The following is a 72,089-nucleotide window of genomic DNA, read 5'->3' as shown; positions in this document are numbered from 1 at the left end:
TTTTGCTATTACTCTCACTGAGAGAGGGAGTCTAATTGCCCTCCCCTTGAATCTGAGCTGGGCTTAGTCACTTGCTTGACCACAGAATGTAGCAGAAGTCGTGTTCTAGGACTTGCAAAGCTATGTCATAAGAACCTTATAGTTTTCACCTGGGCCCCTTGGAAAACTTTCAATGGGGGAGGCCATCTGCCATGGAAGTATCTGATTACACTCTGTACTTCATGCTGGGAGGAAGCTCAAGCTAGACAAGTAGAGAAGGCAGTGGAGGGGAGATGACCAGACAGTACCCAGTGGCACCAGTGCTCCCAGCCCAAGAGCCAGATATGAGGTGAAGAAGTCTCCAGATGATTCTAGCACCAGCTGCTATCTCTGACAATAGCCACATGAAAGACCCTGAACAAGAACTGCTCCACTAAGCCTGTCTACAGGCAGAACTGTAAGAGAAAAATACTGTCTTATTGTTTTAGTCACTATATTTTGGGGTAGTTTGTTAAGCAGCAAGTAGATAGCCAGAACATTCCTCTTGAGTACAGTTTCTGGGCTTTCTACCCCCTTGCTGGTTTATTAGTGATTGGTGGTTTGCCAGTAGTTTAACCCCCATGGCCTACAATCCTGTTCTGGCAAGGGTTAGGGTATTCAAGTTTGCTGATCCCAAATGGCCTGCCCTTACTTCTGGTTTTGAGGCCTGTGAATAATCTCCTACTTCTCTGTGAGGTGAGGGGCTGTTGCTTGTCGGGGAGGGCCGCTTACCTCCCTGATCTTGTCTGAAATTGAGTTGTCAAGTAAAAGGAAGCCTTTTGGCTCCAGGATGGGGCTACTTTCTCCAGACCAGATCTGATATTTTGATCTCCTTCTTTTCAGCTTAACTGGTTCAGAACCACCTGGGGAGTGCTGGGACTGGCATCTCAAAGAGACCCCAAGCTCCCTTACAGCTCTGATACTCAGTAGCATAAATGGTTGGGTTTTAGGTAGTTTCTTAATTTGCCCTGCATCCTTGCTGATAAGGAATTCTTGCCCATATTGCTAATAATGTGTTTAATTTCCTCAAACTTATAAACAAGCTAAAGCAACTATAATCATAGCTGACAAGTTGCTGGTTTTCTCTTGACACTTTTGATGATTTGCTTACATTACTTCTCTCAAAGATGAAGACAAAAGCTTTCTACCAAAGCCAAGCTGTAAACAACATCCTGGAGACTGCCATAATAATCCTGTACATGACTCAAACATGACTTGTAATTTCCTCAGCCCCTGGGAAGCTCACAGTGTGCATCTGCTTTATGGATTACTGGTGAGACTTTATTATTTTTTTAATTACTGTTTACTGTTGTAACGCTTCTGATCATTCTTGCTGCTCAGGACATACAAGGAGAGTGGAAATTCTGTTAAGGTGAAAAATACAGCATTGCTCTGTCTTCTCGCTGTGATGGTTTTAAATCATTCATCCATCCATTCGTCCAGTTATTCACTCAGCTTATCTTTATTGTCAGGCTTCTCTGAACGAGGACCTCTGCTGGGTCCTGGTCGTATAACCATAAATGAAGTCCTTTCAGGCTCCTCCCTCACAGGGAGTTCATGTAGAGGTGGAGCAACTGAGCAGGCCATCGCAATGTTATATGAAAAGTGTTTCAACAAGGAAATACATAGGTTTTGGGGGGAGAAAGTAGAGTCACAAAGGACATCATTTATGATATCCATCTCTTTTGAGCATTTAAGTTTAAGTACAAAATTTGAAATTTTTTTGTGACTGAGCTCATAGGTGAATTTCACCATTGGTGCCCCTTGATCACCTTATTTACAAAATCTTAGGCAACAGAATTGCTGATGATGGAAAATCAGTCTCCAGTAAAATGTATTAATGTAGTGATTGCAATATACATTATGCTAGTTAAGCCCTACCCTTCACACAGCCCTGTGAAGAGGCCTATAATTTCTGTTTTACAGTGGAGGCAGCTGAGACCTCTGGAGGTTAAGTAACTTGCCTAAGGTCATGCAACTAGGTAAATGGCAGAAACAAGATATAAAAACATGTCTGTATGAGTCCAATTCTATTCTCTCTTTACTATATTATAGAATATGAAAATATCTACAGAAACATAGAAACATAGAAACATAGAAACATAGAAAAATATCTACAGAAAGAGCTACTCCCCCCACCACACACACACACACACACACACACACACACACATACACACACATGCAACATTTTGCTGTTAACTGTGAACATGTTCATTTGGTATTGGATCCTAATGCTGAGAACTAGAGCTGCTGTCACCTCTTAAAGTAAGTTGTAAGTCATCCTACTTGAGGCAGATTAAATAAAAAAGATGGGTTGGGGGGATTGTTGCCAAAACCACAGGAAGGGCAGGGCTGCATTTTACCCTAGGGAAAACTGGAGCCATAGATTCAAACCCCATCAGTTCTGCCTCTCTTTGTCCTTCACCTCTCCGTAATGACCTCTCTCTTTCTGACCAGCATCCTATGTGGGAACTTGCATTCTGGCAGCTGCATGATCAAAGACTGAGGATCCTTCCTCAGACCAAATGTGGAAAAGTTCCAGAGAAGAACTCTCACTGACCCAGGCTGGATGGAGTACAATGACTGGTTCTGCTTATGGAAGTGACATGAATAGGTAAAGATTGGTGAGCTGGGCCAAGAAAAATGCCAAGTTTATAGAGTGCAAGTCACTTTTGCAAGGAGCTCTAGGAACATTCATCAGGAACTAAGGTGGTGGCACAGAAGAGAACTAAAATGTTATTAGCAAGATCAGTTTCAGAGACAAAGCAAATAAAGTGGGTATGATATTATTTATCATGACAGCACCATATATGCAAAAATATTTAGAATAGCAGGAAAAATAAACAATCTAAATGTCCAACAATATGAGAGCCATTAGATAAATACTGTATTATCTTTGGGTATTATGCAACTGTGAAAAAATATGTCTACATAGAGTTTAGAATAACAGGGAGAAACTTGCACATAAATGTTGATAATAGCTTTTTTTAAATTGAAGTATAGTTGACATACAGTATTATGTTTATTTCAGGTATACAACATAGTAGCTTAATAATTACATACATTATAAAATGCTCACCAGTGTAACTGTAGTTATCACCTGTCACCATACAAAGTTATTACATTACTGACTATGTTCCCTTTGCTGTACTCTTCATCCTCATGACTTACTTATTTTGTAATTGAAAGTTTGTAACTCTTGATTGCCTTCACCTATTTCATCCATCCCCCACCTCTGTCCCCTCTAGCTGCCATCATTTTGTTCTATGTATTTATGAGTATTTCTGTGTGTTTTATTTTGTTTTTAGATTCCACATATAAGTGAAACCATATGGTATTTGTATTTTTCTGCTTGACTTATTTCACTTAGCATAATACCCTCTAGGTCTATTCATGTTGTTGCAATGGCAAAATTTCATTCTTTTTTATAGTTGAGTAATATTCCATGTATATACATACAACCTCTTCTTCATCCATTCATCTATTGTTTGACATAGGTTGCTTCCCTGTCTTGGCTATTGTAAATAATGCTGCAATAAACATAGAGGTTCGTGTATATTTTCAAATTAGTATTTTTGTTTTCTTTGAGTAAATATCCAGAAGAGGAAGTACTGGGTCATATGGTATTTCTATTTTTAATCTTTTGAGGAACCTCCATACTCTTTTCCACAATGGCTACACCAATTTACATTCCCACCAACAGTGCAGCTAGCAGCATTTTTAATAATAATCAAAAATGGAAAAAAAAACAAATATTCATCAATTGAAGAATGGATAAACAAAAGATAATATTATGGAATATTATTTGGTAACAATAAGGAATGAAGTACTGATTCATGCTATAACATGGATGAACCTTGTAAACATTATACTTTGTGAAAGAAATCAATCACAAAGGACATATTATATGATTCCTTATGTATGAAGTAACCTAAATAAGCAAATCTATAGAGACAGAAAGTAAATTAGTGGCTGCCCAGGACTGGAAAGAGGGGGTAAATGCGGAGTGACTGTTGATGGGTGTAAGGTTTCTTTTTGAGGCGAGGAAAATGTCCTAAATGTAGATAGTGGTATAGCCACATGCAAAAGAGTGAAATTGGACCCCTGTCTTATACCACTTAAAAAAATTAACTCAAAATGGATTTAAGATTTAAACATAAGACCCGAAACTACAAACCTCCTAGAAGAAAACATAGGGAAAAAGTTCCATGGCATGGTGTTGGCAGTAATTTTCTAGATATGACACCAAGAGTACAAGCAACAAAAGCAAAAATAAGTGGGACTATAGCAAACTAAAAAGCCTCTGCACAGCAAGGGAAACAACCAAAAAAATGAAAAGGTACCCTATAGCACAAAAGAAAATATTTGTAAATCATATAACTGATAAGGGGTTAATATTCAAAATATATACAGAATTCACACAACTCAATAGCAAAAATAACAACACAAAAAACCAATTTTAAAAAAAGGCAGACAAACTGAAAAGACATATTTACAAAGAAGATCTACACATGGCCAATAGGCATATGAAAAGATATTTGATATCACTAATCTTCAGGAAAATGTAAATCAAAATCACAAAAAGGTATCACCTCACACCTGTTAGAATGGCTACCATCAAAAAGATAAGAGATAACAAATGTTGACAAGGATGTGGAGTAAAGGGAAACTTTGTGCACTGATAGTGGGAAGTAAAATGTACAATCACCATGGAAAACACGATAATGTTTCCTCAAAATATTACAAACAGAAACTACCCTATGATCCAGCAGTTCCCCCTTCTGGGTATATATCCAAAGGAAATGAAAACAGGAACTTGAAGAGATATCTGCACCCCCACATTCACTGCAACATTATTCACAATAGATAAGTTATGGAAACAACCTAAGTGCCCATCAACAGATAAATGGATAAAGAAAATGTGGCATATATAATATATATATGATATATATATATATATAATTTATATAAAAAGTTTATCCAAAATACATATAAAGTAGAATTTTATTCAGCCATGAGAAAGAAGGAAACCCTGCTATTTGTCACAACTTGGATGAAACTTGAGGACATTATACTCGGTGAAATAAGTCAGACAGAGGAAGCCAAATACTGAATGATCTCTGTTTTGTGTGGAATCTAAAAAAGTTGAACTCAGAGAAACAGAGTAGAGTGCTAGCTACCAAGGGCTAGAGGGTGGAGGAAATGGAAAGATACTGGTCAAAGGGTATAAACCTTCAGTTACAAGATTAAGAAGCTCTAGGGATATAATATAGAGCATGATGATTACAGCTAATAATATTGTATTAGAGATTTGAAAGTCGCTAAAAGACCTTAAATGTTCTTACCACAAAAAAAAAAAAAGATAATTATGTGGCAAGTTGGAGGAGTTAGTGCTGTGGCTGTAATCATTTTACAATATGTATATGTATCAAATCATCACTTTGTACACCTTAAACTTACACAATGATTTTTATCACTTGTATTTCAGTAAGGCTGGAAAAAAAAACACGTAAGGAATCCCTACTACATTTTAGGCTAAGTAAATGACTAGAGGTGAAATTAGTGATGATAGTTGGAAGCCTGTGAGTACGATAAAAACATAGTTAGAGTGAGTTTTATGGTATTGAATTATGTCTCAATGAAGTTGTCAATAAAAAATAATAAAACCTTTATTGGGAAAACAAGAAAAAATCCCAGGGAGAATGTTAATGGTTATATTATATTGAGACAAAAAGCAGGTGTTAGGCACTGAATGTTCGTATATTCCCCAACTTCTTATGATGAAGTGCTAGCCACCAAAGGGACGGTATTGGAGGTGGAGTCTGTAGCAGGTGATTAGGGTTACATGAGATCACAGGGATTGGTGCCTTTACAAGAAGCGGAAAAAAGATGGATCTCTCTCCAGGAGCCTGAACTGAGGAAGGACCATATGAGGACAGGGAGAAGGTGGTTGTCTGCAAGCCAGGAAGGAGCTCTCACAGGCGCCAGATCTGCTAGCACCTTGGTCTTACACTTTGCAGCCACCAGAACTATAGGAATGAATGTCTGTTGTTTAATTGACCCAATCTATGGTATTTTGTTGTAGCATCCCAAGTAGACTAAGACAAAATTCAGTACACAATTCAATACAATCATGACTATGTAATACAAATGTATAGAACAAAAAAATACAAAGAAAAAGTCTTAAAATATTCATTCTGTGCTAAGTGATAACAATACTTTTTCAAACTTCTCTCTATTTTCTAAAAGGTTTATAGAACAGCTCATATGAGCTCCAAGTGCTCATAGGCTAACATTTATACATTTAATGAGCACTTACTCTGTTCTAGGATCCATGATTTCAGTTGGTCCTCACATTATCCTACAGGGCAGGAACTATGAATTCTTTTTTTTACTTAAGGAAAAAGTGAGGCCCAAAGAGTGTAAGTCATTTGTTAATGATCACACAGCTAGTACATGACAGATTAGGTATTCAGTCCTCAGTATGACCCTACAATTCCCACTTTTAAGTTCCAAAAATCAATAAACTTTATATTCTTTCTTGCTTTTGCCCTAAATTTAGACTGCAAACATGTTATTCCACTGCAAAATTTTAACCTTCATTTGTGTGTTTACATTTTAATAATGGAAAACAATAAGCCTGCAAAGGTAGCTCAAAAGTCCAGGCTTTCCTGAGAGATTAAATTCCTTTATTTGAGGATATGAATGATTCTTAGTAGCTTGTTTCATCCCGAAAGCCCCCTTCATCCGTGCCAGCTTTTGCTTTCTGTTATCCTTCTCGCTGGCTGACCCACTAGTCAGTGAACCCAAGGCTGGAAGGACCAGAAAGATCATGCAGTCCAGAACCCATGTGATGCTGGGGGACGTTGTTAATCTCTCATGCAAGCAATCTCACTAACTAATCTTTCTAACCATATCCTGAAGATACCTCCAGGGGCAATCGCTTTTCTCAGTATGACCCCAGCATGGCACAGCTCCTGGCTGGGGTTTGTGCTCTCACTTTGAGGGAATTTACTACAACCACACTCTCTGCAGAAAACAACAGAACAAATACAGTGCTGTTTTTACTTTTCCCTCTTGGAAAAGAAATTTTAATGTGCTGCAATAAATTGATTGTACAACATACTCAAGATATATCAGCTTCTAACTATAGTAGAAAACATTGCCAGTACCCAAGGCTTGGTATTGGTACCTTGCATCAGGCCAAGCTGCCTCTGACCATGGACTTCTTCTGTCTGTCCTGCTTCAGTCTTCCACATCTGAGCAAACAGCACCTGTACCTCTTGCATTGCTCAAACCAAAAGCCTAGGAGTTATTCTTATTGCCTCCCTCTTCCTCACCCCCACAGCCAATCTGTCACCAAATCCTGTTGATTACACCTCTAAAGTATATCTCAATTTCATCTACTTCTCTCTGCTACCACTACTCATATCCAAACAAGAGTCATTTCCCATCTGGATCCCTGATCTCCCCCATTGTCACAATACTCTGCTCCAAACACAGGCAGACACACAACCACACACACACACACACACACACACACACACACACACACACACACACACACAAACATCATAACCCATTAACCAGCCAATACCCAAAGTGATTCCTTCTAGAAAAATATTGTTTTCATGTTGCTTTCGATTGCCCTCAGAATATCATTAAAAACTCTCCAAGGTGCTTCCAAGGCCCCCTGTGATCTGGTATCAGCCCACCTCTTGGTTTCATCTTACACCATTCTCCATCTCATTCAGCATATTTCAATATCAACAGACAGCACTCAGTTCCTGCCTGCCTTAGGGCCCCCATCACCTTACCACCCTGGAATACTCCCCCTGCACTGCCCAGGTGTTTTCCCTGATCTTGGTTTGGCCAGTTCCTACTCATCTTTCAAGTATCAACTTAAATGTCACTTCTTCAAGAGGTCTTCAATGCCAGTACATATTAGCTCCCTGTGGAGGCCAGGGTTCTTCTCTTGCAATTACAAAAATCCAACTCTAATTGATTTAGTTAAATAAACAAGTTCTTCTTAAATAAAGAAACAAAAAATAATGTATTTACCTGTGGAACTGAAAAGTCTAGGATTGGCCTTGCCTCAGGCACAATCGATCCAGCACTCAAACGATGTCATCAAAACAGTCAAACGATGTTTGACTATCATTTCATTCAGTCTTATATTCAACAAATATTTGTTGACATATATTTAGTAGACACCAGGCACTGTCCTACTTGTTGGGATGTGTCAGTTAAGAAAAAAAGATAAAATTCCTCGTCTTCATGAAGCTGCCATTATAACAAAGGAAGACACATAAAGAACAGTAAAGATAATAAGTAAGTCTATTATATATTAGAAAATGTACCTGATATGAAAAATACAGAACAAGATAAGGCAGATTAGTAGTGCAGAGGAAGGGAATGGTGTTTACAATTTCCAAGATGGTGATTACGATAGACCTCTATGAGAAGGTGAAATCTGAGCAAAGATCTGAAGAGAGTGAGCCATGTTAATATCTGAGCTGGAGGGTCTTCTAGGCTGAGGGAATGGCCAGCAATGAAGCTCCACACAGGAGTGTATCTGCCTCCTGAGGACCAGCAAGGGAGCAGGTGTGGCTGGAATGGGAGGGGGAGGAGGGCTGGCGGTCCCAGGGAGCATGAGTCCCATCGTGGAGAGCCTCACAGCCCACTGGAGGGTTTAGAGCAGAGGAGTTGAAACTCTGACTTCTAAAAGAATCGTTCTTTTCATTTCATTTCATTTCATTTCAGGGAGGGCAAGGGTAGAAGCAAGGAAACCATTTAGGTGGCTATCAGTCACCCAAAAGAGAAATGGCTTGGCCCATAGTGAAAACAGTGAAATGGTGAGAAGGGGTTGGACTCTGGACATATTTGACAGATTGGATATGGGGAGTGACATATGCCCAGGATAACAACTTCATTTCCCAGCATCCCCTGAAGGTAGGTGGAGTCACCTAATTCTGAAATTTGGTTCATGGGGCATAAACAGAAGGAGGTGGGCAACTTCTCAGAGGGAAGGGACATGCCTTCCACTTTGCCTCTTCCTTCTCCCTTTCTGGCTGATGTTCAGCTGAAAAGCTGGCAGCCAGCTTGGATGTTGTCATCTTGGATTGCCCTAAGGAGGATAATACGAGTGAAGCAAGGAGAAGCTGCCACACCAGCCCTGGTCTGCCATTCATGGATTGTTATGGGAGAAGGAAAGACACTTCCGCTGTATTTAAGCCATTTTACTGTAGGTCGCTGCAAAAGAAGTCAAATGTCTATCATACCTAAGATAATGGCCATGTGGTGTTCTTCATCTCATACATTCCAATGGAATTTTATCTTGCAATCTGAAAGTCTAGGTCCACACAAGGGAGGTATCTGGAGAGCAGAAATTAAGCAGAAATTAACATCTAACTTTTAGAAGTTATTAGAAGGAAGTCAGAAGTGTTAATACCTCACTTTGCATAAGGAACTATTTAGTTTACAAAATACTTTCAACTGCATTATTTTATTTAATTCTTGAAACAACACTATATGTTGAGTATTCCTCTCCCCTCTGCTGTAATCATTTCGTGGGTAGGGACTGTATTTTAATCATCTTTGTATTCAGATTCCTTCTCTCTTCAGTCCAGGGCCTGGCATTCAAGTGTTTAGTAGATGTCTACCTAATAAATACATTCACAAATGCCTGGATAAGTGGAAAATATGGTTCCCCAATTTTCAAGATATTTTTTAAAAAGTCAAAGTTGTTAATTGACTTGCTCCAGGATACAGAGTTCATAAGCAATCAAGACAAAAAACTATGCCCTTTGAGCTGACACTTTGCTTCAGATTTTACCTAGAGGGGAGACAGGAGAAGATGGAGGAAAGGGGCAAGAAAGCAGAGGGGAAATAAAGAGAGAGAGAAGACAAGGGGTCAAAAGCAGAGGCCTTCTTTTTGTTGGGATAGGTTGTCTGAAGGGAAGGAAACAAATGCCTGTAAGGATTTCTCCACTTCGAGTCCCTGGGCACAACATGGGGACGTGGTAAAGGCACATCAAAAGCCTGGGCCTCTCTCCTGAGGCAAGCACACAACAGAGCAGGCATTTGAGCTGTCAGCTGTCTAGACCCCAGAGCTGCTGCGAGTCACTTTCCGGCTGGCAGATTCCTGACACAGATACTCTGGGTAATGGATTCTTCTGAAAGTAAAGATCATTTAAGAAAATGAGACCAGCAAAGTATTAGCTGCTTTTGTTTACCAGGAACAAAAACAAATGGGTTTTTTTCCCCCTAAAATCCTTCTTGTGTGATTTTAAACCTTCCTATTTACACAATATGAATGGCAATTATTAGAACCTAGATTTCTTTTTTAATAATTCTGCAGCCTTAAAGTCTGTCTGTCCTACTCATTTAGTGAGGAGGAGGATGGTAGAACTGCTTGATCTCAGATATGAAGTGAGTGGCTAGACCATGATATTCACCTCAGGCTGCAGCTGGCAACAAAGGGCCATGACGGCCAGAAGTCACAGGCTTCTCTCTCCTGGGAGGGCAGCAGAGGCCTAGCCCCCAGGGTCTTAGCCACCCTGCACAGGCAGGCTAGTGCCCAGTGGAAGGAGGGGCCGTTTTGAATACAGACCTACAGCTGATGTCATGGTCAAAAGCAGAGGCAGTGTGTTCTGACCACAGCCACAGCCAAGAACTACTGTTGCCAAAGGCAGTGACATTTGTTAAGCGCCCACCATGCACCAGACCCTGGCCTAGGCCTTTCCATTTACACTATCATGATTTCCTTCTGTTTCACATCATTGCATCCATCCAGCAGCCCTCTGAGGTAGGGATTCCTCACCCACCATTACAGATGCTGGAAGTGAGACTCAGTGAGAACATGTGTCTTTCAAGTGCACCCAGAGGGTAAATGCAAGCTAGAATTCCCTCAAGTACACTTTCCACTCCCCATTCACTGCTCACTCCGGCAAGCATCACCTTTCCTAAGCACCTAAGCTCTTAAGTTAGAATGCACCTAAGCTCTTAACACCAGCCATGAGCAAAGAGAGATAGAGATGAAATCCCTGCAGTGGGAGTACAAGTGTGGGTGTGTGTCTGTCTGTGCTCTCCTGGAAAGCACCTCTTTTTGGGTGGCTTTGTGCTGCCTTCCCAAGCCCAGGAAGCCCAGGTGCCAGGTTAAATGGGAAGGAATAGACCCCAAGGGGAAGGGAGAGAGAGAGGGAGCCCCTGCTCTGGCTAATGAGGTATAACTTGCACCCCAGGCATCAGAGCCACTCAAGGTCACAGGCTCCCTTTATGCCAGGCCCAGTTAAGGCTGCAAAATCCTAGTGGTCACAGTATATTCTCAAAGGCTTAGTCGGTAAGTAAGAAGAATGCCTTGGAATCTTCAGTAACACAGTGAGATCTGTTTCCAGGACATGGGGCTTAGAGGCCAAGAATCTTACCGAATATCATCTGGGCTGCTTAATGGGGGAAAATCACAGCAAGTTCAAGGTGTCGGTAACTGTGATGGAAACGGGCTTCAGTGAGCATGAAATTAAATCAAATAAAAGCGTGGAAAACCTTGAAAAATCCTTTCCTGTCTTAAATGAAAACCACAGAAAATGTATACCAATAACTCCTTGATGTCTAATTTTTTCTCTCAAAGTAAATCCTTTCAAAGGGTTAGAAGAGTTAGGGACAGCATGTGGCCTTCCAACTCACTCACATGTGTAAATAATTAACACAATATCAGTACTTTCAAAATTATTTTTACTATCTCATTTACCTAAACAATGATTTTTTTTAAAGAGGTCCTTGGTTTTCTTATAAGTGTGGTAGAATATGATCCAAAGCATGGAGACATACATAAAGCACATTGTGGAAAATCTTTGCACACTTTAAAATCTCAAGTCAGTATAAACAAAAAGATGGTAATATGATATTTTCGTTGATGCTGAATAGTAATAGGTCTATTTCATTATACTATGCAGGGTTCTGAGATGTATGATGACATTCTCATCCTGTGAAATGTCTCATGTCTGAGGACATTAAAAGCTATGTCAAATCAGGTAAAGACAGATAGAGACCTGCTCATTTAATTCAACAAGCATTTGTTGAACACATATCGACCACGTATCAGGAATTGGACCAAGTATTAGAAAGAGACAAACTTGGATAAGTCCAATTCCTCCTGCCTCACATCCCAAACTCACAGCCAGGTAGGAAAAAGGAAGTTACAGGCATCAATTTTAAGTGGCATGTTTTCTCAACACTCTGAAATCAGGGTGCATCTTACAATTGACAACATGTCAAAATGTAATTGAGTGCTTTCTCTTTGTAAATGGCACATAAAATAATAGAATAAGTTTCTCTCCATTAAAATGAAGTTTAGATTTGGTGGTAGATGGTAATTACTGCATAAGACAGAACATAGAGCTAAAATAATGAAGTCCTAAATCTCTTTAGTCCTAAATGTACCATCCCTCTCTGGAAGAGTATTTATAGTTCAAGAAATTAAGTCGTAATGAAAAAATAAAGATAAACAAGGTAGGAATGATTACACAAAGGTATTTATTTAAAAAATTTTCATAACAATAAAACAATGAATAGGCACCTCTGTTTTACATGATTTATTTAAAATATAATTTTAATTCATAATAAAGGATAGTACACAATTCATTTCCATTTTCTTTACTTCGTTAAAACCTTTCAGGATCCTCCTCTTTTGGTCACAGTAATATGGTTGTGAAGTTGTATTACATACTTGCAGATATGCACATTAAGAGCAGTTTTATTTTCCATAATTTGGTCTTTCACCCAAATGTTCAATTTTGTCTTGATTGAATGGCTCAGAGATATTATCTGGCTTACGGGCCACTGATTTCCCAGACATGAGGAACAGTGTGGATGCTTATGATGATAACAAGCAGCAAACACAATGCTGGGAGAACATTTTTCAATATTCTCAACTTAGTATATCTGATTGATATTTCTCAAACGACAAACCTTCCCACTGGTAATTTTCTCCTCCTCATAACCTCCATCCACCCCATGTTCAGCCACAGCAGGCTCCTGCAAATCACAAAACATGCCTTGCACTGTTCATGCCTGGTATGCACTTTCCCTATCTCTACACTTGGAAAACTCATGATTAATTTTCAGAACCAAATCAAACATCATTGTCTTAGCTTGGACTTGCGCAGCAAAGAAAGGCTTAAGACCAGGGCTTCAAGACAATAATTTATTTGGGAAGTAGTCCCAAGGATTATGAAAGAGGACTGGAAAGAGTGTAACAGCAAAGGTGAGTACATCAACCTAAGAGTAAGTTACTGCTTTGCTCCCTTCTATGAACAACGGCGTCTCTGTCTTTCCGGGATCATATAAGGATCTGTGTAGGATGTACTTCAGAATGGTTACCCAGGGGTTGGGGGAGAGGGGCATTTATTCATCACTCCTACTCCCCACTGGTCATAAGGGGTATTAATAACCTTGCTTTCCTACATTGTACATGAGTCTGAGAAACCCTGGTACAGGAAGCCAGAGACACATGGTGCTGTTAGGTTACACCTGTGTGAAGCTGGTGGCTATGGCAATATCTGAAGTAAAAGGTGGGCTGTAAGGATAAGAGGAGTCTCTGAAGCGGGTCCCAGGCAAGTGTGATACAGGCAGGGCCACCGACAGTTATAGGCCAGAGTGATGGGCACTCTGACACAAGCATGCACAGTGTCTGTAGGGATGCAGAGGAGGAGCTGTGTGTGGATTGTCAGGAAAATGTTGAGCAAGGAAACAGTATAAAAGATGACTTTTTAATGCAGACGATGAGCTACCTAGACAATGAAGCAAAGGACATTGGACTGAATTTGAGCACACACATTCTCTCATGTGTGAGATATAGAAATGAGAGTCAGCACAGGTGGCCATTTGGCCTTAGAGAGAGCTTTAGAATCAATACAGAATGAACTTTTTCCCTAAACTTGGTTATTTGCCTCTGTCTTCCTTCATGTCCCTCCAAAACTCTACTCTAAATAAATAAGCAGTCAGTAGAACTTCATGCATCTCTCCCTCAATAAGGGGATGGGACTTTGGGAAGCGATTTAAGTTTATAATTCTTCCCTTCTCTACTGTACTGTGTATTTTTTGTCAGTAGTGTGATTCAGTTGCTTTTTAAATACATATAAATATGTATTTATAATACCCATATAATATCTCATTGAAAATGTCCATTGGTAATGTACTTAAAAGTAAGGTTTCTTTTCAATTAAAAAAAAAAACTCCAACCTTAATCTTCCAGCTGACTGGCTCATTCATTCAACAATTACTAAGTGCTCACTATATGCCAGCCATTGTGCTAGATGCAGGCTACAAAGAGGAACGGAAGCATGTTCCTTGTTTTTAAAATTTAGTGGTGGAACAGGCAGGCATGTAAAAAAAAATAAAAACACTGAAGCGTTGCATGTAGTATGAGAGAAGGATCACAAACTGCTGGTCAGATGTAGCCACATAAATGTTTGATTGGTTCAGTCATGTTTTTTTTTTTAATTTGAATTGGTTTTCACAAATAGCTCTTGATGTTTGGCTTGTCTTAAAAGAAAAAATCAGAAGATCTGGCAACTCTGAGCCAGAGTTCCAAAAAGGCAACGGCAGGCTAGAGCTCACTCAGAACCAGCGTTTTCAGAGCAAGGGAGGGAGACGAAGTCAGAGTGCCCCTGAGAATGTGGATGGACTGGGAATGGGGAAGGGAGCAGATTCCAGGCAGAGGGACTATTTTGTTTGTGGTCATACTTAACTAACCAGCCAACCATATACAAACCCATGCAAATTCCACCTCTCCCATTCCCCTGCTTTGCCCATAAAATTCAATAAATGTCTGTGAAATGAATAAGAACATGATCAAAAAATTTTACCCCTGGAAGAGATTATTTCATAGGTCATTTTACAAATGAAGAAGTGAGTCTAGAAAGTTGAGTAATTTGTCCAATGCAATTCTAACATGAGCCTGTAGTGGTTAGCAGATTGCACTAAATGCTTTAGGGAACAGGGGAATTGCAACATGGAACAATATAGAGAGCATCTGTTGTTCTACCTACAAAGCATTCATTTCTCCTCTCTGCTGGGGAGCACCATTCCTCCTTAATCCATGTGGTACTAGTGGAACTGAGGCCACCTGACTTCTGCAATGGCTCATGTCCCAAGCTTGGCCAACCACACCCATCCTTCTGCAGCTATTGAGAGGCATCATCCTTTCATTGGAGGTCACTGAGAAGGAAAGATGCAATTCTGAATAACACTATCAGTGCCCTACCTAAGACAGCACGATATACTGAAGAGATAAGCTACATTTCCTTGGGTAAACTGATTAACTATTCTGAACCTCGGTCACCACATCTATAAGTGAAATTAACAATTCCTTCCCTTAAAGAGCTGTAAAGAAGTAATGTATGTAAAATGCCTGGCACACAGTAGGACCTCATTAATGCTGGCACCTTTTTCTTTCCCTTCCGAATAGTGTCAGATGGATATAGCATTACTGTAATTAAAATGGAAGATGTGCATTGGCAGACTTTCCTTACAACATATTGAGAACAGCTTTTTCAGTAGCTACATTATGTGATTTCAGGGAATTGGAGAGGGAAAATAAAATAAAATGCAGCTTGCTTTCCTGGAACAATTCAAGCCATATCTAATGCCTGCCAAGTGTAGCCTATATGTCTATGTCTGCAGTCATCTGCTATCTCACCTCTATATAGACAAAATGGCTTTCCTCTCTGCTTTCCAGCCATTTTATTTTTAAAATGGGGACTCTGTTTGAATCCCTGGCAATCATTTAGTTGACAGTTTGGATCATAACTTAATAATAATATTAGTGAGCAGTTGTATGACACTTTCCACTTTTAAAAAACTTTACAAATATGAGCTAAATAGCATGAATGCTAACATGCCAGTTTTTCAAGGATTAATACTGCAATTATACTTTGCTTTTTCAATAAAAATGCAGTGATCTTTTTTCACCAGAAATGGGGATAAATGAAATGAATAAGCTGCCTCTGTAATAGTTTCAAACCCAGTGTAACTGAAATATGTGACAGACAGTTTATTGACTGAATGTTCCTCTAACAACATTCAGGAAGATTTATAAGTATGACACCTCCTGTTAATTTTGTTTTAGGATCAGCAAAGCAAATAGAGTGTATCAATGAGGGTCAGAAAAGGAATCTGTAAGCTCAAGACAAGTTTCCAAACTTCAAGATATACTTTTTACTCATTTCTAGACTTAAGCATCTCAAAAAAACCACTATATTTTGTGAGTGTGATTTATTCTTAAACCAAATGAGAAAATATCAGTTCACATAGTATTGCAACATGCCCTTTTCTTTCTACTGTAATGAAATGAAAACATAATAGAGGAAGTATTGACTAAGAAAGACTTGATTTGGAATCCCAATTTTGATACTCAGCTATGTAACTAACTCTCAGAATCTTGGTTTCCCTCATCTTAAAAATGGGAGTGATAATGTTATGTATGTTTAAATAACTGATTTTTAAAGAGACTACAAATAATATAAAAGTTCATTTTGATGGTAAAAAGTGTAAACATATGATCACCTGAAAACTTTCCTTTAACACACTATGAAGTTGTAGAGATCTCAGTTAAAATTTAATTGTATTTGTCTTCTGTTATTTGTACAAAATTAGTAAAAAAGTGATGTGAGGAGGTATGACAGTGGGAAAGCTGCCTGAGACAGTAGAAGGATGTCTTGAGCCCACTTAAATGTATATAAACTAGCTTGTTCTCTCGATTTGCACAGTGGTCAGACCCCAAAAAGCTGACTAACACTACCTCAAAGGCTTTCAAGACTGATGTGACCACCAGCCTGTCAGATTGTTCCTTGTGTTGCAAATTATGACTGCCACATGTCTATAAAGCTTACATCAGTATGATCAATCCAGTCTCTTGTTTCTGTGGGAAGATAATTCACAATATCTGAAGGTTACTTTCTGAGTGTGGAGTCAGAACAAGGAGTTAAGTATGTTTCCTCTGCAATGGTTTCATTCCATTAGTCATGGCCTTTTGTGACTATTTATTTAAAAAATGTGCCTGCTATGCAGCCAGCACTACTATAGATTAAAGCAGTGAATGAAACAGAGTTCCTCCTTCCATGGTGTTTGCCTTATCATGGTATAGGTGGTGTGGCTGATGGGATAGAAAATAGAATTTCTCCATTCATCCTAGAACTGGTAACCTATGTACTCCAGCTTCTTTCCTGGACATTGCTTGTAATGGCACTGACAGCATTTACCACTGTGAATTTAGATGTGTAAATTTATTCAGGTCTCAATGTCCTTCCATTTCTTTAAATTTACCTGTATATCTCTGCTCTGATGAGGTCATCTCACCATTTAGCTCTGAAGACAGTCTGATGTTCTTTACTCACAAGTCCTTGAGTCAACTCTCTGTACCCACCAAGGGCAGAAAATATTCATATTTGACACATGATTAAACTAGAGAGACAGTCGACTTTGGGAAAAATAACACTAGTTTTAAACCTGGCCACTAGTTAAACTACCTGGCCACTAATTCCTAGTTCTCTCTTCTATATCCTTTAGCAAGTTAGCAAACCCTCTTTTTCATTGTTTTTTAAAAAATAGTACAAGTAATATAGGAATACTCATTGTAACATTCAGATTTTGTTTTTCGTATTGTAGTGATTACTTTAGGGTTTATGCTACACATTGTTAATATATCAGTGATGGCATATTCAAGTGATATTCTATGCCACTTCATGTAGTATAATAACCTTACAATAATATATTTGCATTTCTCCCTTTCCAGACTTTATATTATCATATATTTCACTTACATATGTTATAAATCTCATATTACATTGTTATTTTTGTTTGAAGTCAATTCTCTTTTAAAGAGATTTAAATACTAAGAGAAAATCTTATATATTTACCAGGTAGTTAGCATTTCCTGTGCTCTTCCTTCTTTTATGGAGATCCAGATTTCCATCTGATGTCATTTCTTTCTTCCTGAAGGATATGTTCTTCAACATTTCTCTTAGTAAAGGTAGGTTGATGATGAGCTCTTCAGATTTTGTCTTAAACGTCTTAACTTTGCCTTCATTTTTGAAAAACATTTTTGTTAGTGTACAATTCTCTAAGTTGACTGATATTTTTTCCTTTCAGTAATTTAAAGATGTTGATTTACCATTTTTTTGCTTCCATTGTTTCCAAGAAGAAGTTTATTGTCGTTCTTATCTTTTTCCCTCTATAGTCAACATGCCTTTATTCTCTGAAAAGTTTTCTCTTTATTATTGGTTTTGAGCAATTTATGATGGGCCTTAGTGTAGTTTTCTTTATGCTTCTTCTGTCTGGGATTCTGTGAGTTTCTTAAATCTCTGAATTTATAGTTTTCCTCAAATTTGGAAACGTTTTCAGTCATTATTTCTTCACATATTTTTCCTGACTCCTACCCTAACTTTTCAGCGATTGCAATTGCACATGTTAGGAAATGATTTTTCTATACATTTCTTAAATTTTATATTTCTCTGTGTGTCTCATTTTGGATAGTTCTTTTATTATGTGCTCAAGTTCACTAACCTTTCCTTTGCCATTTGCCATTAATTGCCATTAATCCCATCCAGTGCATTTTTCATCTCAGGCATTATAGTTTTCATCTCTAGAAATTCAATTTCATTCTTTTTTTCTTTTCCATGCCTTTACTTAACTTTCTGAATGTAACAATGCAGTTGAAATAACTGTTTCAATGTCTTATTGTCTAATTCTAACATGTTTTTGGTACTGAGTGGGTTTCAATTAAATGACATTTTTTCCTAATTATGGGTCATATTTTCCTACTTCTTTGTATGCCTGGAAGTCGGAGGCCAGAAATTTTGAAATTTGTTTTGTTGGGTGCTGGTTATTTTTGTATTCCTATAAATATTCATGAGGATTTTTGGAGGTGGGTGGGGAAGAGGAAATGCAGTTAAGTTTGCCTGGAAATAGTTTGATCCCTTCAGAGCTGCTGATGGCAATACCTTCCTGAGGTATTTACCCAGTGCCCTGTGAGTAATGAGGTTGATGGCAACAGGCACCATTCCTTGCTCCATGTGAGTGCCAGACACTATTCCTTCCAATATTTTTCCATTGGTTCTTTTCCAGGTTAGGGATAGGGTCTTCTATTTTGTATTCCCTGATCTAGAGCATTACCAAATTTTGACTGATCAATAACCTCCTCAAAAATGTGGTACAGGAGAGGGTTCCTTCTGGAATAAGTGTCCCTCTCTGTGATCACAAAGCAGCCTATAACTCCTCCATCACAGAACTCACTACATCATCTTGAAATTGCATGTTTGATAAACTTTATGAGGGTAGAAATTGAGTCTATCTTCTTCAATGTCATATCCCCAGCATGGAGCAAAGTAGGCATACAAGTATTTGTGAATGTGAATTCTCCATTCTTCATTCTGCTTTCAAACTACTTGGTGAGAAAATGGGTCTTTGAAAAGGTTGCAAAATTGCAAACCTCTATATCAAGGAATGTTAAATAGTAGACCAGGCCTCAGAAGTCTACCTGACTGTGGAGTTACATCCCTATCGTTGCCTCTGGGGTTGGGCCTAGACTATTAAGGAGCCTGTTTCACACAAAGTCAGCTAACCAGGAGCAGAGTGTAGGGTATATATGAGGAAGCATCAGACTAGCCTCCATGTTTAGGGAGGCCTTCTTCAGTGCAGCGCTGCTGGAGAGGCTGGGCACATAGTATTCTGTGTCGTGGTCGAGGAGGTATTTGACATCATGTGTATCAAGACAGTACCTCCAGGGTTCTCATCCAGACTGCTTTGTAAAGATCAATGAATGACATCTGTATCTACATTTCTTTGAACTATCTGGCCATGTAAATCTTTCTAACATTGCTCTAAATTAAATCTAACAAACACTTAGAATGTCTACCTGTGCCAGGCATGCCAGTTACCACTGGACTGCTCATTGGTAACAGGAATAGCACCCCCAAGGTGGCCTAAGGATGGGCACTCCTCAGCTGCTGAGCACTGGATCTCCCTTCTCACAAATCTCTCACTTCATCTTCTGCCCTCACATTCACAGTATAGCTCATCTTATGCCCTGGGCACAAACAAAGGTGAGATATGACATATTGAGAATAGGTAGGTCAGTAAAGTGAACTCATTCCATTAACTAATTGAGTCATTTATTCATCAGTTCAGTATTTAGTGAGCACCTACTACATGTCAGACATCATGCTGGCAGTATAAGGACTAGTATAAAGACTAGCAGATACATACAGCACTTACCCTTGAAGAACTCAAAGACCAGTGATGGAGTCAGACAAGTGAATAAACAGTTACAATAATGCGTGTGATAGATGCTAAGGTAGAATACATACATAAGGGCAGTATCTAATTTCTTGAGAAGCCCGAAAGTCTTTGAGAGAACTGGTGTTTATCTTTCACAGTTTCTAGTAACATAATTTGTAAAAGGTGAGCATTCAGTAGAGTCAAAAGGCCTGGAGTCTACTTTCTAAGCCTCAGTTTTCTTATCTGTAAAGTGTGATCAATGACATTAGCCCAGCTTACCTCATTGGGTTACTGTAAAGACCAATGGTGGTGAGAGTAATTTTTAAATTAATTGTGAAGATCTCTATGAAATAAAATATAAACAATCATAAGTTATATTCCTAAATTTTTTTAATTTTAAAATATAAGTTGTTCAGCATTTCACAGAAGTGTTGAATAATCCTTTTCTTAAAAAAAGAAAGAAAACCAGAAAGTAAGGGTCCTTCATTGTTGTTACCTTCACAGGTCAAAGCAGCTCTGGCTTGACCTTTTCAGCACTCCAGACAGACATTTACTATTACACCCAGTTTATAAATTAAGGCTCTAAAGAATTTGTCCAAGAACATAACCTCTTCAAAGTCCAAGCCTGACCACTTCCCAAGCTTGGACCACTTGCCAAGTTCTTCACGCTTCAGTAAAAGTCAGAAAGACCAAGCCCCGGGCACGACGGTAGCGTTTCTCTAGAAGTCCCACCTCCGCGACTTCCAGAGATGCCGGAAGACGCTTCAACTCCGCCCCGTGACGCATTGCCCCGCCCCTTGGCGTCCACCTCTCGCGGGATCTCTCGAGGACGCATGGGGTCAGGTCCCAACATGGCTGCCGAGGAGGTGGAAGTGGATGTGGAAGGGGACGTGGTGCCAGCGGCAGCACAGCCAGGGTAAGGTGTAGAGACCGGGCCTCGCAGCGGGGATGGGGAGCGCGGATGCGAGAGTACTCTGGACAGGCCGAGGGTCCAGCAAGGGACAGGGGAGCGACAGACCATCCCCTGGGCCAGTGTCGCCTGGCGGCCCGGAAGGCGCCTCACCCATCCCGCCTGCCGGCTGGTCCTGAGCCCAGCGGGCGGGTACCTAGGGCTAGCGCCGGTGACTCTCAGCTTTTACTCGGATACTGTGAGGGCACCTACTCTGGCACGGTGTACTCTCTTCTACAGTAAGATTCCTTCCCCCGTTGCCTTCACACCATATTGTTGCCAGAATCCGCCCCCTTGCCCTCGTCTGACAAATAGAACAAGGGCGGCCCGTGGACAGATCCTGAGATCAGGAATCCTTGTTCCATCGCTTGCGAGCCGTGTGACCTTCGGCGTGTTGTTTCATCCCTAGTGGCCACAGGTTTCCTTATCCACGTAGCGGTAAATGTGACAGACTACAGAGGCGACTTTACTTAAAGGAAAGAGGCAGGACTTTAGAGTTGGACAGCCCTGGGTTCTCCTTCCGCATTGGTTGGCCGTGCCAGTTACTGGCAGTGTGACCTTGGGCCAGACATTTAACTTGTCTGAACTTCGACATCTTGTGTATAAACTGACAATCATGATGCATATCTCGTATGGTTATTATGAAGGATCAAATGAAATAATTATGGGATGTGCTTTATCATACAGTAGGTGCCCTGTAAATGTTCGTTACCATCCCGCTACCCTCAGTGATGGAATTATGAGGACCCAGTGAAGGATCGCAATTTATTTAATAGGGACTTCTGCAGAGCAGGCCAGTGTGGTTTTAACAGCAACCTCCAGCTTGAGGGAGCTAGCTAGCCCTTTGACTCCTTGCTTTCCAAGTAAGAAATTGATACCCACCATTTTTTTAAATGTGCTTCTGGAGTTATTTTTTGAAGGCCTAGACTGCTCAGGAATCAGAAGATCTCCGTTTTGTCACCAACCCAAATCTCTCTCCTGAACTTCAGATCCATTTTATCCAATCCTGTGGATGTGCTCTTGGATGTTTGTTCACAGGCACCTCAGTCTCAGCTTATAAATTCCAACCCCACCCCCACCCCAAATCTACCTTTATAAGTTCCCTAGTTCAATAAATGGCACCATCTAACCAGTAACCCAAGGCAGAGTCTTAGATTAATCTCTTTTCCTTACCTCTTTCCTTTTACCCCTTCTGTCCTATCAGTATTAATGGTCTGTTTATTCTTAATATCCTCTTAAACGTATTCACTTCTTCCTGTGCACATTGCTTGTTCCCTAGGTCTAAGTTCCTGTCACCTCTCTCTAGTATTTATGTAATCATTCCTTCTTAACTGTTTCTTGTCCCTTTGACCCCTTTCTGTTTCCTGAAATTAGAGCGGTCTTTCTTCCATCCATATCTGATCATGTAATAATTTCTTCAGTCCCCAGTTGGCTTTGTGATAAAATCCTCATTCCTTAACTCCTAGAGACCTGTGCAGTCCATGCCTCACCTATCTTATTCATTCAGTCATTCAACAAATACTGAATGAGCAGCTTTTATCTGCCAAACACTGGGTATGTAGCACTTGTCAAAACTTAAGTCCTTGCTTTCATATAATTAGCATTCTTATTGAATAAGACGTATTAAAACATATATAAGCCAGATGGAGGTAAGTGGAAAAAGATAAAAGAGAAAAGGTGGATGGCTTGTCAGCTTTAGGTCATGTACTCACCCAGGAAAACTATGAGGTCTGAAACTACTGAACCTCAGAGGTCAGTGTGAATATAGTGGAAGAACTGGATTAGAAAATGGGAGAAGCATCAGAATTGGCAACAAATTGAATGTACATTGTGAAGAAATATGGGCAGGCTCAGATTTCTGGCTTGGGCAAGAAGGGGACTGGAGGTGCCACTAACTAAGATAGGGAACAGTGGAAGAGGAGCAGATTTGAGAGGCAAGGTGGGCTAAGATTTGAACATGTTGATTTGTGGTGCTTATGAAAATTCAGGTAGATGTCCAGCTGCATACACCAAGAGGTGTAGAAGTTGTTCATCCTTATTGGGGAATACTATTTGAAAAGATTCTTGCAGTAAACTTGAAATGACACTAGTTCCACCTCCTGCACTCTTGGCAAACCTAGTTAGTTAAGCAAAGGTGTCTTTTTGCCAGTACGTCTCAAAATCCTTTATTTAGCATTCCTGATAGCCTACACCAAGCCAGCATTGACACTTTAGTTCAAACCTTTTTACCATCATTGCTTTTAGTTCATCAAAAATAGTCTATTAATTCCACAATTTATTGTAACTAGTGCCAATTGAAGATTCAAAAGTGTAAACCTGTAGTTCCTTGCAGTCTAAGAGGTATAAAATTCTAACCACTAGACTAGATCTGGGAGAAGTCAACAACTTAATTGGGAAACTCAGTAACTTAAAGACATACCAAAGCAAATATTTAATTATAGCATAAATTGGGCTTCCCAAAACTTGACTGTTCAACCGCATATGAAGTGAACAGTTTGACTTTGAGAGTTCTCATTAGTTCAATAAAGGGAGTGAGAGAACTAACATTTAATCTCCCAGAGACATAGAAAAGCCCTCATGTAACCCATTAGTTTTTTTAATTATATGAATTGTAATGAAAACATCACACTATCTTTTCACTGTACTGAACTCTTGAGTATTTTCTATTGTGGTTCTTCCATCTATTCTTGTTTTTTTCCATTTTGAGGGTGGTACAGTTGATGGCTTTATGCTTTAGATAAAACTAAAAGAATTAATTAATGAAGATGAATTCCTGTATACACATGGACACTCATCAAAAGAAATTGAAAGTGTTGGTTCATGACCACAGAGCATGTTGAGGTTGCTCCCTTGGGGTATTTTTTTTCCTCATAAAATTGTTTATTCATGGGAAACAAGAGAACAGATATGATACTTAGTAACTGAGATGGGGAGGCTTAAAGCCTCTGTGTACTTCACAGGCCAAAGAGGTGGGGCACACATTTATGCAATATTAAATCTGTTAGTTAAGGGGAAAAGGGAACTAAATATTTGTTTAACATCTACATCCTTCAGTCACTGTGCTATCTAAATTATATCCATTAACTGGTGTATCATTTTTATACCCATTTTCTTAATTATTACAGAAGTGATGAAAATACAGCATCTGCTTTACAAGATCATTATCTTGATTCATCGTGGAGAACTGAGAATGGTCTTATTGTAAGTATTTTATGAAAATACAAGGTGCGTTAAGCTATTACGCATTGCCCAGAGTACCTCTTTTATTTTTCTCTCTTGGTGCTAGTTCTCAGCAGTCAGAGGTAACACTGAAACATTTTTCTTACATCAAAAATAGAAGAAATTTATTCTCACTTATTTTGACTTTGAAATGGCTTTCTGGGAAACAGCTTTGGAGCCAACTAGATTTAGGTATAAATCCTTGTACTTACCAGATTTTTGAACCTCAGTTTCTCATCTAAGAAATGGGGGTCATTTCAGGGTTCCTTTCTTCATTTAGCAGTTATATTAGTACCCACCATGTGTCAGACACAAAGCCAGGTTTACAGGATGCAACTATAATCAAGATAAACATAGTCCAGCTCTCAAAGAACTTAGGTGATAAACAGGTAGACAAAGTAATTATAGGTCATGAAGATCATGAGCAAGATGCTGAATGAGAGTAATAAGGTGGTGAACCTACTTTAGTGGAAGTTGTCAGTGAGGGAAACCAAGGAGGCAACATTTAAATTGAAAAGTAATAAAAAGAGAGGAGTTGATGTGTGAAGAGTTGAGGAAAAACATTCTAGGCAGAAGGAATAGCAGCACAAAGGCTCTTGTGAAGGCCAGTGTCTAGAATAGAGTGGGAAAGGGGACAGTGACAGCTGTAAGTTGGAGAGGCAAATAAGAGCTGAATCATACTTATAAAGGGAGAGTGGAATCAGAGAGACCAGCTAAGAAACATTTGTAGTAATCTGAGCAGAATCTGGTAGTGGCTTGGCCTGAGGTTGTTGCAGAAGTGAATAGATGTGAATTACATTTTTGAGCTAGAACTGCTTGGTTGGTAGATTGGATAATGGGGATTGAGGGAAAAGGAAAGAACACAGGATGGTTTCAAGCTGGAATAACTTGGTGACTAGTAGTGCCATTTTTTTAAGTTGGGAAGGCAGGCAGTAAAGCAGGTGAAGATATGTGATGTGAGTTCTATTTTGAATATGTTAAGTTTGAGAAGCCTACTAGATAACCACTTGGAAATTTTGAGTGGGAAGTTGGATATAGCAAACTAGACAGAGCTTGAAAAAGGGACCTAAGCTGATAATTTTTAAGCTTTGAGAGTTGAAAATGACTGATCATTTAAGAAGTTGTGATGTAAGGAAAAATAGAAAATTGTGAGTTTGGGGAATAAGTGAAGTATTTAGCAAAATGCCCAATACCCAGTAATTCCTCACACGTGATAGCTATTATTACTTTATCATGCATAGGAGCCTGAGCCTTGGAATCCCACAGACTTGTGCACCAAGTCTCAATTCTTACACTTGAAATGCTGGCAGTGCTGTGGATGCCTCTGTGAAGTAATAAAGCCTATCTAATAGCATCTTGGGAAGCAAAGATATTTCTGTATGATCAGTAAATGGTAGCTGTATTATTTGTAATCATTGATTCATTATGTATTTTCATTCAACAAAACAAGATAATTTCAAAAGGTGGTAAATAAAAATATATTCTTCTCTTTTTTATAGCCTTGGACTCTGGATAGTACCATCAGTGAAGAGAACAGAGCTGTTATTGAGAAAATGTTGTTGGAAGAAGAGTATCCTTAATGATTATGAGGAAAGGAAATATTTCAGGGTTAAAAGTCTGTAAATGCAAAACTGAGAAATGAGACCACTGTTAATTACTAGATGGGTTTTATTTGGCCCAGTCTGCTATTATATATGTTACCTACATATGCTGAAAGCAGCATTTTATCCTCCTGTTTTGTTTACTGCTAAGTCTGATCTCTAACAGTATTTTTTGAGTTGTCACCCAGCTCTTTATACTATCTGAATATTGAGTAGAACTTATAGAATGTTCTAAGTCAACTAGAACCTATAGTCCAAGTCCTAGTCTCCATTTTCATTTACATAAGCTTGAAGAAACCCAGAGATGTTAATTTATCTAAGGACACAGAATTAGAATATGTAAGACTGCTAACTTCTTATTCTGCCAATTTACAGGTGTTATGTGGCAGAAATCTAAATAAAAAGCACAGAACAAATACTACAGGATGAAAATATTTCTCTCAGAAGTTGCTTATCTTTATCCATGGTTCAGCCACTATCTACTTACCTTGTTTCTTTCATCTATTTGTTATGTCAGCAACTTAACTTCTTTGGAACTTAGTTGTCTTACATGTATTAATGAAAGGATTGAACAAAATGATTTCTGATTTCTGATTTATAAATATTAATACTAGTCTGATAAGTAGTGGGGTTTTTTTTTTAACTCTTTAATTTGTATTTAATGGATTGCTGCCTCCTTTTTAAAGCAAAATTCCTCTGTTCCTTTTATTCCCAGTTGCTTTATTGATTTCAAAGTATTTGTGTACCTTTAATTATTATAGGTTAATCCCTTTTAGGCTTTCTTATTTCTAACTATCCCCAAACATTGTTATTATAGCCAGATCATTACTTTTAAATAGAAAAATATTGTGAGTCATGTATCATTTAAAATTTCTAGTAGCCACATTTAAAATAGGTGAAATTAATTTTGGCAGTATATTTTATTCAATCTACTGTATTTAAAATACTGTCATCTCAACATTAACTGATATAAAAACATGAAGATAGTTTACATTCTTTGTTTAATACTCTGAAATCCAGTGTTTATTTTATACTTACTGTACCATATCTCAGTTCATGCTAGCCACATTTTAAGTACTCAATAGCTACCCGTATGGCTATTAGCTAATATATTAAACAATGCAGTTCTAGATTAATGAATCCTTAAGTAGTCACTAGTTCAATTCCTATTTTGGAAACAGAAATAAGGAGAGTAAGAGCCTTTGTGAGTTCTTAGAGGATAAGGGTAATGTTTTCTTTTGTCTTTGTCCTTGCTTCTAGTACCTAGCATAGTGCCTGACATATATAATACACAGTCAATATTGGTTAAATGAAGAACATATCAGACTAATCTAAGAGTATTGCAGTAGGCCAGTTTTAAGAAGGTTGAGAGGGAGGCTTCCTCCTATATACAACCAAAGTGTTTATCACTTTTATTAGGGTAGAGAACAACCCTGAGCTCTTCTCTGTTACCTTTAGAATATAAAATAAATATTCCTAAATTGCCCTAGACAACCTATCAAATTCATTTGTTACATTCTCCATATATTTTAGGAAAAAAGATTTAAATAAAACATTGAGGATATTTCTTAGCCACTTTTAATAAAGAAGATAAGAGAAACTAGCATTTATGTAACACACCTTTTGTGCAGGCACTGTTCATGTGATTTCACATGTAATACTTAATCCATATAATGACAAATTTATTTTATAATTTTTGTAGACCTGGATAGAATTTTGAGAGGCATTGGTTTAGCCAGGATTCAAGTATGACTTTCATAAGTATATGAGTGCCCTCCTTATTTATGTAAGTCATATAAAAATTATATGACTTTATTATGTTTCAAAGTTTCTTTAATAATTACACAGATACTATTTATCTAAAAAATCACTTCCAGAAAAATTCTGGCTTGATCAAAAGGAAGATGATAAGAAATACATGAAAAGGTAAAATCAATTTGTAATACTTTTAAAAGTTTGAATTCTACTTTTAAAAACTTCTTCACAAGCTTCCTTATTTTTTTTTCATGTGGTGCAGTCTGCAGAAAACAGCAAAAATCATGTATGTACTTATTTTATATTTTAAAACCTTTTGATTACTTAAAAATCTTGGAAGAATTAAACAAGAAATTGTAGTGGGCTTATGAAAAAGCCCTCTAGGCCTTTGGTTATACAAAAATATAAAACCAAAATTTCTTGTACAGGTGTTGAAATGCTACAAAATGATTTTATGATGTTATTTATTTGCCAGAATTTCTTTTATGGCCCTACATAGGCAGTTCCATTAGATGAAGGAAAAGATAGTTTCCCTTTCCAGAGATTTGTGGGAAAATTTTTAAGAGCTGCTACCTAATATATTAGGAATTGATTTGATTTCTGTTGTCCTGTCAGTTGATTTTCAGTCATTTCAGACAAATTTAGTTTGCATTTGTGGCTTTCAAAAATTATCTAGAGAAATTAAATATTAACTGTTGTTAAATATCCTTTCCCTGTAATTGAAGAAAATTTGATGTTACTGAGTGTTTATAAATTCGCATGTTTATGGTCTACTAAAGGGTAGACTTATGCCAAGAGTTTAAGCACTAGGCAAACTTTGGCTTTTGTATTTCACTCAATAAACAACAAAAAGTGGAAAGATTAATGGTTTGCTTCAGTTAAGGAGTTACATCACTATTTTATTAATTTCTTAAGGTACTACATTTCAGAAGGAATAAATTTAATGCCATAGATTTTAACTTTTCTGGCTTGGTATTTACATAGATTTTCATGGAAGAATCAGAGTTATTTCTGAAGCCAATTTAAACTCTTAGGTGCTTTTCAGGATTTGGAAGTATGTTAATGTCTGCTTCTTTGTATCCAATCTGAGAAAGCCTATTTGTTTTTATCTTATTGACTTCCTTTGATGTCTTTTAGTATCTTCACTCAGACCCAAGGATTAGGTCTTTTGGGGCTCCTATCATCCTGAGCTAGAGAAGTATACAAGACAGGGTAAATCTGTCCACCCAGGTAGAGGCTATAGTCTTTCTTCTTCTTTAATTCTTATACTCAAAGTATTGAATTTGGCCAATGGCTATCTCTAACCTTTAGCTGCATAAATATGGAATGTTCCATTTCAGAAATTTTTTTTGCAATTCCTTTTTTTCCCTTCAGGGTACACTGTCCTACAAAACCAGCCAGTTACTCAGTAAAGTGGACGATAGAAGAAAAAGAGCTGTTTGAACAAGGGCTGGTAAATAGAGCAATTTTTAATTTATAGTAAAATAATTCTAGAAGCAAATATTGGTAGAATTATAAGGTTAAATTAATTTGTAGAGACCGGAAGTTTCTTTTTCTTCTTAGTGATCACAATCTATAGTTTTTCTGTATTATAGTGATGATGTTTGTAGTGTAGTACAAGAGAATTCCTCCTCTGACCTCATATCTAAGTTACTAAAATATTAAAATAGATTTACATCAATATAGCAGATAGTTTTCATCTTTTTTTTAGTGTTAATAAAACCCATCATATTGAGCTATATATATATACATAACACCAACTACCTGGATTAAAAGATAAAATTATTTAGTTATCTGATGTTTTCTCTTGAGAAAAATAAAAATTTGTATATATGGAACTCTCTTGGTGATCAGCTGAGTTTTTTTAATTCAGATATTTGACATTGTACACACAGTCTAAAATATTTTAGTAGATGTAACTTGAAGACCAGAAATGTTTCTTTTGAATGAATGTTCCGCTGAGATTTATTTAAATGTCTGCAAGTTGCATGATGGAAAAAATATGTACACTAGTTTTTCATTCTTAAAATACTCCTATTAATATGAAGAAACAATGAAATATTTGGGAATATTTTTTTAAGAGTAGATTGTTATCTTTTCCTCTAAGGTACATGTTACCCAGTATTACTGTTACTGATTAATTTTGAAATTATATATATTTATATATCACATATATAGAATATGGAATATATATGTAGGATTTATTAATGCAAATTAAAATATCATTGTTACCATTTCAGCAGATAATGGGAAATAAAATGTGTTGGTATTTGTATAGTCATTCACCATGACATCTGTGTATTTTGTGATTTTTTTTTTTAATATATAAATACATAAACTATCTTAAGGGTCTTTTTATCTCTTCTGAGGTTTTTCGCCTGTGCTGTTGGTGCTTTCTATATTGGTATTTCATTGTTTTGCATAATTATATAATCTAACTTTAATTAACCAATCATTTATTTGAGTTTGCTGTTAATTTTGGTGTTTTGCCCCTTAACAAAGACCACACACACACACAAATAGGTTGTGAATTTTTAGTTTAATATTGTTGATATTGGTGGTAGAGAGGCTACATGGTTCAAAATTCAAAAGATACCTCAAGTTCTTGGGTATTAAGTCTCTTTCGCCTATATCAGCCTTTAGTTCTCTTTGCTGGGGACAACCATTTTAATCTGGTCTATGTTTATTCTTCCAGAGATATTCTCTCTATATATAAACAAATGTGTATTTATTTTATGCATGTGTAGATATTTCATCTATTTGAACATATCTTAAACTTAGAATGTTTTCCCACAAAAATACATGGAACTGTTGGTTGTATTCCTGGCCTTTTTAACCTTTTGATATAGTTTGCTTATTGACTGAGTTCTCTTAGGTTTGAGAGAAGGGAATTTTATGTGGTACTCAATAATGAAGGAAGATTTTTTTCTTCCCTTTTTTGTGCATAAAGCTTTCCTGTTGCTCTATTTTAAAATTGGTGAATGTTTTCTTTGCTCTTCTTGTTAGTGTGCTCCCCACCCCCTAGACCAATTTTCATACTCCTCAGACCCCTACAATCCCAACTGGTCACACTTGCTCCAGATCTTCCGTTTCCAGAGTACTCCATGCTATGAGGTTATCCATTTGTCTTCATCCCATAATAACGATAACTCACACCTCAGTAAATTGATCTCAGCTGAGTGTTAACAATCTTAAATAATTCTTACTAAAAATCTTCCCAGAAGTACTTTCAGTTTTAAGAAATTATCCATATGTCGTATTTTCTAATGAATACCAAAAGTAAGTTTATAAATTAAAGTTCACCGCTCGAGTCAGATTTTTTAAGATGATTTGCCGAGTCATGACTGCCTGGCCTATATAAATCTGGCCCTGGTATCAGCCTCCTGAGTTGTGGCTTTTTTTGTTTGGTTGGTTGTTTTTCATAATTTAACAACTAAAAAGTTAGGATTATTGAGCTACTTTGGGAAGTAGGGAGTATCTTTTGTTGGAGAAATTATAAAGGAGATTTATGAATCAAATGATAGGCTTTTGATACCTAAAAATCTCTTTTAACTTTAGGCTAATTATATTGCATTCCTTTCTATACTTCAAAACACACTAGAGCTCCCCCACATGCTCAGGGTTTTCCCACCACAGCTCTCGTGTTAGTAGGTGGGCCGCCTTTGATAGAGGAATGTAGTGAAGCATTGGTTGCAGGTTGCTTCACTCTGATTTATAAGACAGTTTACTGTGATACTTGTGTAAAGTAAATGTATCTGCAGTGGACAGGTAATGGATATTGTAACAGGTGGAATCTAGGTAAAAACTAATGTTTTGAATTTAGTATCAGAACATACTCAGTTGGATCTATGAATGGAAAATGTAACCTGCCTGTCTTTCAGGCAGTTGTTTCTTAGATTTGGAGCATTGTAATTCGTAATATGAACACATACTGTTAAGAATATATAAAAGTGATGGATCTTCTTTTAGATAGTTATAAAAAGAAAACTAATTTCTAAATCATTTTGGTCAGTTTTCAAAAGTCCAGATTCCAAAAGAAGAATGTAGGCTTTCATTTTTAGACTCTTAACTATGTATGTGGCTTCATTGTATGCTTTAGAAAATAAAGATTGGTTGGTATTTCAGGTTTTTTGTTTGTTTTGATGTTGCAGTTGCTTTCAATATTAATGAGTAAATTAAGCAAAAGCAATTTCTTTCCCATTTTGATAACAGGCTAAATTTGGCCGAAGGTGGACCAAAATTGCAAAGCTAATTGGAAGTCGTACTGTTTTACAAGTGAAGAGTTATGCCAGACAATACTTTAAAAATAAGGTAAACAGAATGTAAATATTCAAACTAATAATGATAATATTTAAAATAAAGTTAGTAAGCAAAAATATTTCTTAAATTCAGGCATTAGTCTTAATGCTCAGAGTTTGTTTTTTTTAAATTTCGGTATCATTAATATACAATTACATGAGCAACATTATAGTTACTAGACTCCCCCCATCATCAAGTCCCCACCACATACCCCCATTACAGTCACTGTCCATCAGCATAGTAAGATGCTATAGAATCACTACTTGTCTTCTCTGTGTTGTATAGCCCTCCCCGTGCCCCCCACTACATTATGTCTGGTAATGGTAATGCCCCTTTTTTCCCCCTTGTCCCTCCCTTCCCACCCATCCTCACCAGTCCCTTTCCCTTTGTAACTGTTAGTCCATTCTTGGGTTCTGTGAGTCTTCTGCTGTTTTGTTCCTTCAGTTTTTTTCTTTGTTCTTATACTCCACATATGAGTGAAATCGTTTAATACCTATCTTTTTCCACCAATGCTCAGAGTTTTTATAGTGAAGTATTTAAAAACCCATAAAGTATTATTTAGCTTCAGAAATCTCAAAGCATATCTTTAGTTTTTTGAGTATCACTATTAAATAGGTATTATGTCATTCCACTTAATTTCATACAATTAAATAGACAAAGTATTAATTGCTTAAAAACATCCTATGAAGCAAGTAGTATTCCATAGAGAAAACCTTAGAGGTCATTGTTTCCTGGAAAATATCTTTTCTTTTTAAATATTTGCATTAAATCTTTAAAGAATGATTAGGATCAGGAGCCATAAATGCTAACAGGATTCAAAAGTCTGTTTAATAGCAATGAAACTTCTATAGTTGCTACAAAGAATTGTCTGAAAACTCTAATAATTGCAGTGTTCAGAAAGGTATAGTTATGGTCTGGTTCCTTCATCTTTCAAGTAATCTGTGCTATATTCAACCATGTAGTTATTGATATTTAGAAATTTTTAATATGTTCTGCTTGAGTTCTAGGAACATAATTATATAGAATTTGGAAGTGTCAAGTGCAGTTTGGTGTTTTAATATAAATAATGGGTTTTACGTTGTGTACAAGATTTATTTAACTTAGTGTCATTTGGGCAAAGGAAGTAAGAGGGTAGATTCATATCATCTCCTCCCCCTTTTAACCATGCAAAAGTATTTTCAAGGCAGCTTGCTAAAGTTTAGGTATTACAGGACAGAATAGAGTTTAACTTGATTAGTACTACTACCATGCTTCTCAGACTATATAACATGTGGTACATCTTAGAGTGTCAATTTTACTCAAAGACTTTGAGGGAAAGGGTACATTTTAATATTGAAAGAAATACTAATATATTATTATTAAGTAAAATGTGAAATTTTATTTGAATTTTTATGATAAAAATGGGAGACTTAAAATAGATAGCAAGGTTGTTAAAAGATATTTCAGGCTGTATCTCCAAATCTCCTTTTCCCTCCAACTGTCCTTTTGTTCTCCTCTACAAAGTAAACCAGTTAATCTCAAATACCTGGTCCTGGGATTCAGTTTTGATAAGGATCTGCAAATAATCTTTTTTGGTAGCTATTATCTCTCGGGTATGTCAGTCATGTGCAAGATTTTTCAGAAACTCTGTATGTAAAGAGTTTATTTCAAATCATATATACTCACTGACATTCATTTTATTTTCCTTATTTCATGACCAGATATTTATGTCTATAATAGCAGATATGGAAGATAATTTGATGCCTTAAATTATAAGCTTTATAATATTGGAGCTACATTTAATGAACCTGCAAAAAAGTTGTTTCTATTTTCTGTGTACTTAAATGAAGAATGATTTTAACTTAGTAAAGATACGTGAAATAGGTTCCTTTAAATAAAGGCTTGTTTAACATAAAAAATGATCAGTGGAGGTATAGGTATCAAATATTCTGAAAAATAAGCCTTTAAAAATATTTAATATCTTAGAGAATACCTCAGTATTATAGTTGTTGGTGGTTCATTTTCTATGGTTTATCTGAGCCACATCCCTATTTTAACTTAGCACTGAAAAATAAGTAATGTTCCATATAGGTCATGATTGTTTGATTGATAAAATCACCAGACCCTGAGTGAGTCAGATAATTTGTGGAAGTTTGAAATGATAGTCTTTTACATTTCAAATGCAGTTGTGAACTCTTTAAAGAAATTCACAATAAAAGTATAATATGCCATTGACATGCACTCAGTTTAGTAACACAGTATTTATCCAATTTTTTTGTGCCACAGGTTAAATTTTAAGATGTTAATATGGGGATTCTATGTTGATTTTTTTTTAATAAGGTAAAAGTAAATGGTCCAGAGAAGGAAACACCAAATCAGAAGAACAGTGATCTTCAGGTTAAAAATGAAGATGAAGGCACGAAAACATGGATGCCATCAGGTTTGAGGGGCCGTGCCGATCCCAACTTGAATGCTGTAAAAATTGAGAAGTTATCTGATGATGAAGAGGTAGACATCACAGATGAGGCAGATGAATTGACTTCTCAAGCTCCCCAAAAGAATCTTAGTAGTGATCTCTTACTAGATATCCCTAATACTAAAAGTCCTGAAACTCATAAAGGAGAATTTATTCTTTCTGACAGCCAGGAAGACCCCATTTCTAAATCTTCCAAGGAATATCATCAGAATATGAAGCAAAATGAGATGGAAACACTTTCAAGCTCAGGAATTATGTTTTGGACTGAAAAACAGAGCACCAGTGACAAAAAATCAGTTGAATTAAATGATTGGAAATGTAATAAACTGATGAAAAACTGTGATAAGCATGATGGAAATGGACTAATAGATGATGCTTGGCAGTTGCCTTCTCCAAGGCCTTGTGAAGTTCAGAAAGATTTGAGTGATAATGAAATGCCTTTTCATTCCCCTTGCCAAATAGAAGAGGAGAACCAGGAGGAAGAAGAGCTTAAGGCACCAGAACAAGAAGTAGAAATAGATAGAAATATCATTCAAGAAGAAGAAAAACAAGCAATTCCTGAGTTTTTTGAGGGACGCCAAGCTAAAACACCAGAACGCTATTTGAAAATTAGGAATTACATTTTGGATCAATGGTAAGGAAGAATTATATTTTAGATGCTGTTTTTAAAATGTATGATACTCTAGAGTATTTTAACTAGGCCTTTGTGGAACTTAATATTTTACTTTGCTAATGATCCAGAGAGCTTTAGCATATTAATATATTTCAATAGGCAAGACTTAAAATTCCTCATAGTGAAATTTTCTTGAAAGCCTTGGTAAATATTGTTATCTATAGGTATCTTAACCCATCTGCCTGTTCATTAAGAATGTTTGGTCCCAGGATAGATGATTGCCTTAAGAAGCAGTTTCTTAGGACAATGTTGAGGAAAATACAGAAATCACTTTGCACTCGAAGAGAGGGAGAACATCTTTCCTGGCTAATCATGTACTCTGAAGTGCAAAGAAAACTTTGGTGACAGAAGAAGAGTGTCATAAACTGTGGCTAGATTGCAGGAACCATTCTCCCAAATAGCTGCCTTAAATGCTTTCCACTTTGTGCTTGTGGCATTATATGTTAATAATTTCTTCATCCAGCTTCATCAGCGTACAGGAATTTTCTGATACATGAAATTTACCATCTAAATTTTCAGTACCTTTTATTTGAATTTTTAAGTGACAAATGGGCAAGTAACCAACAAGATAATTAGCCTAAGTGCTCTGAAAGTAATTTGAATTTTTTGTAATAGGTTAAGACATCGTCAAACATTGATAATTGTTGTTAATTGCTTCAGGAACTACTGAGCTGTCTAGGGCCATCTTTACAGAAGGCTTCTGCTGTAACCTAGGGAGATTACCAAAGCAAAACAAATAACCAGGCTCATCAAATCAATAACCTTCATCTTATCCATACAGTATTAAGTAATTTAGCTTTTACAGATAGCCCTATTCTAAAAAAAATTTTTTTGTTCTTGTTCTTGACTTGCAGGTGTCTTGTTGATGGTTGAGATTACTAAAAGTAAAACTGGGGAAGGGTACTGTCAAAGGAAAGAATATATGTAAAGAACAGCTGACATTTGCATAGTGCTTTACAGTTTACTGAAAGCTTTTTCTGTATCATCTGAATCTTCATTACAGTCCTGTAAAATAGGCAGATTGTAGAATCTCTATTTGGTAGGACAATTCCAAAGTCATGAGAGGTTTAGGGACCTGCCTATGATTATACAACTAGCTACTGACAGAAGACACACTTCGGTGCCAGTCTCAACTCTATACATCATTCTATCTATTATTCTACATTGCCTAATTCATGCTATTACAAAAGGCAGATAAGATCTGTATTGATATCTAATGATATTTTTGGAAATTAGAAGATGAATGGCCAACATTGAAGGACTTCAAATAATTGATTCAAAATCCATATGAATCATCAATGAATATTCAGTGGTATTTTATTCAAATTTTATTTAGTACTTTGAATTTGGATTCTAAGTGAGGCAAAATGATTTATATATATATGGATGGATGGATGGATGGATGGATGGATGGATAGATAGTATGGCAGTAGTTTCCTGATGTCATTTGCATTAGTTCATGAAACCAGTTGAATGTTTGAATATGGTGATTTAGCAAAACAGTGCAAGCAAAAAGAAATGTTCTGAACAGTAACTCAAATCTGTTCTATTCATAAATAGAAAAGAGAGGTTGGGGACTGAAGGTGGCCTTTTAAAAAATAGAAGAGCTAAATTTTTAAAAATAAAAAGAGGCATACTAGGTTTGTAGCTAAAATAATTATCTTTCTGTAAAATCATTGACTCCCTGTTTAAGGGAATTTATTTATTAAAATAGTACCTGGTACCATTATGGAATGCCTACCAAATGCCATGCATTGTTAAATCATCTTCAGTCCTCTTGACAACCTCTTCCTCCAGGTGTTTCTCCAGATAGAAAAACAAGGTTCAGAAAAGAAATGGAACTTTTCCTTTTGTTCCAGGAGACATTAAGTGAAGGTGATTCCAGAGTCTGTAGTCTTGACTCAGTATTTTCACACTCCCAATTCAGGTAGACCCAGACTTTCCACTCTGCCTTGGAAGCTTTTACCCTAAACTCTCAGTTCTTGGTGAATCTTGCTCCCTTGTCTCATTCAGGTCTGCTCGAGGGAAATGAGAGGCCTCTGACTACCCATGTGTTTCCTCCCTCTCATGCTCTTACCCTGTATTTTATTTATCTTCATGTGGCTTATTACCACTAAAGATACATTTTTATTTGTGTATTGTCTTCTCCCTCACCATCCTGCAATGATAATGCAGGCTCCACAGGTCAGATTTTTGTTTTGTTCATTGTTATATCCCTAGTGCTTAGAATACAGAAGACAGTTGTTTAAGGGAAAAGATGGAGTGAATGAGTTATGAACAGGTATTTTTAGATGCCTTACCATTTGTTCACCACTGAACTAGTACTAAGCTCTGTTTAAAGCCTCTTGAGTTGGGTAATCTTTAGATAGTAGTTTTTAGAGTCCTAACAGTTGTGGTAGCCAGTTACACCATGCTCATTCCTGCTTTCTTACCTTCATTTGTGCATTTTGTTTCCTTTTCTTTCAAGACACACAGAAATCTCGACTTCTCAGTGAAACTTCTGGCCCTTCCACATCACATAATAACTTTTTTTTAGCCCTCTAAAGTTCTATGGAATTTATTATTTAAATTTGGCTTCTGTTTATAGAAACCTTTCCTAAACACCCTACCTAGAGTAGTCTGTGCCTCTTTGTCTTTCTGTAGCACTTTATCCTTCTTACTTTTTCTACCTAGCACTTTTTTCTACTTGACAGTATAATATGTATTATTCATTAATTTATTGACTGATTGCCTCTCCTCTTAGAATGTAAGATCACGAAGGTCAAGAACTTTATATTCAGCTTGCATTCTTAGTGCCTAGAACAAATGTCTGCTGCATAGAACACCAAATAACATATTTGTAAACTAAAATCAAGGTTAAATAATAAATACTCATATGATACATCTGAATAGTTGGTTTATAATGTCTGTGAGGATCCTGTCACTTCAAGTTCAGTAATCCCTCTGACGTTGTGTCCACAGCTCTGAAAAAAGAGTAATAAAATCTCTCTTAGAGCTGTGAGGATTAAGGTTGTATAATTTTTAGTACAGCTTCTGGCCTAAGCACTCAGTAATTGTTTGCTACTATCAAGTTCTCTGTTAATCTTAAACATCATGTTGTACCATCTAGCATGGTACATTATATTCAGTAAATACTTGTTTTATTATGTAAAGTTATTTTTTTCATAGTCTGGGTGTTTCTTGATTCCTTTGGAATTCCCTGTAATACCTGTATCTTTTTTCCACTGAAAGTAAGCTCTTAATATTTATTGGCATCATGATTAAAAACTAATATAAAAATTTTGAACATTTATAAGGTAGCTTATAATTAAAAGATATTTTCCAGCAAAGAAAAAAATAGATGAACCTAGTAACTTATTAAAAATTGGGGAAAAAAATTGGAAGAGTCTAATACTAAAATATTATCAAAGTACTCTTTCTATTCAAAGATTCAGGCTTGCTTTTGGGTCTGTAGATAAATAAGCTTCTAATTTCAAAGTCCTGCAGTAACTACAATCTTTGGAATTTAATATTGAGGAAGAAGTAATACTTGTTAAAATCATACTATACTTGTAAATTATTGTATCAGTTAAAGATATTTTATTTCAGAAAAAAATATACTTGGATATTATGTATTAACATTGTATTTCTACATTTACATATTGAGAGAGGGTAAATTTTTAAGATATTTCAAATATTACAGGTTTTCCCCGGAAATCTTTTTTCATGTTTTTATTTACCCGAAATAATTGTGCTTCCTTCTCTTAATTAGGGAAATATGCAAACCGAAATACTTAAATAAGACCTCAGTACGTCCTGGCCTGAAGAACTGTGGGGATGTTAATTGTATTGGACGGATTCATACATACCTGGAGTTGATAGGAGCAATCAATTTTGGATGTGGTAAAAATAAAAACCCAACATTTTTTTACTCAACATTTTGTATCCTTACAGCACCCATTAATTTCTTTCATGGTTAGAATTCAAGTGGGTTTAGCACAGAATTCATAAGGATGCTATAACATTATTATATAAATATATTACTGAGATGTTGTACAATAGATTTCTATTGATTATATTTCCTTTTAACCTATAATGAATATTGGGGGTGTGATTTTAAAGGAAAACTATCCAGTCCAGGTACTAGAAATAATTTAAGAAAGCAGTGACTTATGAAAAGTCTAATACTAGCCCATTTAATTTCCAAATACTTTATTAATGCTAGAAATTCTACCTAGCAATGTTTAAATTCTTACCCTTAAGATTCAGCTTTTTGGAATTGCTATCCAAAATATTTTAGCCTCTATTTTTTAATTCTTGAAGTTAGTGAGTTTTATAGTATTTTAAAATTCAATTTAAAACAAGAGATCCAAATTTCCTAAAAGGCAGAGTTACCTGTGATCTTGTTGGCCTTACTAGTAAAAGAAAAATTCTATAGCAATGTTAAAATTAAAGAAATAATTTATGAGCCTCTACATTTCGATGTGATATAAGTGCAAAAATATCTTTCATGGAAGAATGTTTCTTTCACCCTAAGTTTTCCTAAATTTAAAGTTGATGAATGTGCATATTATTAACTATGCCCTTTTATTGAATTACATGACACAAACATTTTGAAGAAAGTTAATCATAAGGTAATTAGAAATCTTATAGCCAATTGTTTGAGAAGAGTATGTTCTGTATTCTGTGTCTATGAAAAGACAACTAACCCAAAAAGTTCCTGTCAGAGATTATTTTACTTTTTTTAGAGGTAGAATTTATAGTTTGTCCTTCATTTCATTGTCTTTGTTTACCCAAATCATTGTATATTGTGACTGGCTTTTCAGGTAAACTAAGGTGTCAAAACTTCCTCAGCCACTCAAAGAAAAATGAAATCATATTTTCTGTATTAGGCTTAAAGGTTAGTAAAATGGGCTTAGCATTCATTTAATAAGACTTTAAACAAACTACCCATTTCCTTAATATCCCATTCTATTGAGATTCCATATACTAATAGCACTACTTATTAGAGAACTACCAAGTAGCACAGCAAATGTAGGGATTGTGGATAAGCAGCTCAGGTCTAAAAAACTTAAAAATTGTTACAATTTAGTCAATGTAGATGTGTCTTCCTGTTTAGCAAATCAGTTTCATAAAATAATAGATTGTTTTGTTTTTCCTGAATTCTGTTAGAACAGGCTGTATATAACCGGCCACAACCAATTGACAAAGTACGAGTCAGAGAAAGAAAAGATACAGTAGATGCATACCAACTTGCCCAGCGTCTGCAGTCTATGGTAAGCAGTCACCTCGCACTAAATGATATCTCCCAATTGCTCCTTACCCTGTTAAGTAAGGTATGCCCACTTCTCTTCAACTGTTTAATAATAGCCATTTGGTGGAAGAACATGTTTTATATTCTATCTTAGCCATTCACTTTTCTGATTTCCATTCAGTTTCATGTTGATTTATAAGGAAAAAACAAACTCAAAATTCACTGGCAGACTTTACACAGAAGCATAATGTTTTGCTAAAGTGAACTTAGACTGTTTGGTTTTGATTCCTCAATCTAATGTATCTTTAAAACTGTAAGTTAAGCTCTTTTTTCTCTTTCAGTTATTTTTTTGTTTGCTTTAAATTCGTACCCTTAAGATTCAGCTTTTTGGAATAGCTATCCAAAATATTTTATCCCTTATTGTTTAATTCTTGAAAGTTAGTGAGTTTTACAGCATTTTAAAATTCAATTAAAAACAAGGGATCCAAATTTCCTAAAATGTAGAGTTACATGTGATCTCATTGGCTATATTAATAAAATAGATTAAATTGGTAGTAGGTGAGGTAAATGAAAACAAGTATAGATGATAGAGTGGGTATTTTTCTCAGAGTATTTAGGCCGTAAACCATTTCTACACAGATTTATTTAAAAAGGATCTTTTTAAATATAGTTGTTGAAGATGATGCTACTCATACACTGGCTTCTAGCTCCTGGTCCATTTTAAAGTCTTCACTATTGAGGTTTATAAAACTGGGTATTAATAATCCAGTCAACCAACTTAATAATTTTTTATTATTTGTATTAACTAAGCAGTATTTTCCTAAGACTGATGTGTTACTATTTTGCTTCTAGTTTTCAGTATTTATACCTTTTGCTATGTGTTCTTGCAAATTTTCTACCACAAGTGGTTGAAAGGGATCTTGTTTTCTTCGTGGTTCTTTTGGTCTTAATAGTATGTTTTGTCTCAGTGTTTTATTACCCAAATGGTGAAGGGAAATTAAAATGAAGAAAATTATCAGATTTATTTCTGAACAGAGTGCTAACTATTGAGCATAAACTAATAAAATTTAGTCAAGCATTGCTGATTAGGGATTACAGTATTTTAAATGAGAAACTAGTTGATTTTTAGAAAATTGTCATTTTGGTTTTGTGTGTTAATGTGCTGTGATGTCACCAAGTTAATCTTGTGTGTACCTTTGCTTTATTTTAATCTCATCACAGCGTACAAGGAGGCGTAGGGTCCGAGACCCATGGGGAAATTGGTGTGATGCAAAAGACTTAGAAGGACAGACATTTGAGGTAATTTGGACCTTTACAAATGGCTCATCAGTGAAAGCTGTTTTGTCAGTATATGTTTGTATATCTTGATGTCACATATATTACACATTTTATTTTATAAGTATACATATATAGGCCACTTTTTCTTTTTAATTTGTCTAGAAGTCACCAATAAACAAAAGAGTAGAAGGCATTGGTGATGCAGTTAACCAAGAGTTTAAGTCATACTCCAGACTTGTATTATTTATCTCTGTATTCTGGTCTTTGGCTCAAAAATATCTGCCAGAGTGCTGAGAAATTGGTGTGCCCAATTCATATCAGTAAACATTTATTGAATCATGTTCTGATACACCAACTAAAATATTATCCCAAGCATTAGACATAAGTTGAATTAGAAATACTAAAGTACTATTACTACTAAGAAAAATTATGGTCTTAGAAAATAGATGTTGAATGTGTGTGTATATACCTCCCTCCAAAGATTAATGTGATAATTAAGTGAAAAAATGAAATAAAGTATTTGACAGTCCCATACATACTCAGTAAGTCTGGCATGTACCATTTACTCAGTAAATGCTAGTTCTGTTTCTTCTCTCCCCATTCCCTGTCCCCAGCTAACCACCTGAGCACTAATCTAGGCACACCAATTTGTAACACATGGTTCCTGCCTAGAAGGAACTTACATTTCTGATAGGAGAGATAAGTTCCATAAGATTATGGTAAGTTCCATAAGATTGATCCTAAGAAATATAAGGTCCTCCCAAAGGATGTCATCAGGGAAGTTTTAACACAAGATGTGTTGTTTCATCTGTGATATGAAGAGTGAGCAGGAGAATCTCAAAATGATTCTCGTGGATGAGGGCCTTCCAGCCCAAGGGAGTGACATAAGCAAGGGTATATAGACATAGGAAAATCCTGGACATATTTTGGGTAAGATCCATAGTTCATTTGGGCTACTGTGTAACAATGTTAGTAGAAATGGAATGAAAGATTTATTTTATACTTACATAGTACTGTGTGTCAGACACTATTATCAGTACTTTATAAAATTAACTCATTTAATCTTCACAATAACACCATGCCATTATTATATTACTACTATTGGTCTCATTTTAAAGATAAGGAAACTGAAGCATAGAAAGCTTCAGTAACTTGGCCACCATCACCCAGCTAGCAAGTCACAGAGCCAGGCAGAGTTCTGTCTCCAGAATCTGCACTCTTTATCATTACTCTGTGATTTCTCTAGGTTGGAAAAGGAAACTCAGCACAGTAGGACTTGTGACTAAATACGAGGAAAGACTCAGGTGATTCTGAGGTTTTCAAACATGGGTGACTGATACCATTCAGTAAAATGGGCAAGTCAAGAGAAATAGTAGATTTTAAGTTTGGTATGGCTACAGATTTTGGAACAATTTTTTTATATATTAGCCAACATTTGTTTGTTTGTAGAAAGACAGAGACACATCTACATCAACTTAGTCTTCTTCTTACATGCCCTTAATATGATTTTAAAGGAGTATTTTTTTTTTCTGTTTTAATAAACATTTTTTTTTTTTGAGAGGGCATCTCTCATATTTATTGATCAAATGGTTGTTAACAACAATAAAATTCTGTATAGGGGACTTAACGCACAATCATTAATCAACCCCAAGCCTAATTCTCAACAGTGGCCAATCTTCTGAAGCATAACGAACAAGTTCTTACATGGTGAACAGTGCAAGTGCAGTCATATTACAGAAACTTTCAGGGTTTTTTTTTTTTTTTTTTTTTGAGAGGGCATCTCTCATATTTATTGATCAAATGGTAGTTAACAACAATAAAATTCTGTATAGGAGGGTCAATGCTCAATGCACAATCATTAATCCATCTCAAGCCTAATTCTCGTCAGTCTCCAATCTTCTGAAGCATAATGAACAAGTTCTTACATGGTGAACGAATTCTTACATAGTGAATAAGTTCTTACATGGTGAACAGTACAAGGGCATTCATCACAGAAACTTTCGGTTTTGATCACACATTATAAACTATAAACAATCAGGTCAAATATGAATATTCATTTGATTTTTATACTTGATTTATATGTGGATCCCACATTTCTCCCTTTATTATTATTATTATTTTTGTTTTTAATAAAATGCTGAAGTGGTAGGTAGATGCAAGATAAAGTTAGAAAACATAGTTTAGTGTTGTAAGAGAGCAATTGTAGATGATCAGGTGTGTGCCTGTAGACTATGTGCTAATCCGAGCTAGACAAGGGCAATAAAACATACACGGATGCAGAAGCTTTCTCTCAAAACAGGGCGGGGTGAGGTTCTAAGCTTCACCACTTGTTCCCCAATTTCTCACCTGATGGCCCCCCTGCGACTGTGCCTGTCTTAGGTTGTTCCTCCCTTCAGGAATCTTACCCGTCTCTGGCTAACCAGTCATCTTCCGGGGCCATACAGGGAAATGTAAAGTTGGTAAGTGAGAGAGAAGCCATATTGTTTGAAAAGGTTGGCTTTTCACTTCTTTGCAGATTTATGCCCTGTGGCTTCTATGCCCAGCACTTGTCTCGAGGTATCTTTACCACCTGGAGGAATTATGATACTCGGTAAATTCGATATGAGGCACGAATTCTATTTAAGGGTTGTAATTAGGAAGGAAGAAGAAAAGCTATAGAGGTAGCATATGGAAGAAAACATGGGAGGATTGATTATTTCTTTGACATATCTTCTTGTAGAGTACCTTAAGCGTGTATAGGTTTTAAACTACTAACTAACTTGCGCACGCATATTAACATAATAAGAATACGGTGACATAAACAAAGCAAATCTATAATTACCATCCATCTCCAGTGAAGCCAAGAAAACCATTTAGGCACCCTATGCATTTGTGAAAATTTGTCTATGATATGATGGATATTGTCCAACTGTACTTGAACAGTCTGAGAGAAATCAGACAAATTAAAGCAACCTATTTCTGGGATCTGTTCACATCCCGTATGTTCTTTTAACTGTAGATAGTCTATAGTCGTAAGATTTTGGAGCGCTACAACTTGCACCCCTCCCAACTCCTGATTGAGTTCCAGCAGTACAGATCTGGTCAAATTCGTTGTCTCACTGTATGCACATGCCAGCCTAGACATCTCCCTCCTCATTCCAATGGCAAGTCCAGGAAATGGTGGGGTGGATGCAGCCACAACCGCAGCATCCCCCGGATCCCTGTGGAGGCTTTTTGATGATCATCCCCCGGCACGAGTCCTCCAGAGAGTGCTGATGCCGGAAGCTCCTCCTCATATCGTATCTTAGTTCTCTGGGTAGCCAAGCTAGGCCTTGATCTTCTGCATAGAAACAAACAGACCCTTTGCCCACACTTGCACATGCCCTCTATACCACTGTGTAGAGCTCATTGGAGGTCAGCACACAGGAGCTGCCTTTTTTTTTTTTTTATTAAGAGAAAGGCATATTATCAGAAAAGAGTACCTCCATAGCTGATCATCTGACACCCTTTAAGTGATCAACATTAAGGATATTTAAAGCATGTGTTAATATTTGATTTACCAATAGTTTTATCCTATCAAGGAGTAATCCCCCTTTTCTTTCTTTCTTTTTTTTTTTTAATCTTTAATCTACACTTACATGAAGAATACTATGTTTACTATGCTCTCCCCTCTATCAGATCCCCCCTAAAAACTACATTACGGTTACTGTCCATCAGCATAGCAAAATTGTAGAATCACTACTTGTCCTCTCTGTGTTGTATAGCCCGCCCTCCCCTTTCTCCCTCCCCCCCATGCATGCTAATCTTACTATCCCCCTTCTTCTCCCCCCCCCCTTATCCCTCCCTGCCCACCCATCCTCCCCAGTTCCTTTCCCTTTGGTACCTGTTAGTCCATTTTTGGGTTCTGTAATTCCGCTGCTGTTTTGTTCCTTCAGTTTTTCCTTTGTTCTTATACTCCTCAGATGAGTGAAATCATTTGGTATTTCTCTTTCACTGCTTGGCTTATTTCACTGAGCATAATACTCTCCAGCTCCATCCATGTTGCTGCAAATGGTAGCATTTTTCCGCTTCTTATGGCTGAGTAGTATTCCATTGTGTATATGTACCACATCTTCTTTATCCATTCATCTACCGATGGACATTTAGGTTGCTTCCAATTCTTGGCTATTGTAAATAGTGCTGCAGTAAACATAGGGGTGCATCTGTCTTTCTCAAACTTGATTGCTGCGTTCTTAGGGTAAATTCCTAGGAGTGGAATTCCTGGGTCAAATGGTAGGTCTGTTTTGAGCATTTTGATGAACCTCCATACTGCTTTCCACAATGGTTGAACTAATTTACATTCCCACCAGCAGTGTAGGAGGGTTCCCCTTTCTCCACAGCCTCGCCAACATTTGTTGTTGTTTGTCTTTTGGATGGCAGCTATCCTTACTGGTGTAAGGTGATACCTCATTGTAGTTTTAATTTGCATTTCTCTGATAATTAGCGATGTGGAGCATCTTTTCATGTGTCTGTTGGCCATCTGAATTTCTTCTTTGGAGAACTGTCTGTTCAGTTCCTCTGCCCATTTTTTAATTGGATTATTTGTTTTTTGTTTGTTGAGGTGGGTGAGCTCTTTATATATTTTGGATGTCAAGCCTTTATCGGATCTGTCATTTACAAATATATTTTCCCATACTGTAGGGTACCATTTTGTTCTGTTGATGGTGTCTTTTGCTGTACAGAAGCTTTTCAGCTTAATATAGTCCCACTTGTTCATTTTTGCTGTTGTTTTCCTTGCCCGGGGAGATATGTTCAAGAAGAGGTCACTCATGTTTATGTCTAAGAGGTTTTTGCCTATGTTTTTTTCTAAGAGTTTTATGGTTTCATGACTTACATTCAGGTCTTTGATCTATTTTGAATTTACTTTTGTGTATGGGGTTAGACAATGGTCCAGTTTCATTCTCCAACATGTAGCTGTCCAGTTTTGCCAGCACCATCTGTTGAAGAGACTGTTATTTCGCCATTGTATGTCCATGGCTCCTTTATCAAATATTAATTGACCATATATGTTTGGGCTAATGTCTGGAGTCTCTAATCTGTTCCACTGGTCTGTGGCTCTGTTCTTGTGCCAGTACCAAATTGTCTTGATTACTGTGGCTTTGTAGTAGAGCTTGAAGTTGGGGAGTGAGATCCCCCCCACTTTATTCTTCTTTTTCAGGATTGCTTTGGCTATTTGGGGTCTTTGGTGTTTCCATATGAATTTTTGAACTATTTGTTCCAGTTAATTGAAGAATGTTGCTGGTAATTTGATAGGGATTGCATCAAATCTGTATATTGCTTTGGGCAGGATGGCCATTTTGACGATATTAATTTTTCTAGCCACGAGAATGGGATGAGTTTCCATTTGTTAGTGTCCCCTTTAATTTTAAAGGAGTATTTTTTTAATTAATTCTGTCTCTTAATGGCTGATGGACTCTGACCCACCGCTGTTTTATGTTTTTAGCATTTCTCTGCTGAGGAGTTGGCAAGAAGAAGAGAAGAGGAAAAGGGCAAATCTGTTAAGTCTTCAAAAGTGCCAAGACCAACAAAAAGGTATAGTGTTACTTAAGTGCTTTTTTTATTTTTTTAACTTAACACAAATGTTTAGAAAATGTATGCAAAAGGTATCTTGTGTAGCAACATTATATTGGCATTAAATTTAAAAATACTGCTAAAATTTTGAAATGTTTCATTTCATTGATTACCAGTTTGGGATACCTTGAGGAAAAGTTTTTCTCAGAAATTTTTTTTTTTTGGATTTTTTTTTAAATTTGTCAGTGTCCCTTTTAAAATAAGATATCCAGGAATGCCACTAGGTCATTTTCAGTGGAAAGAACTCTGATACTTAAACAGTTGTATGTCCCTGAATACGTTACTTGAAGCTTTTATGAGCCTTGGGTCCTCATTTATAAAAATAACTATAGCTACCACTGTTAGCTATGTTTTAAGCACTTTACACATAGAAGCTTACGTAATCCTCACAACAACCCTATGCAGTAGTTAATAATGCCATTCCCATTTTATACATGAGGAAGCCGAGAGGCACAAAGAGGTTGAATAACCTGCCTGTGCTTGGTAGTGGGGGAGGCATGATTTAAACCGAGGCATTCAGGCTTACGAATCCATACTCCTAACCATTACTTTCTTTATCACCTTCTTGAAATAAAAATGAAAACTTAACAATTGTGAGAATAAATTAAATGAGATAAACTATACAAAAAATACAACCTTTCTAAGCTAGGACAGCTCATAGAGCATCCAAACATTTTATTTTCTGAATCTAAATGTGACACATATGTATCATGATTTTCAAGTCATTGTTCCAGTTGTCAGAATCTTTTTGAATCCAGATCCACTTTTCTTATAACAGCCTTTGTAGCTTTGAATCAAATTTCAGTAAGCTTGCCTTTTCCACCATTGATCATTGATTAAAATGTTTAACTAAGTAAATATAAACCTTACATATTATTGTTCAGTCAGCTATACATTACTACTGTTAACCAATATTTGTTCATCTTATACAGAAATCAGATGTCTTGCTTAGATGCAGACAATATATTTGAATTTAATGAGTCTCCTATTTTCTAGCAGATCATTCCTATCAAAAATGAAAATTGGGTTTATTTTCATGACTTACTTTCATGAAACCATCATTAGTAGTAGTTACCTCTTCACTTGTTAATTCCTCTGCTTTTAAAGTCTGCTTTTCCATGTTTTGAAAATAAGTCCAATAATTGCCTATTCCTAGTCCTAGAGTAACTTCGTGTTGTCTACAGCTCCTCAAAAAGGCTGGCGGTGGTTTCACATCAAAGTTCTTTGGCGCTGTGGAATGCATGTCTCTTGCTGTTTTCTCATCTGTCTTGGCCTCTGATTCTTTTTATTTGATTAAGTACTTTCTGGTTTGAAGACTTTCATTCAGCAAATACTTTTTGAATGCTTTCTATGTGTCAGGTACAGTTCTGGGCATTTGGAATACAGTATTCAGCAAAGTAGGGTCTGATCTGGTCCTAACAGTCGCTGGTAGAATAGGAACTGTATAGTCCTGCATTTTTCCAGTTTTGTTAACATGACCGTATTCCTTGTTTGTTTGTTTTTTCCCTTTCTCTGATCATAGTCTAAAAAAAACTTTTTTATTCTTAATATTTTTCTCAAACCTTAATTCCTTACTTGTTAAACCTCTCTAATATTTCTCTCAGGTTTACAAATGCTTTTATATCTAGCCTTGCTTAGTTGGCCTTCTTCCCATCATTTTTTACTGTTTCATTTTAAAATATCAAGTTAGCATAAAACTTTCCATATACATTAGTTTCTTTAGCAGAACTATCATTATTTATTCATTCAAAAAACATTTAGTGAGTTCCTACCCTGTACCAAGAATGTTGTACTGACAAAAGTATTTTTGAGAAATTTCCATCTTCCTTGAACATTCTGTCACATGCCAGGAAATCGGTTGTATTTTCATTGAACTTTTTGAAACCTGTTTACAGTGTATGACACATGTCTAGCCATTTATAATGTTCTCTTTGGGTGTTAAAAGAAATTAAAACAATAATTATTTTCTCCCAAAGGTCCTGTCATTGCCCATTTTTTTAAATCAAGTTCAAAATAATATTTCTTTCAAAAGGGTTGTATGAAATGTCCTAAGATACTCTTCTATTTTAATTTTTTTCTCACTCAGAATTTAAGTTTAGGTTATTGATACACATTCTCAAATTTGAATAAATGTTACTTTGCTAATCTTGTTTTGAGAGTATATTAGAAATGATTTTTTTTTCTTTTTCAGCTCATTTGATCCCTTCCAGTTGATACCTTGTAATTTTTTCAGTGAAGAAAAGCAGGTACTGTTTGTGCATCACTGAATGACCATAAGCAATGTCCTCCTGACAGACATGAAATACTTCTTCTTTTTCTCTGTGTGCAAGGCATATGTATGTAAAAAATTAGACAAGTGAAGGTGCATTAAGGGTTGTATAAGTGATACAGATAGAAAAAAAGACAATTCCTCTATGCTAGCATTTTCAATGATAATTTAAAGGGAAAAAAGTCTGGTTTGTGCTGAGTCATGATCTGTGGGGAGAACTTGGTGTGATAGATAAAGGAGAAAAGGATAGACATTCCAGTTAGGAAGAACAAAATCTCTATTTTTATGCTCCCCCATTTTTTTTTGTTTATATTTCAGGAGCCATTTCAGGTGAGAGTGGCTTCAGAAGCACTTTTAATAATGGATTTGGTAAGGATAATCTATTGTGTTTAGTTATTCTGATTTCTATTCTTGTGTATTTTTATTACAGGCTTAAGAGAGTATCGAAGACGTGTATTTTGGATCTTAACTATCCTCTTTTACAAGGAATCTAAAAATAAGTCTTTTCTTTTGGAGAAAAGCCAAACAATTGCATGTTTCCATATTTTAGAGAAAATTAATTAATGTGAGTTTTTGCAGACTGTTTGTCATCATTAACCCTATTTTCATTTCCTAGTATCCTTTGCCTGCTGCCTTCTAGATAATGGCAAAAAAGCACAACTCCTATAATTTGGAGGCTCATTGTTTAAACTACTGAGGCCTCCAATAGTTGTGTGTTTATTTGTAGTGTTTTTCTATAGGAGGACCCAGAGTGAAATTTATTTTGTGTTCTTATGATACCTTTCCTGAATAGGGAAAGCAAATGGTATCTTCATTCTGTAAATGAAAAAAATGGCATCTTGGAATTTCTGAATGTTTGGTTCAAAGCTTTCTCAGCTAGCAGTGAAGGCAGATCTGAAATCCTAAGTCTCTGTGCACTGAGCCTAGCATCTGGTTCCTCTACTATGCTACTTTATTTTAGAAAAGCATAGCGACCAAACTTAAAATGACTCTTCGGTGATAAGTGAGTTTTATTCTGATTTTTTTGTCCGGTGGGTTTGTATGTTTTGACTAAGTCTATTCTGTATTTCTTTTTTAGCATGCTCATGTTTCTATGGCAGAAGTGATTGGTCTGTTAGGAGGAAGATACTCAGAAGTTGATAAGATAGTTGAAGTAAGTTATTTTAAAATTTTTAAAAATTACTTAGTCCTACTACCATACCAAATATTCCAGTGGATATATTTAAAATATAGACTCTATCTATGATGCAAATATAGAACGTTATATATTCCCAGAAGTGACTTGACATTCTGTATTTTAAGCACCCGTTTCTTCTCACCACCAAGAAAGGAAACACTACCAGGCCTTGGTTCCTCATTGCCGTCACCAGTAAAAAGCTACCACTCCTCAGAGGCCAGGAAACATGTGCTAACCTTATAGTTGAAACTTGGTACACATCATTGTTTTGAAATTATTATAAATAATAGGGGTCATTGAAAGACTGTGTTCGTACAGATACCATGTACACAGGTTGACCTGGAAAACAAGCAGTCAATATAACATTGTTTGAGTAGAAAAATGGATTCTGAGTTTCTAGCATACAGTCACACTTTGGGAGTATAATTCACTTTAAGTTAAAACCTGCCTATATTATAGTCAAATAGAAGACTGGCTTTGAAAAGTTTCTGTATCTGTGTATGAAAGAACTAAATAAAGTAATTACCTGGATTTCCATGTAATCATAAAAGAATTAATCCTTTATAGGTCTGTGCAGCAGAACCATGTAACAGTCTGAGTACAGGACTGCAGTGTGAGATGGATCCTGTCTCACAAACACAGGCCTCGGAAACCTTGGCTGTAAGAGGCTATAGTGTTATCGGATGGTATCATTCTCATCCTGCCTTTGATCCTAATCCTTCCTTACGAGATATTGATACTCAAGCCAAATACCAGGTGTGTTTATAGGTCTTCTGTATATATAATCTGAAATAATGCATATTCTCTCCCCTTTCATTGCTCTCTATTAAATAAATACAGTTTAAACAGTTCTAGGAAAGTATTGCATTTATAATATTCTTGCATCTGGAGTTTTGAAATAGCTTGCATTTTTTTCTGATTATAAGAACAATAAATGTTTTAAACACTTGGAAAATCAGCTATTTTGTGTAATACAAACAAGCTATAAAACTAACAGTAATAATTACTTCCAGAGTTTAAAAATTGATGACAACTACAACAGGGACTTGGAACAATTAATATAATCAGAAACATAATATATTTTGCATCTAGTAAAAACAGTTTCACTCTGCAGTTTTGTGTTATGTGAATATTTTTGCTATAGGCAGCTGTAAATTATTACCATACTGATAAAGATTACCACCAAAGGGTAATGAATATGATTTGTAAATATATTTGTGGCAAATGAAGATTTTTCAGGCCAAGTATTCTCTATAAGGGTCTTTTCAGGTTAGGTTGAACATATTTTGGCCGGAAAAATTTAGAGTGTGGAATGAATATATACATTTCATTTCGTTGCTGTTTGGATTTGAAGTTTTTAACACACTCTTTGAGTTTGCTTTTCCTCCACTAGATGTTGAATATGTTAGTGTGGGTAAATACTGATATTTAAGTGTTTGTAGTTGAAACTAATTATACTTTTCTTTTAATTGTAGAGTTACTTTTCCAGAGGTGGTGCAAAGTTCATTGGAATGATTGTTAGTCCTTATAATCGAAGCAATCCTTTACCTTATTCCCAGATTACCTGCCTGGTTATAAGTGATGAAATTAGCCCAAATGGCTCTTACCGTAAGTTTTCAACAAAAACAACTTCATCCTATTTCTTTCTTCAGTTCTTTGAATCTTACAAATCAAAGAATTTTCAACTGTGCAAAACTATTTGATGGAAAACTTTGTGCCCTCAACTAGTGTATCACTGTTTGATACTGTGTAGTGCAGCCAACCCCTTTCCCTTTCATGGTATACTAGATTCAAGTATCCTCTTGTTATGATGGCCACTGGACCAGAGGGTTTCAGTGTGGAGAAAAGTTATAGCCAAGTGGTGTGTGTGTTAGGTACTGGAGACGTTGCAGTAAGCAAAATAGACAGTCTCTCTGTTCTCATGAAAATTTTTTGATAAATGCAGACTGGCTTTCTCTGCAGTGGTATTCAAATGAAAAAGAAAAATGACCACCCTACCACACTCTCTGTGACCTCTTGGTATAAGCTTAATCATGCCTTTTTTTTTTATGTCTGAGTTTACATTCTCTCTCAAGAAAGAATTTGGTTGATTTACCCCATCATATGACTTGATTCTTGTAAGGGTAATGTCTGCTTGTAGCCCAGTCAGCTCTGGCTGGATGGGAAATTAGTGTAGTCGACTAGGTAAAGTAAGGGAATGTAAGAAGGGAGCACGGACAGAAAGGAAAAGATGGAAGGAAACAGTCAACATCTCTAGCATATTCTTTCTTCTCCATCTTACTACCCCTGTCTACTCTAGGTCACTGTCTTCTCTGGATACTGTCACTGCACATTGTACCCTTTCCCATTAGCTCATGAACTCCTTGAAGGTAGATACTCTATTGTACTTGTTTTTCTATCCTCAAATTTCTAGCACAAGGCTTGGCATGAAGTAGGCACTAAATGAATGCATGTCTAACAAGTGAATTTCTTCATTCTTAATGATGTCTCTTATATGTGACACAGTTGTCACTCGTAATGTCATGCTTTTCTCTGGTTAAGACCCCAGTGCACCCCATGTCATTTACTGTTAGTTGCTCTGTTCTTTGTGCAACACTTGTTTCCTGCCTTCATGGTTGCTTTTGTCTTGTGATGTAATTAAACTGTTTAGTGTGTCTCACTGAACTGTGAGCCCCGAAGAGCAGCAGCTATGTTTTTTTTGTCTCTGTGTCTCCTGATCGATTGTCTTATACCTAGAAAGTGGTCAGCACTCTGTAAGTTTTCATTAGATGAATGGTATTGACATTAACTTTGGTCCAGAATGCCCATTTTGAGCGTACATCTTTATAGCCCAGTATAATTTTACAAAAAGATCCAACAGGAGGAATCACAGTCAACTTGTTCTCAATTTAAAACATTTCTTAATTTCATGTTCTGCTAGGTTTTAAGAGTGTCCCTCTACTCTTGATACTGTCTAATAGAGTAGTTACTAGCCACATGTATCCGTTTAATTAGAATTAAATGCAATTTAAAATTCAGTTCCTAGAATTCCGCATCTGGCCTAAACGAAGTAACAGGTACCTGCCTTGAATAACCAGTAACCTGGAAAAATATCTGAATTATGATATTTAGAACATACCATCAGGCAGTGAAGGGATATGTTTGCTGAGAGATGGGAAACAAATGAGGGGAAAACACGTCATTAGCTTACTGACAAGAGTTCTTAGGTGTGGAACAAGGAGGAGAAACTCACCCAGAGCCTGGACACACGGAGTGGAGGTGACAGAGGGAGACCAGGGAGATCCAGGCAACTAAATTTGCAAAACATGAGCAGAGAACCACCACACAGAGAGGAGACTCCAGAGACTTGTTTGGATTTATGGTACTAATGCAGTATGCAGCAAGATGCAGACCAGGACATGCATATGAAGAGACCATTGCATACAGGGGAAAGAATCTCTTGACAGGATTAAAAGGAACACTGCTGGATGCTCACATAAGCCACCACTGCACAGTGCACAAGTACTTAGTGTTCTCATTTCAGAAAGTTCTGTTGGGCAGAAATGCCTCTCAAATGACCATTACCAACATTGCGTATTAGATCTTAATCTCACTTTGCTTCACTTGGAAACCCTCTGGTTCAAGACTTAAGATTCTTAGAAGCCATGGGATACCTTGTACCTTTAACTTGGTCCTGTCTATTTTCCTCCCTTCCTCCCTTCTTTCCTCTCCTCCCTTTCTGTTATGTATATACCAAATCCTACTTTAAACTGTCTCTAACGGTTAATTATTTTCTGTACTTGTAATTGGCAGGAAATGTATTTAGTGATTAGTTTTTTTCTGATATTCTAGTAGATAAAAATAGTACAAAAGGAAATTTTTACTGGTTTTATTGCCAGTTTTTTAACTTAGAAAAATATTCTTAATATGAAATACAGCTGTATATTGTGTGTTGTAAGCTTAATAAACTGTGTACAAAAAAATCACTGGGATAGAATATGTCTGGATTTGCCTAGATCAGTCCCAGTTTTAATCTGTGGTTCTGACACAATTATTAATAGTGTTCCCTTTCACTTAACATTCTCCTGGTTTAAATGATCATCCTACTTCTCTCAGTTCCTTGCATAGAGTTGGCATATAAATAACACTTCTCCATGTTGTTATTAATTGCTTGGCATTAATGTTGATGGAACAAGTTCAGCCAGGCAATAAATATTTAATGAATGTCCACTATGTTTAAGGTGTTGTTCAGCTCGTCTGCCAAGCTTTTGTTCTGAAAACACAGCAGGGAATTTTAAATAATTAAAACAATATTGGAGATTTAAGAAATAGTTGATAAAAATGTGCTTCTTTATGTTCTTCTAGGTTTACCTTACAAATTTGAAGTACAACAGATGTTAGAGGAACCTCGATGGGGATTAGTATTTGAAAAGACAAGATGGATAATAGAAAAATACAGGCTGTCCCGTAGGTATGTGCTATGGTTTGAGATGATTGCACATCTGCAGTGTTTCTCATTAAATTATGTTTTAGAGAAAACCTAAGTTAAATATAAAATTGTGACATATGGCATCAGTGATAGTTTATTATAAAACTGATTAGTTTATCGTATTTGTCTCATCAATTTGTTTCCATATTTCTTCCAACAGTAGCATTCCCATGGATAAAATTTTTCGCCGGGATTCTGACCTGACTTGTTTACAGAAAGTAAGCTTCCTTCATTTTTACTGGTTCCATTGTTCACAGATTCTAAGGCCATTCATCTCAGTGATATTCCCATGATGTCTAATGTTTTGTGGATACATTTCTGTGTAGTTCCTTTATTACTTTTTCTTTTCTAAAATTAATTTCTAGGAGATAATTAGTCATTTGTTTTGTTGCCCACACTTGCATATAGAAATAATTATATTTTATAATAAATTTGTCAGTGCTAGATGATAAATTTCTTAGATTATTATTGTACACAGTGGAGAACATTTTTCTCATTTTATTAAATTCAAAAGCACCATGTTTCCAAGTTTTAACAAGTAATCATTTTTAGGAATGGTTGTATGAATTTAATAAAGTTAAATGGTCATTTTATTTACTTTCTGGTAGAAAATAAGAGTCCTGAATTCTTTTATTTTACTTTATTTTTTTTTTTCTATGAGTATAAGTTAAGATCAGTAGACTGGCAACATTTATCTTTCTTTTTATTATTTGGTAACAATTTAGGAATAGAAATACAAGCATACTGTTTCTTTTTAATAATTTATACCCCCTCCTATACTAGCCACTTTCTCTTTGTTCTGTTGGAAGAGTAATATGCATGTTTCCCAAGAAATAGACTGTAGCATCCTAATTTGAAATGGTAGAGTTCTGTGTTTGTACATGGATCTTCTGTCCTACAGATTATTTCACTTTGTAAATGTAAAACGAGAAACAAAGCCACAAGTTTGGCCAAAGTGGAAAGCATCATGCTTACGGACTCAGGTCTGTCTTACATAAGATGATAAAGGAACTAACCTCAGCATTTGTCAGCAGTGGCTTCCATGACTCCAGCTGTATAATTATTGAGCACAAATTTATCTTCAGACACATATAAAGGGAATGTTTCTCATTTGAGCATTAGAAAATATGAGCTTTGGAAAGGGATAAATTAACGATAGTAATACAGACTGTCTTATGCTTTTTGTTTATTTAAATATAGAACTTTTCTTTCCAACTAGCTTTTGGAGTGTCTGAGGAAAACTCTGAGCAGAGTGACCAATTGCTTCATCGCTGAAGAATTCTTGACTCAGATAGAAAATTTATTTCTTTCCAATTATAAAAGCAAGCAGGAAAATGGAGTCCCTGAAGAGAACTTCACTATGGGTCCAAAGGAATTATTAATGTAATTATTTTAAAGTAAGACATTTTAATATTGACATAGTAGGTCCTGCTTCCAGAGTTATAATCTTGATATTGTTGTAATTTAGTTAACAGAGGCACATATTTGATATTTTTCTCTATTTTTTGTCTAAGAGGATTCAAGATGGCAGTGTGAGAGGTGAGGCAGTAAACTCCTCCTAAAACCACAGATAGTGTGAAAATATAGTTAATACAACTAACCCTAAAACAGCAAAAAAGGGCCAAATGAAACGGAACTCACCAGTCTTCCTGAAAGAGAGTTCAAAATAAAAATCATAAACATGCTTATGGAGGTACAGGAAAATACTCAAGAACTCAGAAATGAATTTAAGACGGAGATTCAATCATTAAGAAATTCCATATCTGAAATGAAACATACAATGGAGGGATTTAAAAGCAGATTAGATGTAGTAGAAGAGACAGTAAATGGAATCGAAATTAGAGAAGAGGAATACAGAGAAGCCGAGGCACAGAGAAAAAAGAATCTCTAAGAATGAAAGACTATTGAGAGAACTGTGTGAACAAGCCAAAAGGAACAATATTTGTATAATAGGGGTACCAGAAGAAGAAGAGAGAAAAAGGGATAGAAAGTGTCATTGAGGAGGTAATTGCTGAAAACTTCCCAACTCTGGGGAAGGAGATAGGCTCTCAAGCCATCGAGATGCACAGATCTCCCAACACAAGGGCTGATACTTTTCTTTAAAAATTCACAAAATTCAGATTTTGCCACATAAGTCATATGATGAGAGAGCTAAAGACTTGTTTTCATACAGTGATTACCAAAGTGCTCTGCAGACCAGGGTCTGCTGCAGAGCTGCAGTCCTACCATGGCCAGTAAGCAATGCAGTAGACTGAATGGCAGTCTGCTTTACTGTTGTATCAGAGTGATAAGTGAAATATATCTCTAATGTGTATTTCTCCCTGAACTTGTCATCCCATTTTTGGTATCTCATGTCTCATTAGGAACACTTGCCTTCTTTCCATGTGTTTTGGTGAGATTTGTTTATGGTTGCAAATGAGATATAAATGGATGATCACTGAAGTAATTAACATGTTTAAGAACTACTGGTTTAATAAATCTTAACATGCTAGGGATAGCTGTGGAGCATAAGGAGAAAAATCTTAAAAACAGAGAAGTGAACCAAAGGAGAGAATCAAATTTTTGGTTTTTTAATTACAGGTACTTGCTTCCATTTTATTTTATAGCAGCAATACTCCAGGATATGCCATTTTCTCAGTTATCTGAAACATTTTGTGTTTATTTCAGTTACATCAAATAATTAGTTTCAACTATATGACCACTTACATTAGTACTTGTATTAGCGTGTGTAATAAAACTTCATTTTACTGGAACACAGGTAACATTCCCTTCAAACTAGAATTTTTTTTTTCCTAAAAAGGAAAAAATTACAAAAAAAGCTTAAATAAATCAGAGATACAATTTTAAAAACAAAAATCCCTTCCAGGCATATTCAGCCCACTTTCATATATTTTCTGAATCATAGATCAGCAGACTTTATATAAAGGGGCAGTTAGTCAGTAACAGGCTTTGCAGCCCTCATTCTGTCTCTATCAGATGTTCTCCTTTATAGTTTTGAAACTTTAAAAATATGAAACCATTCTTAGTTCATGAACCTCACAAAAAACACGTTGCTGGACTTTATCTTCCAACCCCTAATCTAGGGATTTAAAAGCATTCTAGGGAATTTCAAACATTTAGAATTTATTTTCAGATGCATGAGCCTGAGACACTGAAAGGTCCTGCATCATCTTCAAACAACAGCAAAACTCAAAATTGTGATTTACATTTAAGTACGTTTTCAGATAAAAGTTAGCAATCACGCTGCCTGATTGATCCTAATAGATTGTATGTAGAATTATTTACAAACATTCTTATTAATAATAGTTTTATTATATCTAATCTGGGTATGTTCTGTCTTTTTACCTTTCTTAGTTGTAACGATCAGTAGCCCAGGAAGAATATAGCAGTATTGGAAGGAGCAGTGAGCCAGTTTTAGGTGACCTGGGCTTTGACTCAACCTTGTGGTTTTGGGGGATATAGTTTACTTTCTCTGGGCTTAAATTCTTTTGTGTAACTGATGTTTAAATTATCTTTCTGGCACTCTAGGTCTAAGATCTTATGGTTTGTTCTAATTGTTGGACTACTCACCTGGAACTTTATATTTTGAGATGGTACCTTTCCCAAATTAACAAATGTTTTTAAAGAAAACTAGTAGTATTTTCATTTCTCTCTATGCATTTATGATTAACAATGGAACATAACATAAAGCAGCTACTTTTGGGACCAGGGATGTAACAGCTGTAGACCAAAAAATAGGAAACCTGAGTTCTTAGTATAATTCTGTTACCAGCTTCGCTGTATGTGTAACTGTATGACAGTGATAAAATCACATAACCTGTCTGGACTTGACACTCTTCACCTGTAATTCAAAAATCTAAATTCTGTGATTTAGTATCTCCTTCCAAGAGCAGAAAGTCAGATTCTACAGAAAATAGCAATCCACTCCTTTGTACTCTTCCCTTTGACATATTTTCCTGATTGTACATTGGGAACAGATCCTAGAAAGTTCATATTAATTAACTTTCTTGATTGGCATTTCCCTGTAATGATAAATTTAGGTGATGGGAAATAGTGAAAATCATTAAAAGTTCTGTTTTCAAGTTGAGGTGCTCTGCACATCACTAGTTAACCATAATTACTAACAAGCCATGCTATGAGGAGCTCAAAGGTGGCAATCTTCAGAGTTTAAAGCTTTAAGAACACAATTTTTAAAATATTTACTTAGTGATTTTTCTGGTGGTAGAGTACATTTATCTCATAAAATATTAACAGAAGCATAAAATAAAAATATCTTGATCCTACTATTAAGAAAACTGTAGTTAACATTTTAGTATAAATCCTTTTTTTTGGACTGTATAATATTAGAACATTACAGTCTGTTATTTTCCTCCCCTCGTCCGGCATTCATTCTCCCTTTTTGCTTTTTTCTCTGATAATATCCTGGAAACATTTTTGCAGCTGCAGGTGCCCACATTCCTGTCACTGCCAGCCATGGGCTAGGTAGTTGGAGCCAGGGCCTTGGAGAAGCGCCGAAGTCTAGAACTAAGTTGCAGTGTAATTCAGGACCTTCAGGAGGCAGAGCCAACAGAAAACCTACCTCTGGTGGTAATGTTTACAGGACAGGAGAGAGGACTTGAACATGTCCAAGTCATCCCAGTTTGGCTCTTACTATTGCATAATGACAATACAATAATGAACTTAATTTTTATTTCTTTTTCCAGCTTGGCTAGTGGTAATTGATACTCACGCTTTGCCACTATTAGACTTAACTCTCTACTAATTCCAAAGTAACATTTAAGTAAAGAAAATCAGTGGAGTAAGAACAAGATCAGACTCTCCTCCCCCCTCCATTATTGACCCTATATTCAAAGCTGCACTATGACCTTCATGGGCCTTGTTTCTTCTTCTATTAAAAAAAATTAATATATTACAATTTTACAAAATGAAGAAAAAGAATTCTAAAAGTGTAACGTGAATTTACTATTATATGTAAATATGTCCCTCAATCTTAATATTCATATTTTTTCTTCTGAATCTAAAAGAAAGCATTTTCATGGGCCTCTAAAAAGTATTGTGGACCTGAAGCATGGTGCCTGATAGTAAGTTGGCCCTCCCTATATTCTGAAGGGTATCATTGGAAAAATGGCAGTGACTGCCTATAAAAACCTACCTCACAAACTCTAGGGTATTTTGCCACTGCAGCCAAGAAGATTGCAGTTCCCATGGCATTAGATCTATAGACTTGCACTTAGTTCTTTACTGACTTGACCAAAACGTAAGAGTATTACCTGGGACCATTCATCCTCAGAGAAAGACTGGAGGCAGAAGTTAAGAGTTTTCAGGTACATATTTTGGTTAATGATCCTTAATCTATAGTTTTGAAACTAAAACCATATATCCTACCACTTTGCCTTTCATCATTTCCCTCACGCCCTTTTCTTCATCCCCACTGCACTTCTTACCTGTCAGCATATAGGTTGAAAGCATTCTGTCATTTGTTGAAAGCAGGGCTTGAAGAGCAGAGATGAACAGACCCATTCATATTTCCCAAAAGTTGATGAATGCTGACCCAGCCTCCTCTGCAGGACTTTCCTCCCCAACAGGAATGGGGTGAGGTGTGTGACCTGCAGACTGAGAGCCGGTCAGAGTCTCTGCAGCTGTCTGGGCAGCAAAGGAGACTGTGGCCTCAGCGTGCCCACCTGAGCAGCACTCTTGCTTTAAAGCTGCTTCCTGTCTGTGCAGGCCCTCATGAGCTTCGAGCTATAGGACCTGAGGGCGTTGATAGTCAGGATGCCCTAGACTGATGCTTTGTCCTGAACCCACACTAGAGCGATAGGGCATGACCACTTGGAATGTAGCTACTGGTCCTCAAGTCATCAGCAGGCAGCAGGCATCCAACTGATGGATTTCAGAGTAGAAATGAAGTCAGGGTGCCCACAGTTAGTTTTTTTTTCACCTACACTCCCCTTTCTCAATAGTAGAGACTAAATCTAAAGTCACGTATTATGACATTTAGGAAAACTTAATTCACCCAAGCACAAAGAGAAAAGCATATACGTTTTAATTATCATCTGCTCCCTCAGGGTTCATAGAAAATTTAAAAAGGAAATTTGACCTGCACCTTGAGTTTACCATAGCTTAGTAGTGTTCTTACAAGTTAATACCATATCTTGCAGTATTTCCAGAAAATCACTGTGGAGAATAATGTAATATTATTTTAGCTTAATTCCTGACCTTTTTTGAAATAGTTTTATGTGTACTATTCCCCCAAACTCTGCTTTCTCTCTTTTCTAATTTAACCTGTAATTTGTGCTTTCTGGTATCTTCTGAATCTACCTTTTAAGCTACCTTAAATCCTTTCTGGAACAAGACAGAATAAATATGTTATCCCCTTAAATCAGGAGAAAGGCAAAATACTGCACAAAAGCTGTAATTATGCCTGGGGCTCTATACCAAACCAAATTTGAGAAGGTAAAATAACTTAGGATATCTAGGCTCTTTTTATTTTCTTCCTTTGAGTGTTTTTAAGAATATGTTCATAAGAACTTTAGGGGAAAATGCCTGATTTGTTATCTTTGAGGTTTCCTAGAGTAGCCTCTTAGGATTTAAGGTCTATTAAGTATGATTTCATAGTTGTATTCCTGTTTCATAGATTACAACAGAGTATTTGTTTCATCCAGTGAATACTAAAGTAGTATTTAGATTATAGCATGATTTAAACAGATTGCTTACAGACCTTTAAATTTGTGGCTTTGACATGTAAATTGTGTATTATATGTAAGTTTACTATGATTATTGATTAATTTGATGTTGTTTTCCCCAAATGTTATCAGTGTTTATGGTTTTCTTTTATTAGTTTGAAATGTGGAATGTTCTCTAGTAAAATATAATGATTTAAGCTATTTTTACATTTAAATATGATGCTATGTTATCTGTATATTAAAGAATATTGTAAATATTCATGTTTGTACAGTTATGAAAGCTTTTCCTCAAAATGATTGAACTCTCCTCTCCATACTTAGCTATAATGGATTATAAAATATCTGATTTTAAGCTTTGGGATTTTATCTTGTAAGAAAGGGAAATATTCTGAAAAATCTATATAAATAAAATTTTGAAAATAAAGTGGTGAGTCATTTGGTCTCTTTCTAAATTATTAGCAGCCTACATATTGAATTGCAAAAAATGCCCCATTAGTTCAGCAAACATTGGCTGAAATGAACATCTGTTATCTTCAGCTTTGTAAGGGATGGAAAAATGAGTAAATCTTGTTTTTTTTTCCCCCACAAGAAAAAAGTGGAAACACATAAATAATAAGTGGAAATATAATAAGTGGAAATAAAAAATAATAATAAGTGGAAAACATAAAACCCCGACATAGATAGCTAAGACATGAGATAGAAACTGGAATGGATTGCAAATGCCTATAAAAGACCTAAGGAGTAATAGGTATTTGCACATGAGAATTCTCTAAAATGTAAGAAATGGGAATTTCTTGGAAGAGATCACGTTTACACAGTCTGGCAGGATTCCATTAATGGTATTTAGGGGAAGATATTCCAGAGAGGAGTGACCTTAACATAGGTGTGGAGGAGAGGAGTGAGAAATATTTAGAGAACGATGAGAGCCTTTGGCCAGAGGGTAGGCTATGTGGAGATGGTAATTAAGGTAATTCATATGTAGTCAACTAAGGGTACAGAAGGTAGAAAGGGAAAAATCTTGCCTTAAAATCAGAATTAAACTCATTTACTGGTCTTTAACTTTCCAGTCTTTTTTTCCAGCATAAACAAAACCTACCAGTTTAAAAAGCAGCAGAAAACAGCAGGGTCATACTGTTCATCTCCAATTTCCACCCTTTCATTGAGGACTTTTTCCCATATCAACACAAATGTCTGTTCATTGCATGAGGTACATAGCATTCTAAGTACAGATCTGCCGTAAATTGATTTGGTCAGTTTTCAGTTGAACTTCAGGTTGTTCCCATTTTTCTATGAAAAATAATTCTACTTTTTTTTGCACACACAGTATTTCTCTGAATAGATTCCTAGAAGTTGAGTTGCTAAATCAGTATCTATGTACCCTTTAAATTTACTTAGTATATGAAAAAAATAGTACAGCCACATTCATCTTGTTTACAGAACCAATTTGTACTCAGGCTCCTACATGGTCACTTAGGTTGCAAAGTACAGTAAAGTCCTAAGAATTCTAATTCCATGAGACATTTATTTCTCTGGAAGTTCATTCCTGTCTACAACTGTTACAGATTCTTGCTTAATTAAGCATTTGCTACAATTTTCTGATTGTGGCCAACATCACATACAGCCTATGGTTCCGGACCACCATTGTCCCACAATCCTGTTTATACTGTAACTGGTTTTTCTTACTGTTGCTGATGTTTTTCTGCATCACTGTTTCTCAGTTATCTTCCCATAGAATCATAGCTTAAAGAGATATAGCTAAATAGAAAACTGCTTTTGTCTTCCATATTTTTCCTGCATTCAAATACAAGCTTTGTAACTGATACCTGTACCTTCCCCCATTAACAAGATCACTTCAAAATGAGAAGAATTGAAAAGCTTCAGAAAGCAACAGTTCATTTTATCTAGATCAGTGGTTATCAGACTTTTTTTGTTCCAAAACACATCATATTTAGATTCCACACTAATCATGGCATCTATACCCATTGTTAACCAGAAGATTGTCTACATCAGACTCCCTTTGTGTAACAAAATTCAGTGGTGTAAAGGAAATCTTGACAAGACCTTTTGCAGAAAAGAACAATTTTCCTACTCAAACGAGTGGAATAATCGTACCCCTCTCACCTACCTCCTCCCACCACGTAGAATTTGCTTTTATAAGATCAATTTGCTTTGATAAAATGCCTCAAATTAGATTCCAGCATCATGGAGTTAGGGAGTTTGTTAGGATAATAGCTAGCTGCTATAACAAACCACCCCTAATTTTCCATGCCTTAACACAGTAAAAGTTTGACACACAAAGTCCATTGCAGGTGTTCTGACTGGGTGGCTTTTCTGGGCAGCTCATCTCCAGTAGGTAGTTCAGGTACCCAGGTTCCTTTCACATGTGGCTCTGTCATCTTGTGACTCCCAGTTGCCCAGTGTTCTCTATTTGAAGACAAGGTGAGAGAAAGAATAGAGGCTCACACATGATATTTAACCACCTTGGCTTATAGCACACACAACATTTTTGCTCACATTTATCTGGCAAAAACCAATTGTACGGTCCCACCTGCATGCAAAGAAGGGCTGCTAATTAGAGTCCTGACTGGGCAGCTGCTTCTGCGCAAAATTCTACACCATGGAAGGAGAACCTGAATCTGTTAGTGACTAGCCATCTCTTCTATGGATAGCTAGAGTTGATTTTATAAAATGTTATAAACCCATCTTCAAATAGGTTTTAAGCTACTGTGACTGAGACCCCAGTTCATAAGAAAAGTTGACAAGTGTCTTTGAAGTTAGAACCCTAATATTAAAAGAAAATGGGTAAGTATCCCTCTCAAGTCAAAGAATCTTAAGAGTGGTAAAGAACCTTGGGAGCTTAGAGTCCTATATTCTGTATGAAGAAAGACAATGAAGGTCTAAGATCTAAGGAAATGAAGCAACTTGCCCACAGTCACACAGCCAAGTTTGTAGCAAGGTTACCTCTAGAAAACCCTGTTTTGCTATTACATCATTCATTCTTTTTGTTCCAAACTATTTTCAATGTCATGGCATTAAGAACTATTCTGATTTTATGTGCAATTCAAATGTTCAATATATGTTTTAATTTCAAGTGTAACTTTGTCTTTTAGAACTGCAAGATCTAATAAATGCTCAGAACATGACTTTTATAGAAAAGTTGACTAAAGAATTAGTATTAGAAATGATATAATTAGTTGCACTTTACTAGCTTTATCTAAGATGACTTTATTAGTTTTATCTAAGATTAACAAACCCCCAAATCATGCTGTTTGCTGATAAAACAAAGGAAAATGTTAAATCTAAAGCCACCAGAGGGCACTCCATCACAGTATTTGGGCATGTTGCTACCAGACATGCAATGTTGGTTGGCCTAAGTCAGAAAAGATTGCACATATTGCTGAATCTGTAAACACTCTAAAACACCTAGTTGCCTAGTTATTTGACTGAGGGGCGAGTTCCCTTGTTTCGTGGTCTCTCCAGGTTAGCCATTTCATTTGTAAGGTATTTTGTAACAACAGCACTAACCATATGCAGATAGATAGAGTGCTAAATGCTTTATACATAGCAGCCCTGCAAGAAGCTTTGTTATCCCCATTTTAAACTTAGCCTTAGAGTGTTTAAGTTAACTTATCCAAGATCATGCAGCCAGAAGTGGCAAAGACAATTTGTACTGAGATCCATATGATTCTAAAATCAGTTCACCTATTATGTCATTGGTTTCAGAGCTGGGAGGAACCTAAGTTGAGTTCAGTCTCCTGATGTTCAGATGGATGAGAAGTGACTTGTTTGAATCACAGACCCAGTCAAGTCCAAACTGGGAAATCATGGTCTTCCCATTGCCAGTGCTCCTGGATCACGCCTCATAGAAATCCCTGCCTTCTCTGCACAGCCAAAGAAATTCTATCTTCGTGGATCCTGAAACATGCTATAACCCAACACAGTAGATGAAGCCATGGGATTATTATTAGTCTGTTACCTAGAAAATAGAAGAAATGGACCTTCTGGATAGAAATTTTGCTTTAACATGGTTCTCTGTCTTCCCCAGGATGGCAAGCCTGGAAGACATGAATTCATAAGGCTGTCTTGCATTTTCCAAAGTAATTCTTCCTTCTGTCTCCATCCAGTAGGCCCCCCTCCATTCTCTATACCGAAGCCAGAGAGATTTTTTCTATGAAGCACAAATCTGAGCATGTCACCTCTCTGCTTAAAACTCTCCAAAGGCTTGCCACGCTTCCTGCACCAAGTCCAGCACGGAAGCTTAGAAGCCCCCTTACGAAGTGCCCTTAACCATCCTTTAGTCTCACCTCCTGCCAGTGCTCCTCTCCCTTCACACACACACACACACACACACACACACACACACACACACTCTGCTCCTGTCATATGGAACTATTTGGCAAACCCAAACACAGCCCCACCCACCCTGCAGGCCTACACATGCCTTTTCTTTGGCAATCTCACGAATCTATTCACTGGGAACATGAACTATGACATTCGTATCGACAGGTTACAGATTTTTCCATAATTATATGCGTTGATTTAGTTCACCAATTCCATAGCAGCCCATTGTGTAAACATAGCACATTTACTTATTTATCTCCTTTTATTTATGGACATGTGGGTCATTCCAATTTTTTTTGCTGTGACAAGCAGACCTGCTATTAATATCTTTTTACATATCTTCATGAACACATGTGAGAGTTTCTCTGGGATGTATAACTAGAAATGGAACTACAGAGTCAAAGGTACATGCAACCCTAAATTTACAGATACTAGCAAATATCTCTTCACAGTTGTATTATATATCAACAGTCCACCAGCCTTGCATCAAAGTGCCTGCTTCTGCATACCTAACTAGGTACTATCAAACTTAAATGTTTGCCAATCAGATAGCAGGGGAATGGCATTTCATTATTGTTTTAATTGTAATTTCCTTGGCAATCTTTTCCTCTTTGTAGGGGGTAATGGCATGTTCTCTGGGAATTACTTGTTCTTACCTTTTGCCCATTCTTATATTGATTATTTGGCTTTTCCTATTGATTTTAGGAGTTTTTTATATTCGAGATAAATAGAGATGTATTTTTGGTCATGTGCATGGCACGATCTCCCTCTCTAGTTTCTCAGTTTTCTTAAACTTCTTTACATGTACACATTTTAAATTGTAAAATTGTTGAAAATATTTTTATTATTTACTGTATGTGGTTTTGGGTGGGAAAACTGGTTTTCTACCCAAAGGCCATAAAACTATATTCCTCTTTTCTGTAAGAAATTATTTCTGTGTGTAATTTTTTTCTATACATATAGCTAGTTGTTTCACCCCAGTTATTGAGTGGTGCATCCTTTCTCCACCGATTTATAATGCCATTCTCTGTCAAGTATCAAATTCCCACATGTGTCTGGCACTGTTTGAGACTCGCCATTCTGTTCCATTTGTCTGTCTATCCCTGTGACAATTCTTTACACTTTAGTTTATAGAGCTTTATAATAGGTTGTGGTAGTCAGTGTAGCAAGTCCTCCTCCTTATTATTATTATTTTTTTCAAAATTGTCTTTGCTAAACTTGATCCTCTATAAACCCATGTGAATAAGTTTCATCAGAACAACAATAACTACCTTTCTACCTTTTGGGAGTTCGACTGGAATTGCTTTGAATCTACAGAAAAGGTTAAGGAGAACTGGCACTTTTAGAATATTAAGTATTCCTATTCATGAAGATGATATATGTCCCTATATTAAATCAACTTTAGTATCAACTTATTAATATCTTGTAATTAAACTTTATGCCTTTATCCATAAGGGTCTTACACATTTTATTCTTAAAATGTGTAAAAATAGATTTATCTCTTATACCTTAATTTTGGACATTTTGGTAAATTGTATCTCTTAAAAAATTATAATCATTTGATACTGGTATCTAGAAATGCAGTTGACTTTCATATATAGATTTTATACATATAAACTTTGGTAAGTTCTCTTGTTAATTCTATTAATTTATAGATTTTCTTGGGCTTTAGAAAATTGTATTGTCTTCAAAAAGTAACACTTTTACTTCTTTCTTTCTAATCCTTTTTCCTGTACATCTTTTTCTAATCTTAGTATGCTGGCTATGACCTTCAATCAAATGCTGGGAAAAAAACAAACTGGGACTCACCAGCTTAGAACAAAACAGCTGGACACACATTTCATGTGAGGGAGGATAGATCTTGTTTTTAAAAGAACTGGTCTTAATGTTTTGCTATAAGGAATTATATTTATTATAGGGAATTATTTGTAGATATTTTCATCAAGTTAAGAAAATATTCTTCCACTCCTGGTATTACAAGACATATTTTATTTTTGTCACACATGGCTGTTGAACACTATTAAATATCTGTTTTCTGCAGCTATTGAAACTTTCCTCAGCCTCCAATCTTAATCTTTAGAGCAACACAGATTTTTGTGAGGTATGCTGGCATATTGTCCCTAATACAGCTTCCCATGAGTTGCTGGAGATCGGACCAAAGAAAGTTTTTTATGAATCCATTACAAACTATTAACACAGGTAACTAGGGAGGAGTCTAGACTAGCTTTGGTTGACAAATTAGGTGACAGGGAATGCGGTATAAAAAATCAGAAACTTTCTGGTCTGCCTGGAAGAGAGCGTCTTCTCTAAAGCCCCATAAGCAATACCCTCCACTCACTGATGATAACCAATAGTAAACACTGAGATTACTGGGATTCTTGGAAAGAGCCTTGGCCAGGGATGCAAAACCCAGGAAACGAGCCTGAAGTTCCTCTTGCACCAGGTGTGGTCAGTGGCTACTCTGTGAAACTCTCTGATCTAAGCTTAATCAGACAGAAGTCTAGCTTATTTCCATTGGTAAAGCTGGTTAAGAGGTTGGAAGAGGAGGAAGCCAAAGCTTGCTTCCAGGGAAGGAAAGCACAGCATAAAACTGGGACTCACCAGCTGAGAACAAAACAGCTGAAGACACATTTTGTGTGTGGGAGGATAGAGCCCACCCTGGTGCTCATGCCTCTGGAGGGCAGTGGGGCAAAGAGCCTATGTGATCTATAAAATGGGCCCAATGCCCTCACAAGAGCATTCAGGTAAGAATACCCCAAGCTAAATCACTGCAGACAGGGCCTCACAAAGCTAAGGGGAGGAACATCCCCCAAGCATAAGCTGAGAATCCATCCTTCTAACTTACTTGGAGCACGGAATGAGGGAGATGAGGGGGTGAGAGTAGGGATATGGGAGATGGCAATCTTGGGGGGCAAAACTCCCCAATGTTACAGTCTCCGTACCCATGCACAGCCCCATAAACCTTGATAGTAGGAAGTAGAGAAGGGGGCAACTCAGGGAGGCCTGCGGAAATGAAAATCAACACCAGGTAAGGAAAGCAAAAAATACGCGTATTTCTTGGCTCACTTGGACCTTCAGGGAACCTGGAAAAATACCATTACCCAGTTATACACTACATCATGTGTAGTAACATCATGTGTAGCACAGAAACCTGGCTTCCACCTTGTAGAGGATAACTGGTACAGTTGAGTCTCATTATTTATGGTAGTTATGATCTATAAAATCACCCTGAACACCGAATGAGCAAGTACTCAACCATTTCTCCAGAGGAAATACAGGGTCAGGTTCGTGCCGGCCTCTGGTCATGAAGTCTTCATCAACTGATCAACACATAACCTTGTTTTATGCATGTTTCTGCTTAAAGACATTTTATTTGACATAGACTATTGCTTCCTTAACAGTGAACTCAGCCTACAGCCCTACAACTCATGTTTGAACTAAGCACATGTATTTTCTCTGTAAGGCACATCACAGCCTCCTTGCACTTTGCAACATTTGACAGCACATCAGTACTACAGCTGGGGGCCATTTTAAACTGCAGAATCATCAACAAAAACCATGAAAATGTGAAAACATGTCACTAAATAGACTTTTTGTTTGACACTTCTTTGTAGTAGAAGCTGAAACAAGAAAACAGAAGATTGCCTTGTTTAACTTGAGCTGCAACAGTGAGGTTTGGGCAACTCAAAAACTTTACTGCTCTGTGTTATGTCCACAAATGACCCCCAAAACACTGCAAGTACTGCTTTGGGGTTGCAAATACGCTTCAGTGAGTAAGCAAACTCATAGATATGGACTCTATGAATAACGAGAAGTGACTGTTTATCTGTTTAGAAGGACTAGGGTAGGATCCTAGACACCCTTCAGGGAGGAGGAGGCGTAGCAGGGAAAGTCTTTCCACTAATGTCTCAAGATACAGTGAGAACCTGCTGGAAGCTCTCCTGGAGCTGGTGAACACATTCTCTTTCATTTCTATAATATCCTGTTTCCCATCTATTTCATGCTACAGTTAATTTTATTCTTAACTCTTCCTCTAGATTTCATGAGCTCTTGGATACAAGAAAATTACATATTTGTTATTTCCTTCCCCAGTGACATACATGGCAGGCACACAGCAAATGTCTTCTGAGTAAATATAAAGCTTGGAATCTTGAAACTGAATTGCCCACGAGTAACCATTCAGTCTCATACAAAGTGCTTTCACATCTGTGTGCTTTTCACTTTACAATGTACCTTCGCACTCATTGTGCCATTTAATCCTCACAGTGACCCTACAGGGAGGTATTACTGTTTTTCCTCTTTGTAGGTGATGAAACATTTCCAGTCCAAACTTCCCTTCTGCTGTCCGGATGGTGTTTCAGACAGCTGTAGCACACATCACCTGGATGACCCACAGTACTGCGGGCACTACGTGTCCCAGAGGAACTCCCTGGACTCCCATTCCCCGCTGATCCGAACCAGAACCTATACACCCTCCAGAATTGCCCATCTCAGTTCATGGCACCTCCACCTCTCCAGCCACCCAGCCAGGAGCCTGAGGGTGGGCCCGTTCCTCTCCCCTCCTTCCCTTCCCCCACGCCACCAGTCTGTGAGGTGTACCTCCCAATGCCATACCTCCCAGCCTCCCTCACCAAACCACTCCTCCTGTGGTAGCTAGGGCCCTGATCACTGCTCCTGGGCTGATGTGTGAGCCTGGGTGTTACTTCCACCTCCTGTCTTGCCAATCTTACTCCTGGCCCACGCTGGCTGTGGTTCCCCTCCCTTTTAGACCACACATCCCAACACTGGCAGCTTGGTCTTTATCAACAACAATTTGATGGTGTCCCTGTTCTCCTTTAAACCATTCCATGTCTCATTATCATTAGGACAAATTCCAAATTCCTTAGCTTATTGTGGCTCCTTCTGTTTCCAATTCAGCTCTCCTTTCTGACTCATCACTCTTCATTCCCTATCTTGCATTCTCTATCCCAGGCTTACTCAGCTAACACACCTCATCTCTTAAGACTTTATCCTGATTCAGGAGTCATTTTCTCTGCCAGGAATTTTCTTCCTTTTCTCTCCATCTGGCTGACTTAACATCAACTTCTCCTGTAAGCTTCACCTTACTTCCCTCGTCCCAACACAGAACTACATCCCATCAGAGCACGTTTGACTTAACACTAATGCTTATTACTTAGATATGAAATTGCTATTTCCTCTTTCCCACTAGAGGAGTGTTCCTTGAGGGCTGAAATTGTTCATGCCTATCTCCAGGGCCCAGCACAGTGGGTGTCACATAGAAGGTGCTTAGCAAATGTTGCATGGATGGATGGATGGATGGATATGTCCCCTTTTCAAAATAACATGGCCTGCATGCAGATGGAGTGACAAGAAGACTCAAAACCCAACCTCCTTTCCATATTCTTACTCTGCATTGCCTAGCTTTAAAACCAGTTTCCCAGCTGCCCAGGTCTCCCAAATCACACCTGCCTTTGCGGGCTGCTACAAATGATGATGATAGGCTGAGAGCTCCAGTTGCTCAGATAAGGGGCTCTGTGCCCAGCAAATACAAGGTAATCATTTGTCCAATGGGCTTTTTGTGTCCTGGACTGAATGTTGCAGAACCAGTTAATGAAATCAACATTGTAATTAGGGAAAATATTCCTGCAGCAGGTTGGAGAGATAATTACCACCTAATTGTATTTTTCCCCTGTATTTTAACCCAATGGTTTAGAAAAATAATTTTGAATTGTGATTTTTATAATTATCTTTTTTGAGAGGTCTGTTCAGAATTATAATTATTATCTAACAGGTTTAGGTTAG

At 36.7% G+C, this 72,089-nt stretch overlaps 1 protein-coding gene across 4 annotated transcripts; it reads left to right on the top strand.

Annotated features, from left to right (window-relative positions):
• The first annotated feature begins 21,090 nt into the window (after window positions 1–21,090).
• On the top strand, window positions 21,091–62,370 carry MYSM1 (Myb like, SWIRM and MPN domains 1). Of its 4 annotated transcripts, none has more exons than XM_073234003.1 (20): window positions 21,091–21,214; window positions 24,373–24,448; window positions 25,966–26,036; window positions 27,916–27,993; window positions 28,085–28,108; window positions 29,197–29,275; window positions 32,035–32,133; window positions 34,441–35,210; window positions 39,001–39,131; window positions 40,401–40,504; window positions 41,704–41,781; window positions 47,222–47,310; window positions 49,541–49,595; window positions 49,937–49,987; window positions 50,697–50,771; window positions 51,363–51,551; window positions 52,271–52,403; window positions 55,140–55,245; window positions 55,427–55,481; window positions 56,483–62,370. In XM_073234003.1, the coding sequence occupies exons 1-20, from the start codon at window positions 21,132–21,134 to the stop codon at window positions 56,648–56,650; spliced, it is 2,514 nt and encodes an 837-aa protein (XP_073090104.1). In that variant the 5' UTR covers window positions 21,091–21,131; the 3' UTR covers window positions 56,651–62,370. The 4 variants fall into 4 exon arrangements, with proteins under 4 accessions (XP_073090104.1, XP_073090103.1, XP_073090105.1 ...); XM_073234002.1 differs by having other exon boundaries at window positions 55,424–55,481; XM_073234004.1 differs by having other exon boundaries at window positions 55,424–55,481; window positions 56,464–62,370.
• Window positions 62,371–72,089: the final 9,719 nt, after the last annotated feature.

Source organism: Manis javanica, chromosome 4 (assembly GCF_040802235.1).
Source record: "Manis javanica isolate MJ-LG chromosome 4, MJ_LKY, whole genome shotgun sequence".
In the NCBI taxonomy this organism is placed as follows: domain Eukaryota; kingdom Metazoa; phylum Chordata; class Mammalia; order Pholidota; family Manidae; genus Manis; species Manis javanica.
This window is presented reverse-complemented; position numbering and strand designations above follow the sequence as displayed.

What these genes read in the sequence shown, in the direction of transcription:
- MYSM1 (XM_073234002.1), top strand. Translation starts at nt 21,132, where the DNA reads ATGGGGTCAGGTCCCAACATGGCTGCCGAGGAGGTGGAAGTGGATGTG. An exon ending in AAAATGTTGTTGGAAGAAGA is followed by an intron (nt 26,037 to 27,915) that starts GTATCCTTAATG and finishes ATAATTACACAG; the next exon opens with ATACTATTTATCTAAAAAAT. An exon ending in AAATACAGGCTGTCCCGTAG is followed by an intron (nt 55,246 to 55,423) that starts GTATGTGCTATG and finishes TTCTTCCAACAG; the next exon opens with TAGCATTCCCATGGATAAAA.